At 31.8% G+C, this 72089-nt stretch overlaps 6 protein-coding genes and 1 pseudogene across 7 annotated transcripts; 2 read left to right on the top strand and 5 right to left on the bottom strand.

Moving 5' to 3' along the window:
* Positions 1 to 2216: 2216 nt before the first annotated feature.
* LOC114396677 lies at positions 2217 to 8865 on the bottom strand. The gene is made up of 9 exons (XM_028358775.1): positions 8520 to 8865; positions 5658 to 7964; positions 5367 to 5484; positions 5158 to 5243; positions 4503 to 4747; positions 3794 to 3880; positions 3559 to 3658; positions 2661 to 2868; positions 2217 to 2560 (listed from the first exon to the last, which is right to left on the bottom strand). The coding sequence occupies exons 1-9, from the start codon at positions 8628 to 8630 to the stop codon at positions 2523 to 2525; spliced, it is 3300 nt and encodes a 1099-aa protein (XP_028214576.1). The 5' UTR covers positions 8631 to 8865; the 3' UTR covers positions 2217 to 2522.
* Positions 8866 to 27020: 18155 nt separating this feature from the next.
* On the bottom strand, positions 27021 to 31089 carry LOC114376627 (annotated as a pseudogene).
* A 6780-nt stretch (positions 31090 to 37869) lies between these two features.
* LOC114396655 (internal alternative NAD(P)H-ubiquinone oxidoreductase A1, mitochondrial-like) lies at positions 37870 to 43066 on the top strand. 2 transcript variants are annotated; one of them, XM_028358753.1, is made up of 9 exons: positions 37870 to 38466; positions 39336 to 39549; positions 39649 to 39809; positions 40243 to 40308; positions 40639 to 40802; positions 41478 to 41592; positions 41831 to 42010; positions 42088 to 42251; positions 42844 to 43066. In XM_028358753.1, exons 1-8 carry the CDS (start codon positions 38062 to 38064, stop codon positions 42238 to 42240), a joined length of 1458 nt encoding a protein of 485 aa, XP_028214554.1. In that variant the 5' UTR covers positions 37870 to 38061; the 3' UTR covers positions 42241 to 42251; positions 42844 to 43066. The 2 variants fall into 2 exon arrangements, with proteins under 2 accessions (XP_028214554.1, XP_028214547.1); XM_028358746.1 differs by having other exon boundaries at positions 42682 to 43066.
* Positions 43067 to 43174: 108 nt separating this feature from the next.
* On the bottom strand, positions 43175 to 45931 carry LOC114396668 (selT-like protein). Its single transcript, XM_028358765.1, has 4 exons — positions 45596 to 45931; positions 45428 to 45504; positions 44508 to 44826; positions 43175 to 43556 (listed from the first exon to the last, which is right to left on the bottom strand). The coding sequence occupies exons 1-4, from the start codon at positions 45902 to 45904 to the stop codon at positions 43440 to 43442; spliced, it is 822 nt and encodes a 273-aa protein (XP_028214566.1). The 5' UTR covers positions 45905 to 45931; the 3' UTR covers positions 43175 to 43439.
* Positions 45932 to 47260: 1329 nt separating this feature from the next.
* Positions 47261 to 50840, bottom strand: LOC114396646 (jacalin-related lectin 3-like). The gene is made up of 7 exons (XM_028358738.1): positions 50714 to 50840; positions 50373 to 50585; positions 49563 to 50027; positions 49211 to 49438; positions 48747 to 49115; positions 48274 to 48495; positions 47261 to 47858 (listed from the first exon to the last, which is right to left on the bottom strand). Exons 1-7 carry the CDS (start codon positions 50714 to 50716, stop codon positions 47565 to 47567), a joined length of 1794 nt encoding a protein of 597 aa, XP_028214539.1. The 5' UTR covers positions 50717 to 50840; the 3' UTR covers positions 47261 to 47564.
* A 2370-nt stretch (positions 50841 to 53210) lies between these two features.
* On the bottom strand, positions 53211 to 56155 carry LOC114396638 (pentatricopeptide repeat-containing protein At1g19720-like). Its single transcript, XM_028358729.1, has one exon. It carries the CDS (start codon positions 56067 to 56069, stop codon positions 53379 to 53381), a length of 2691 nt encoding a protein of 896 aa, XP_028214530.1. The 5' UTR covers positions 56070 to 56155; the 3' UTR covers positions 53211 to 53378.
* An 8790-nt stretch (positions 56156 to 64945) lies between these two features.
* Positions 64946 to 69148, top strand: LOC114396629 (omega-3 fatty acid desaturase, endoplasmic reticulum). The gene is made up of 8 exons (XM_028358717.1): positions 64946 to 65367; positions 65559 to 65648; positions 65997 to 66063; positions 66206 to 66298; positions 66397 to 66582; positions 66698 to 66778; positions 68021 to 68158; positions 68782 to 69148. The coding sequence occupies exons 1-8, from the start codon at positions 65063 to 65065 to the stop codon at positions 68962 to 68964; spliced, it is 1143 nt and encodes a 380-aa protein (XP_028214518.1). The 5' UTR covers positions 64946 to 65062; the 3' UTR covers positions 68965 to 69148.
* The last annotated feature ends 2941 nt before the right edge of the window (positions 69149 to 72089 follow it).

Genomic DNA, 72089 nt, shown 5'->3' with positions numbered 1-72089 from the left:
CCGTACATTTGGCAATTGAATTCAGGGTCTATGATAGGGCAGCTAGAAGATTGGTAAAGAGGGTATGTTTCAGTTTCATCACGGACCCAAGCACCCTCGAACAATGAACAAGTGATGCTTTGGTTGGTTTTTGGACCATTGGTGTCTCATGGTTCACATGGTTATTATAATGTTTTATGCTTAACAGCACAGCAGAAGAAGCTACTTGGCATTGAAGAGAAACTATGTCAAGAGAAGACAACCTTCTTAACGCGGTTAAGTGAAATTTAATAACTAAGTGGAATATTGTGCTCATCAAAAGGTTGTTTTTACCCTGGGGTTCATATTAGTGAAGTCACATGAAAGGGACTAAAAATAGTATTTATTAAATTCCTAAATATGGTAGCTTTTGAAATGTTGAATATTTGTCAAATTTTTATGTATGTTCCAGAAATACCAACAAAACTTTTATATTTATACCAATACCAATTTTACAGTACTTACTTTATAGGGGAGAAATAAGAATGTGTTTTTATTTTATTTTATGATAAAAATAAATAATTAAATTCAAAACTCTATCAATATCTTTTTTTATAATCTCCTAATCATAAATTATTTTAATAAAATTATTATTGCTTTGTAATAATTGTCCAGTATAAGTCACATTTAGTGTAATTTCATCATAAATTGGGTGAATTAACTTGCTCTTATGTATCAATAATTTTTTATCGGTATATATTAATTTGTTAGAAAAATAATTTTATTAAATGTAACTTCTTTTCTTTTCTCTTTTTCCAAGAAAAAAAGATAAATGACAAGCAATTATTCAGTCGCTAAGATTGACAAATCAATTGCTACCTAACTCAGTGACGATTAAGAGACTATTTTTTTTTATCTTTATAACCTTGGTCGTAATTTTATAGCGACTAATTCAGCGACCGATACAGGATGAACTGCAAAATTTATCATTGAAACTGGTTTTAAAACATGAATGTCCTGCTTTGAATGAAAAGAAAGTAAACAATTCTCTCTTTAAATTTATTGTATGGATCATATATTGTCAGTTTCTTTTTCTGTTAATAAGCTTCTTCACTTTAGAGGAATCAACTTCTTACTTCTTATATTTTTTAATTTATAATTAAAGCTTTATTGACAGTAATCTGTTTGCTTTAATAAGAACTAATGCGGACTACCAGAATAAGTTAACAACCTTTAGTTTTTTTTTTTTTTTTAAAAAAAAAGACGCCGAGGTTAAGAGCCTTTTGTATGTGTTGTTGATTTTTTTTTTTGAGAGGGTATGTGTTGTTGATTGAGTAATAGAAGTTACAAAACTTTTGTTATTGAATTAGTAAATTTTATTACTCAAATTATAATTTTTATTATCTATTCTATAATTTTCAAAGGTAATCAATATTTTCATTTTAAAAATGTCATGAAATGAACCTAAGAGATGAAGACATTAATAAATTAAAATAAAAAGCCCAATTAATTAATGAAACTCTTCCTAATCCTAACCCTAAGTAATTAATACCGGAAAATTCCGCACACTTAAACATTAATAAAATTAAACTCCTAGTATTGAAATGCCTAATTAATTAATGAAAATCCTTACCCTAACCGTAACACTAAAACATGACCATGCACACTAAAATTCCTAACCTTAATTAATTAATTAATGAAATAAATCATGAAGCATAATAAAATTAAAAACCGTCTAGGATTGCTTCCCCTATTGGATTGATTCTACAATGTATCTCCATAATTCCAAAGATACGAATAAGATCGTAAAAATATTCGGAGAATATATTATCAGATATATTCCGATAATCAATTTAATCGCAAGTGTTTCCATTATAAAGTTGTAGGTTTGAGTGAAATTGGACTAAGTTGCTTAAGCAAATGTCATGGGTTAAAAAAAATTATGTGGGGAAAATCATAAAATACTTGCTTCATACACCCTTTAATTTCTAATTGAAGCTCCTATTGAGAATAATCTGTTTGCTTTAATATGAACTGATGCGGACTAGTAGGACCAGTTTTTTTTGTTTTTTGAGAGAAGACTAGTGGAACAAGTTAACAACCTTTTTTCCCATCAACAAATTAAAAAAGATGTTAACAACATTTTGGGTGTGTGTAAAAAAAGTAGAAAAAGACATCCATAACAAGAAAATAAATCTACTCATAAGAGCCTTTTCCATACCAATGTAGATTTGACAAAGACACTATCTTGATAAACAGTACTTATATTATGATATCATATTTTACACTATACTCTTACACTTCTAAATTATGATAACAAATGAAAAGCAAAATTCCAAATTTGAGTTTGTTTCTCAATTTTATTCAGTCTCCCTTTGCTTTCCCGGTTCAATGCTACTCCACAATATCAACTTGTCATTACACGGTCTATCTCTGTCTAAATATCAGATTAGGAAGTAGGCAAGGTTGGAACACACTCCACCACTTGTAGATCCTTCCTACTTTTGTCAAGCTCTTCAGCTTGGTCCACTTCAAATGCTGAACTGGACTTATCAAACTCAATTTTACATTTGACAAACATCATGTGGTTTTGGTTGCATCTCTGCAAAATGAAAGATTAAAGTTCTAGTTTAGTTAGTAAACTGTTATTATCTCCTTTATAGCTAAAACAAGATAAACTACAAAATGTGTCAAGTGCAAACCTCTTGTTAAACCCAATTTGGGGGATGGACTCCTTGTTAACAGCTTCTGGCACATGACGGTTTCCTGAAACTCTAGGAAAGCACAGTCCAAGAACTGTGACCTCTCAAAATTTGTCATCTTTGCAAAACCAAAAGAGTTGGTCCATGTTTCTAGCATATCAGGAACAGCAGGCAAGACTAGCCTCTCCACTCCAATTTGTGTGAGCCTCTGATAAAAAGAAAAAACTCAAGTGAGAAAATGATCCTAAACTTGAGACAATAACAAGAACACTAGGACTTTAAGTAAAATCTGACATTGTAATTATTTGAAGTTTTTTTAACTGCTCTTACTAAATTCAATACAAACAGATTCTATTACATCGGAAAGAAGTTAATTGAGAGAAAGTAAGTGTATGATTTACATAACACAGGATCATACTAATAGTTTTTAGCTATGTTTTATAAAATCTCATGCTAAATTGCTAATACATTAAGAATGAAGTCAATGAACTAAAAAACAGTTGAGTAGTGGACAGGAATATCCTAATGGAGAGCAAAAGGGATGGTAAGATCGAGGAGAATATTTTGCAGCCTCCACAGTGGTTGGAGAAAAAAGATAAATGCATTTAGGGTTGGAAAATTGAAGAGTGTTGCCTTTAGACACAAAGGTAAATTATTTCCCTTCTTATGTGCTATCATGCTTTATGTAGCAGGGTGTTTGAGCAGTTACTTGATTGCCCAAAATGGGCATTGCAATATGAGAAGATGATTATATGAAACCTTTATAGTTATAGGATAAGAAATTAGATCCAAATTGGTGATAGCTTAACTTGAATTCCTTCATAAAACAATGCAGTAGGAATTCCTTTTATAAAAGACATAGGCAAATGTGCATACATTTGCATGCTTTTTATGTTACCTTCTCAAGCTCATCCATTAGAATTCGACACATTCCAAGTCGACGATATTGTATTCTGGTACCTATAAGCGGTACCTCTGCTACTTTCTGTCCAAAGACCCTATAAAATGAAATGGCAAGTCAGAATACCATGAAATGACTAGGTACATAAACTGCAAATCAAACAAGAAATGCAATCACATTTCATGCAAAACCCACTGCTTGATACTTAGTAGTAGCACAATCATACACTCACCTAATTGTTGCTACACTAATTAGTTCTTCATTTTGCTCCAGAAGTACAGTGTAGAAACCTTCGAAATTCAATCTATTAAGGTCTGACCTACAAATTTCCAAAATACAGATGTCAGGCATTCCATCCTGCATGATAAATCTAGATCCAAAAAAATTTCAGAATCTATGTATGCATGAGAGAAAGCTTCTAAATTCTAATATATCTATGTAATGCATATAAAGAATTTTGTTATGAGATAGCTGGTTTATCAGACAATCTACAATCATCATTCAGGGTTGTGGAGGGGAGCACAAGAACATAGAACTGATTACTCTTGGCTGTGTTACCTGATCATAACTATGGTGTAATGGATAGAGTAAAAATTAAAAACAAAAATATATATCTTGTCAATTAACTATGAATTGTGAAATACAGATATGTAATGGCTATTAATTTTAGGTTAGGCCGAAAGTGTATTAAACCAGAACTCTATCCAGTCAGACCCCACTTGAATATCATTTAAAAAAATTACGGTGACCTAAATAAGTGACTGCTATTTACTATTGAAATAAGAGTCCAGCTAACATAGAAATATGATCAATGGGATCCGAGCCAATGATTTACAGATTTAACTCAGCATGCTATGAGAAAGAATTATGAGTATGAAAAACACAATATGCAAAGAATTCTTTAAATCTTACAAACTTGAAGTAAAGGATAAGAATCAGACCTAGTGTTAAATATAACATCATCTATGATGTCTTTACTAGTAAAAGGGTTCTTTAATGGCTCAAAACACTCGTGCATCACCGAAAGTGCAACACTGAGTTTGCTGTATGTCTCTGCCAATAAGTCATTCTTAGTACTACCAACATCGCAACTCTCAGAGTTGATAAACTTCACCAATGTCCAAGTTAGATTGTCCGTGCCCACTATAAGTGGCTTTCCTAATAGACTTTGGAGGCCTTCATATATCTGCAAAAAAACACACAGGTAAATGTTTCTAGCAGTATATAATGAAGACACGAAGCCTTAAATGTTTCATTAGCCTTAAATTTAAATGTGTTCTTCTTGTGATGTCTTAACACATATCCATAACCAAAATCTTCCATTGTTGACAGGCTCACTCTTGGACTAGAAAACATTAATTCTATAAAATCTCATGCCGAATAGTTAACTAGAATTATATATGGGGATGTAATTGACAACAATTAATTTTCTTTTGATATAAAAAATGGGTAAAGGAAGGCAAAATCACAATAAATAGAAGAGAAAAGGGAAAAAAAAGCTTGAAAGGAGATCAAGCAGATTTATTAATTCTACATGCAAACTATGATTAAAATTCTCCTAATTATAGAAAAAAAAGGGAGGTGGATTTGATGTACCTGTTCACACTCTTTTCCACACAACCAATTTTTCATATATATTCTTGACTCATATTTTTCTCTATCTTTCAAGCATCCAACATGATCTACAGGGTCGACAAAAAATATCATAAACATTACAATATTGATCAACATGTGCAGTCATTCGCAAAAACAAACTCACAAAAGGAATGGATGAAATATTGCAGCAAATATGCAAATCAGCTTACATTTATGTTCACATTGAATGCAAGCAAGTAAATCACCATCCTCAGTCCCTTCTATTTTGGTTTGTCCACAAATCCCGCAACAACAAGATGGACAAAACCAGTCACCATCAGGGATATCCTACATATGCAGAGGGAAACCAGCCCGATGAAAGAACCAAGATGCAAGACCAGTTGTTCATATATGAAAGTAGTGAATTGAAGTAATCACAAGGGGAAAAAGGAAAGGAAATAGAACAAGAAGATAGACAGCACTCAATTTGGCATAATTGAGAAGGAAAACAGTTAACATACCTCCAAATCAAGACACGTGCTATGAAATGCTGATGGACATTGGTCACATAAAACAAGTTCACCGCCATCTTGACAGACAGAACAAATGTTGTCATTTTCTCCTTCAAACAGATCACTGCTTGGTCTGTTCATATCTTCGCTTGTTCTATGATCATGCATCACTTTTATCATGCAATCTAAGAGTGACCTACCGTCCTTCAAAAAGATACTAGCAGAAGGCCTGCAGTCACTACTTCCACCAGCATGATTAACAAAGCCACCAAGACCATATATTTTTGAGCAACAGCTACACTTGATTCCATCATAAGTTATCCTCCCCTCAGACACTTTAGAGTTCCTGCCTCCTGCCCAGTAATAGACCTTACATCTTGACATCACCACACTGTTATCGATCAACCAAGACAAGACATTTTGATGTCTTTTGTGTGACGGAGAAGGGGCAGACACCTTTTGCACCCTTTTGCTTGACCATAGCACACGTGTTGGTGATCCTTTCCTGTGGCTCTTTGGCATGGAAGCTTTTGAATTACGGGTGCATCTATGGTTTCTATTCTCAGTTGATCTACATTCTGGGGAAGCAGTTAGCAAGGCAGGCTCTTTTTTAAGCAATTGGGACAAAATTTGTAATAGATCCTCACTATCAACATCACCTTCACCGTTCTTGCTCTCATTCACGGCTGGGACATTCAAAGGTATCATGCCAGAATTAGTCCATTCAGAAATCTTTTCTTTAATATGTATTCTGCATGCACCTCGAAGGAAGCCCAACCACTGATTTCCTGGAGACATATACAAAGTTGTCTTTCGCTTCTTGGTTGGGTACTCAAAGGTCCATCCTTCTGCTAACAAATGCTTCTTAGCTTTCAGTCTCCATTTGACTTTATCAACCCAATGATGTCTCTTTGATGCATTCAAGTAATATTTAACAACAGCTTCAGGACAAAATTCTGGCTCAACTACAACTTTAGCATTAGAAGGTTTCTGTTTTGGATGACAAACATCTACATCCTGGTCATTTGGGGGTAAATCTGAAAGCAGATGTGAAAGATTAGAGTCATTTGTAGAATGCATCCTATTATGATCAATTTGTGGCTGCACATTGTTCATGTTGGACTCCATTTGGAGTTGTGTTAAAACTTGAATAATTGAAGTGTAAACCTTCTGGTCCTGTGCATCATCAGGTGACTTGTACCTGTAACGTCCTCGCCCAGGAAAATATTTATCTTCAGCCCACTCAATTTTCCATCCAAGATATGCAAGATGTTTCCGTACTTTAGTCTTCAAAAGTTCCCTAACGGTCTTGCTCCCACATCCACGTATATATTCATTAATAACATCAGGACAGAATTCAGCGTTTCTCAGTTCCAGCCGTTTCCAACATATGGATGCTGTGCGTCTACGTTTTCTCTTCTTTGCACACCTGCTAGCACCTGGCATTACTTCACCAGCCTCAGGCATGATCTCTTGAACTGGAGATGCTGGTTCTACCTGCAAAATAATTTCCTTCTCGGATTCCAAGTCCACCAAAGGATCTTTATCATATTCCTCTTGAAGGGGAATGATGCCACCGCATTTTGTATTGCCATTCAACAAGTTTGGCTCAACCTGAATCCTGTCAACTGACTCTGGTGTTTCTTTCAAGAACTCCTCCGGAAGGTTTAAGGCTGGGAAAACTTGTTCTAGTGTAAGAAGATAGTAGTCACCAATCACCTCTTTTACGAGGTCTCTCCACAATTCCTTCACATTACAAGTCCAGTGCTTTAAGTTGTCATCAAACTCCTTTGTTGCCCTCACATCATACCATATTTGCTTTAGCGAAACAGCAATGACGGATTCCTTATCAAACTCCTCAACCATCTCAAGGAACACCCACTTCCCTCGGAGCTCCCAATTCTCGGTGGCTTCATCCCAATCCTGAGTTAGCCTCAATTGATGAATTCCAACCTTGATTTCATCACCCAAATCCGGGAAGAGAATGCTCCTCTCCTTCGTTCCATTGCAATGATCAAATATAACTCCTTCCCACCATGCTTCTTCATAATTCACATCAACACAGAGACCAAATGGAAGGTCCCTCTCCCCAAACGCAAGCGGAGGAGGCAGTGGTCTAATGAATCCGCGTTCATTGCTACAATCTGAAGAACCAAGACCATCCAAAACAGCTGAAACATACACCACATCCACAAGATACTTTGATCCATCATCATCTAAAATGTTGTCATATTTGACATGACGTTTCTGCCTCCCGCAACGGACTACCGTCCCCGGGTGCCATGAGCCCTGAAAACCCTCTTCCACACTCTTCAACTGAAAATAAAAATAAAATCAAATGAAAAATGAAAACTTAATTTCTTCAACTGGAAATTTCAGATGAAGGGATCACCACATTCACGTTTATCACAAAGTAGTAATTAAAACGCACAGACACACAAATGAGAATGAGAAATCACACACACACAAATCACAATGAGAAAAAATATCAGGACTTGCAAATAACATTGACTCCACGTGATGTTACCATGAACCGTGCCTTATTTCAATTTTCATCATTTGCATGAACGGTTCATGAGAATTCAAAGCAAACCATGAACGTGGTTTCAGCCAAGAAACCAACAACCGGAGAGGGAAAATCGTGAAAAACGTACCAAAACCAAAAATTGACAACAGAACATCAAAGGATCCTAAACATAAACACAGAAAAAAAAAAACACAACACTCATGAAAACAAAAAACCTGAATTACTGATACACCAAGAACAAAACAATTGAGCAATGCATCACCAAACGAAGACCCAGAATTTCAAAAACGAAAAAGATCATATCTTTACAAAAAAAAAAGGAGAGAGAATTTAGATAGCATTACCTCAACTCTTTGGTTGACGAGAAGCTTTCTTTTCCTCGACCCTTTTCTACGCTTATTGCTCACATGAGAATTCTCACCATCAACATCCATTGGAGAATGATTCAGAGACATGGTGATGGTGACAATGGAGAATGCCGCATACACACACCACCCTTTTTGTTTAAGAAGCCTTGAAAAAACGATACAAAAACCAAAGAGAGTAAAACGAAACGGCAACAATGCCACTACTTTAGACGAACATGCCCAATTCCCGGTCTGTCATCTCTCTTCATGCGTTTCATTGAAAACACAAAACACTCGCTCACTTCAGTTCTTTTTTTTGTGTGTGCTGTGTTGTGTTGTTGTGTTGAGTTTGATCACTTATTTCACTTACTCACACATGAAACTGGCAACGGCGAATTATAATCCTCTGTTCCCTGGTCTCTCTGTGTCCTTTGTTCTCATTGGTCCATGCTGGCAACGTGGCACGCGGTTTCGGTTTTGGGAACGTAGGTCTGTCCGCACGCTATAACTCTCTCTTAACAGCCCTTCTAATAAAGAACGAGGAGTTAGAAAGTTGGCGGTCTAGTGCGGGAGGGTGCACCGTATGGGCGCAGCCGACCTAGGAATGGAGGGCACGTGGCACGAGGAGTCGCCTCCAAGTAGGTGATGGACCCTACTAAGGGATTTTAAATGTACTTGAGGGCAAAGAAAAGAATTTTTTGTTCATTCATTTAATGCACAGTATCTTTTATAATAAAATTCATTCAATTAATATAAGTTATTCAATTAATGCATTATTTTATTTATTAAAATTGAATGAGTTAAACAACATTGAATAGAAAAGATGAAAAAAAAGTAAAGAAAAAGGATCCTGTGATGGAAAAGTGTGAAAGTCTTTCAACGTTTGAGTATTTATGTTATATTTTTTTAGGATTATTTTGTAGATACTTTTTTTTAGTGTATATTTGGTTATAAATGTTATTTAATAATGAATGTTTAAACATATTTTTTTTTACCACATTTAAATAAGATAAGATATGTTTTACGATCATAAAGCTATGTGAAAGTTTTCCAACGTTCGAGTATTTATGTTATATTTTTTTAGGATTTATTTTGTAGATACTTTTTTTTAGTGTATATCCGGTTATAAATGTTATTTAATAATGAATGTTTAAACATATTTTTTTAACATATTTAAATAAGATAAGATATGTTTTACGATCATAAAGCGGTGTGAAAGTCTTCCAAAGTTCGAGTATTTATGTTATATTTTTTTAGGATTTATTTTGTAGATACTTTTTTTTAGTGTATATCTGGTTATAAATGTTATTTAATAATGAATGTTTAAACATTTTTTTACCACATTTAAATAAGATAAGATATGTTTTACATCATAAAGCTGTGTGAAAGTCTTCCAACGTTCGAGCATTTATGTTATATTTTTTTAAGATTTATTTTGTAGATATTTTTTTTTAGTGTATATCCGGTTATAAATGTTATTTAATAATGAATGTTTAAACATATTTTTTTACCACATTTAAATAAGATAAGTTTTTTTTTCCTACGGCATAAGATAAAGGCAAGGATGTGTGTATCAGTTTTGAGACTTCAACTAATTTTTTATTTCAGTTACACTTTAATAAAACTCATTAATTTTTATTATATTCTTCTAATTTTTTAAATTATAGTTGTTAAGTGAAGTTTATTAATAAAATAATTTTAACGTTTCATTCTTTAATAACTTATCTAATCATTATCTTATAACATAATTTATCTCCAATTAAATCTTAAAAAATATAATCTTAAAAAAATATTGTAAACAATTGAAAATATTTAAAATAATAATAATTATATTTATGAACATTACATGCACTAGTTTTTTTAACATAGTTTAATATTTTTATTAAGATACTAATTTATTTTGTTAGTAATTTTTTTACTAACTTTAATTTAAATAAAAATATTTATACCATAATTGTGAAACTTGGTTCAGTCCAACCAGTCGAATCGGTCAATTGAAATTCGATGGTCTAACCAACCTGATTTCATTATTGGATCGATCATGTAATTGATACAGGATGACCTAACCAAACCCGACCGGTTAAGTACCAAATCCTGATTGAATCAGTCCGACCCGACCAATTTTACGACGTCATTTTGATGTCTTATTATCCATTGTTCTTTTGAATTTTGGAATATGGTTAAACTTTTCTTACTCAAATAATATTAGTTATATACTTATATATAATAGATGCATACATAATTTTAAATTTTTAATATATACTAAATTAAACCGAACCAATTATTAGCTCACCAGTTGAACCACTAACCCACTATCTCGATCAAATCAATGATCAGACTGAGTTCCACAACTATAATTTATATTACTAATATCAAATTAATATTCACTAAAACTTAAATTTACTTACACAAACACACATGCAGGCACTCACTCATACATATATAATTGAAATTTTGTTATTTTTTTATAATATATTAGCATGCATCATGCAAAAGATGAATGTTTATTTTATAGATTAAATTAGTTTTTTGTCATCTAATTTATTATTTAGTCTCAATTTAGTCCTATAATTTTTAAAATCAATTCAATTTAGTTCTGTGATCTTTTTTTATTCAATTGGACATCCTAAATTTTAAAACCAATTCATTTTTATGGCACATGTGCATTTTTGGCGATGCCTATTTTTTTACAAGTTAGACCGGAAGATCAAATTGAATTGACTTAAAAGAATTAGATGACTAAATTAAACAAAAAAATTAAAGTAACAAATTAAATCTAAAAAATAAATTAGTAGACTAAAAAACTAATTTAACCTATTTTATATAACAAAATATTTATGATATAAAGTATTATATTATAATTAAAATTCTTATAAATTTTTTTTGAACATATAAATTTATTTTAATATTATGATAAGTTATTTATATTGTTATATAAATTTACTTTTAATTATTAATTATTTCTTTAAAACATATTTGAATTCAACTTAAAAAAATATAAAAAATGAATTGTGCAACAAATATTATTAATTATATTTTTTTATTTATTTTTCTCTTTTTATTTATTTTTTTCATTGTTTATCAATAAAAAGATAGATTGAAAGAGAAAAAAATTAACAAAAAAATCCAAAAATATTTTTGTTAAAGATTTTTTAAAAATGTTCTTGTTAAATAATAATTCTTAAAAATATTATCATTTAATATAGTTATTCTATTTTATATTTAGAGTGGGAAGAAATTTTAATAAATTTTTTAATAAAAAATTAAATACAAATAATATAATAAAATTTATTATCTAATATTTTAAAAATATTTAAAAAAATCAATAGCTTAAAAGTGCCCTAAGGCAATTGCCCTTATTGGTCTTGTGCTAGCCAGGGCCTGGATAAAGGAGATAGAATTTAATTAGTATATATTAAGATTTCTAATTACAGTTTTGTTATGTATGATAAAAATATTACTTTTGTAATTATTATTTTAAAAGTGATATATCTAATATGTTTTTTTAAATGATTGATCGTATAAAAATTTTAAATAAAAAATTAACATTGAAATATATAAAATTAAATCATTTTAATTATATTGCTATTTATACCTAGATAGTAAGTAAATTCCATAAATGTATTTCCAATTAAATTCTGTAATATTTACTAAAAACGAAATAAAAAATTAACAAGATTTAAATATTGATTATTTGTGGTGATATTATTAATTAGTAAAATATACAATAAAAGAATTAAGTATTTATTTGTAAATAAGTTTTTTATTGCATTGTTAACCAACAAGTAAACATATTAAAGATACAACTAAAAAAATGTGATTACTAAAAACATCTTAAACAGCATTTAAATAACAGAAATAGTTTATGTATTGATAGTGTGAGAGAAAATAGTTTATGCACAAACTTTGTTAGAGAAAATAGTTTATTTTAAGTTATTATTCAATGACAAAATTTTACATAAATAAATTTATTAATTTTTATAATAATTATTTTAAAAATCATTTTAAAGATAATTTTTAATTTATTGATAATGTAAATTTTTTTATACAAATATCCTGACCATTAAACTCAAAAAATTATGAAAAAAATAAAAAATTATAAATAATTTGTAATTAAACAACAATGTATTTTTTACACTGTATTTTAATTACATTCTTTAATATTTTAAAAATAATTAAATATAGAGTTCAGTTTTTATGTACCAGTAGTATAGAGATTTTTTTCACTATCACCTTACATATTACTTTTAGATAACATTTAGTACGAAAAATAATTTTTAGTTTCTCAAGAATATGATATTAAAAATATTATTTTCCTATATTTATTATGCAATTTTAAAAAAAATTAATTTATTCCCTTCTAATGTTTTTTTATCCCATGACAATATTTCAACAGGGAGGTGGAAATCTTTCTGAACTAGGAAGAAAGTTTTAATGATATAAAAAGGTAATAATATCCTAGAATTAGGAATACTAATTTTTCATGTTTTTATATAAATTAAATAAAACAAGAAGCATTGTCTTTTGAAGAATGCTTTTAATGATCCTAAAAAAAAGAATGCTTTTAATGGTATAGAATAGCTACAATACCCTCATTAAATGTTATTCTTTTGGTACAAAAACATGACAAAAAAATATAAGAAAAAGGACAGTAACACAAAAATACTAAACGTGAGTCAAACAAGCACCCATGGAACTAGCCTGAAAAGATGAAAGACAGGACCAAAAACTCTTCAGTGGAGGTTTAAAAATTACTATCGTTTTTTTTACACTTTCAAATAAGCATTAATAAGTTTAAATAAAACTTATAGAGTAGTTATTGTAAAAGTGAATAATTTTTAATTATAATTTAATTAGTTGTATTGAGAATTTCAATTATACCTAATTATGGATGATACAAATATTGACTTTTGTAATGATTTATTTGAAAATCATATTTAAGATTATTTTTAATTATTTGATAATGTAAAATTCCTTTAACCGACAACAGATACTTACCATGAGTGAAATTGTAAGCCAATAAAATTAGAGACACTTGTGGTCTCTTACCTACAACAAAAAATAAAATATAAAAAAATTTTGCTTATATGACAATTCATAATTAAATAATGATTCAAATTCTATAAATGTATTCCAAATCTTTGATATTTACTAAAAAGGAAATAAATATACAAATTTAATAAGTTCTAAGTATTAATTATTTTATATCCAGTCAAAAAGCATATATTAATTATTTTTTATTATATTATTAAAAGGCAGAAAAATAAAATGATAAAATAATTATTTTTTTTAAATTTTTTTCAGTGCATCTCTAACAATGTTTTTGTTTTAAACATACACGGCTAAATCCTATTTTACAGTGTATGTTTTAAAAAAAAGACCTTTTTGCATTCTTAAATGACATTTAATTAATTACTATAGAAGTCAAGTAATTATATGATAATTTTAGATCACATGATAATGTATTTTTTGCATTGTCAAAATATTTTAATTAAATTATCTAATATTTATTAAAAAAAGGAAGAACGGAAGAGAATGTGAATTCAAATATTTTTTCATAAAAAAAATTAACAAATTAATAATTAAAATTGATATTTAAAAATAATTATTGTCAAACAATTAGAAATAATCTTAGACTTGACATTTAAGGAGTGTTTAGTATAGAAAAATTTCTAGTTTTCCAAGAATATGAAATTAAAAATATAAGTTTATTATGTTCTGTATGCAATTTTTAAAAAAAATCTAAAAAAGTATAATTTTCTAGGAGCTTTTTACTTATTTTTTTAAAAAAATATTGCCAACGGTAATGGATGTAGAAGCAAAGCTTCATGATGAATCAAGATTGATTCAAAGATGTTTTGATGATAACAAAGATGATGACAAAGGTGATGACAAAAAGCTCAAAGGTCAATCAAAGAATGAGTTCAAAATGTTCAAGATAGAATCAAGAACACTTCAAGACTCAAGAGGAAAGTTGAAGAACACTTCAAGATTCAAGAGGAAAGTTGAATTCAAGAATCAAGAATCAAGCTTCCAAGAATCAAGATCAAGATTCAAGACTCAAGATTCAAGAATCAAGAGAAGGCTTAATCAAGATAAGCATGAAAAGGTTTTTTCAAAAAACTGAGTAGCACATGAATTTTTCTCAAAACATGTTTACCAAGGAGTTTTTACTCTCTGGTAATCGATTACCAGATTATTGTAATCGATTACCAGTAGCAAAAAGGATTTGAAAAAGTTTTCAAATGAATTTACAACGTTCCAATTGATTTCAAAAAGCTGTAATCGATTACAATGTTTTGGTAATCGATTACCAGTGCCTTTGAACGTTGAAATTCAAATTCAAATGTGAAGAGTCACATCTTTTCACATAAAAGTTTTTTGTAATCGATTACACTGATTTGGTAATCGATTACTAGTGATTGTTTCTGAATAAATCAAAAGATGTAATTCTTCAAATGATTTTTGACTTTTTCAAATTGGTTTTAAGTTTTTCTAAAAGTCATAACTCTTCTAAATGGTTCTCTTGACCAGACATGAAGAGTCTATAAAAGCAAGACTTTGTTTTGCATTTTAAATGAATCTTTCTATCAATTCAATCAATTCATTACAATCCTTTACAAGCCTTGAATCTCTTTGAACTTCTTCTTCTTCTTTGTGCCAAAAGCTTTCCAAAGTTTTCTGGTTTTCTAAACCTTGAAAACTTGTGTTATTCATTCTTTTCATCTCTTCTCCCTTTGCCAAAAAGAATTCGTCAAGGACTAACCGCATGAGTTCTTTTTGTGTCTCTCTTCTCCCTTTTCCAAAAGAACAAAGAACTAACCGCCTGAATTCTTTTGTCTCCCTTCTCCCTTGTCAAAGAATTCAAAACGACACAATCTGAGAATTCTTTTGCTTCTTTCCTTTCCCATATACAAAAGTGTTCAAAGGACTAACCGCCTGAGAATTCTTTTGTATCCTCATTCATTAAATATCAAAGGTTTAACCGTCTAAGATCTTTGTCTTAACACATTGGAGGGTACATCCTTTGTGGTACAAGTAGATGGTACATCTACTTGGGTTGTTGACTGAGAACAAGAGAGGGTACATCTCTTGTGAATCAGTTCTAGTGGAGGGTACATCCACTAGGTTCAAAGAGAACAAGGGAGGGTACATCCCTTGTGGATCTTTGCTTGTAAAAGAATTTTTAGAAGGTTGGAAAAGAAATCTCAAGGACCGCAGGTCGCTTGGGGACTGGATGTAAGCGTGGGTTGTTGCCGAATCAGTATAAAAACTCTTGTGTGTTTGTCTCCTTCTTCCATACTCTTTTACTTTCTACTATGCATTTTAATTTCCGCTTTTACTTTTGGTTAAGTTTCTCTTCTACTCCTTATCCTCTTAACAACATAAATAAAAGCTTTAGAAGAGTAAAATTTTAATTAGTAAAGGTTTAGGAATAATTAATTCAACCCCTCTTCTTAATTATTCTGAGGCCACTTGATTCAACCGTGGAAATCTTCCCAAACTTGGAAGCTAGTGTTTTGATGGTGAAGCTAAGGTGATCATTTTTATAGATAATAATCTACTGTGGACAATTATTTTAAAAGACTATAGTATCCTTGGATTAGGAATGCTATTTTTTTTATGTTTGGTATATAATTTAAGAAAAAAAATCATTATGAGGAAGCATTACTTCCCAAAATGCTTTTGACTCATTTTTCAAGAATTTGTTCTCACGAAGAGAAGTGAAAATCTTATCGAAATAGGAAGGAAATTTAATAATATATAAAGACTATAATACCGTTATTAGCTCATTCTTTATAATTATAATAATATAAAGTTTTGAAACAATTTCTTATTAAATACGAGGGATAATTAAATTTAAGAGTGAGAAAAACTAAAGCATATTTACACTTATTCTCTTTTTTAAAAAATGATTAATAAAATATATTGCTTTGATATTTCAATATATTAAACTTTAACATGTTAGCAAGGGATTTATAATACTCACATTTTATTCAATCAATTAAACTAAATTTGCTTGGTACATTATATATTTAAATATTTTTTATTTTAAAAAAACTCAAGATATTTGCAACATTTTTTTAGTAAATGTTGCAACATTTAAGAAATGTTTTAGTTGAAATCATAAAAAGAATCTAAAATAAAGAGAAAAAAATTATGTAATGTCAAAACAAATCAACTTCTTAAAAATAAGATATTGTTTCATGTTTTAGTCTCTCATTATCTATACACCACTAGCAACACAAGAGAATATGATTATAATCAAAATGTATTCTAACAAGATGTTCAAATATGGCTTCTGGAAAATACGTCCTCCACAATTGATCAATTACTCCTTTATCAAACCTCCAAAAAATCATGTGGCCACCACAACAATTCCTTTGCAGGTAACATTTCTTCCATAGAAGCCAGTGTCTAACAACTAATATTTATTTATCCCACTAAGAGAATGGTTAACTCTAGTATGAGAAAGAAAACATCCCTATTGTTCAAAAGCAATAGAGATATCATTAAAACCTCCAATCAGAACCTAAGGGAGAGAGATAGGGTTTCTCAACATGGTCAAATGATCCCATAACTTGGAATACATTGAGAAAATAAGACAAGCATAAATGATAGAAATACACTAAAAACTTCCACCACTATATAACATCAGTGTAATAATTCAAGGTATGGAATCTATAATCTGAATTGAGAAATTGTATTCATGACATCTTGAGACCTAAATGCCTCAAGAGTTTCTATTAGTTTCTTGAACAACAACCATATTTTAACTATTAGTGTCCTATAAATTAAAGGCATGATAAAAAGCAATGTGAGTCTTTAGCATAAAGATCAAACCTAGTTAGAACTTATTAATAAGCCCAATCATGTGGAAATGGCTTATTCTAGTAGCAAACCTCTAACATTCCAAGAGATAATGCATCAATCTTTATATTAAATCATTGGATGGCATGAAAACAAGTTAGAGGATCAATCCCAGATAAATCAAAGTTGGGCACCTTGTTGGTTTTCCTCCATAACCTTAGCCCCCTAGGAATCTTGACTCGATTTGCTCGATGTTGTCATCTCTACCATCAAATTTGGTGAATTCATGAAAGGATCTAGAGGCTTTGATTCCTCCAAGAATACAAAACAATTTGACCCAATCACGTTTACATCTATTGTTGTTCGAATCTCAAAATCATGTTGGTGAAGCATGTTTGGTGTGAAATGACAGTTTTTTGTTGGGTGATCCATGCTTCCATTATTCAAATTGATAATACTGCACTCCAATTTTTTTGTCAAAGGCTCATGAATTGTGACTACATGAACTTATAAGGTATGACAACTTTTTGTTCATTGTGGATCATTTTTTTCTACTTTCAATCAATGCCACCCACGAGCCCCTACCTTATCATTTCCTTTTGAACCCCTCCCTTCCATGTCCTATCTCATACTCAAATCATTTAGGGGAATAAATTTATTATGCCCCAAATCTTCATTTCTTGATTTCTTATCATCATAAGTAAGCTTTTAATTTCCTCATAAATTCTTTCGGTGTGATTTACTAATCCTTTTTCCTCTACTAATCACTAGCCAATCACCAAACAGGCCAACATGACCATGATTAATGGGCATTAATTATTTAGGGTTAGGATTGGAACCTTGTTCTTGCACCACCCCCGACATATCCTTCGATATTGTCATCATCATTAGATTCTACTCCATACTTCGCTTCATTTCCCCTTCCTTTTCCAAGAAGGTCCTAACTATGTTGCCATAGAAACCACAATATTTGAATAGCAAGTGAAGACTTTACTAACCACAAGCTAGTTCAAATATATTTCCACATACATTATCAACATAGTATTTTATCCCTAGATAAGGAAACCAAATTAAGACCAGGGTACTTGTGATTTCCACCTTTAACGCCACAAAATCTGGTGACCATGGACATACCGTCAAATAATGTCATCTTTCAAAATTTGCATAATTCTTACCAGGAGAAAATTAGGCACGGTCTTATTTCTTGGATTGCTCCAAACTAGGGAGACATTGCGTTCAACTGTGACGATGCAGTTGTGCACGCAGGTAGTGTCGTGGCTTGTGGAAAGGTGACCAAAGGTCATCCATATGAGTTTATTTATGGTTTTGGAGCCAAATTAAAGGGTTGCTTAGTCCTTGAGACTAAACTCTGGGGGATACTTATTGGTATGAAAATGGTTTGGGCGAGGGGGTTTCGTAGAATCACGGTTCAAGCAAATTTCCTAAATGCTATCAATTTGATGTAATCTAATTGTTGCTCCAAGCATCCTTGTTATAGCCTTGTTCGTGAGATTCATGAAGTTTATCATGGGGAGGCTTCACCGAATGATGTCATATTCTTCGGGAAGTAAATCAAGTTGTTGACATATTAGCCATGGAAGCTCTATATGCTGAAAGAGATCTCCAAGAGTATAATGGTGTTCCTAATTATATTGTCAATTCGCTTTGAGCTAATATAACTCATGTTTCGTTTCCTATCGGCTTCTAGTCCTCTATTTGTTTGTAATTCACAAAAAAAAAATTCATATCCACTACCAACACTATTACAAAATATACATTCAACATCATTAATTTAATATCGGTTACAAGAAAAATTGATGTTAAATTATTTACGGTGTCATTTTCATAAATAAAGGAATATTCTTAATATTGGTTTTTTAAACCCATGTTACTAGTACAATGTCAACATCGGTTTTTGAAAAACCAATGTTAGCTCATAGCTAACATCGATTTTTGAAAATCGATGTTGTGGAATGAGTCATTAACATCAATTTTATTTAAAAACTGACATTGGGTCTTTTATAATAAATCTAAAATCTTACTTTGACACCTAACTCTCAAGCTCTCTTTGCCCTCACTCTCTCAAATCCTTACTCCCTTGCCCACCGTTTCGCTTCATGCCCACTGCTTCGCTCTGTGCCTACCGCGTTGCCACTCTCGTGTTGCCTATCGCATCACCGCGTTGCCCACTCTCGCTGAAACCAGGTTTGAACTTACTCCTACGAGGTATATTGGGGGTATGGTTGTGATGGTTAGTGAAGGAATTGAGCTTGAAATTTTTGTGAGAGATAAATTGCTTGGTTCGTTGATGATTATGACTATGGGGCAACTTTATTGAGATATGGGGGGGGGGGGAGGGGGTGAGGAATCTAGATGAATTGTATGTGGGTTTTCTTGCACTTTATGTTGGAGTAGGGACTAATGGATTATTGTCATTTTTATTTTAATTGCTTTTGAAATTTCGTTTTCCTTTGGTTTGCTTTTATGGGTTGGTTAAGTAAAACACTGAATTGCAAGTTGCTTTAGAATATACTATTTGCAAATGATTAAGGTTATTTTTAAAACAAAGTATGCATGATAATTAACATGACATATATCCTCATGTGCCTCTGATCATTGGGATGCTTGGATTGTTTGGGGGGGGGGGGGGGTTTCGGTTAAGGAGTTTAGAAAAACCAAAGTCTCCTAACTTTGGCTCATAGTTGCAATCTAGGAGTATGTTTTGTTGCTTTATATCATTCCTGAGTGTGGGGGGGAGATTTTAAAGGAGTAGTGGGTCAATTTTGAAAGCTCTATGCAGGCTCTATGGGATGTAACTATGCTTGGGGGTGTACAATGATAATGTTCCCTTGTGCATAAAACATTAAGATCTTAGGGAAATAACACACAGTGATTAATGTTTGAACATCGTTATTTTACAATTGTGAATTATGTAAGTAAATTTAAATTATAGTTCATTGCCTAATTGATTGTTTTAAATTGATGCATAATTTACTTTATTTTAACAATAACAAGCATATGAATGAGTTAAGTCTGCGATCAGAGAATGCCTCTGTGTATGGATTCCATGAGCCACAACCCATACAGAGGTCTAAGGAATTGCAATTTGAATATGAAGATTATATTAAGCAATAGATGCAGAATTCAAAGAGAGATGTCTATCTAGGAGCCTACTTGAATGGGTAAGTAAAAATGAACAAATCAATTTAAATAATGTATGTATTATAATAACTTAATGTTTTCCAATGTAGTGGACATTGGCAATTGGTGATTATATGTCCCAAGGACAATGTTGTCACCTGGTTTTATTCCTTGCACAATAAGTCCAACAACTACTTTAAAGGAATAGTTACCAGGTCAGTTCTAATTTGTAACACATTTACTTTATCATTAGTATTTGGCATCAATATTTTAATTGTACAATATAGATGCATGTTTCTTTTAACCAATGCTTTGAAGGGATACAACGATAATCACATAAGTAAATCCAAGGCAACTGCTAAATGAATTTCAGTTAAAGTAAGTCATTTAAACAATGTTTGATCTCTTGAAAATGACATTTTATTACTTTGTACAATTTTGGGATAACTTTGAACATCTTATTGGATTTAGTGTAATAAGCAAAGAGGAAGCATAGAGTGCGGCTATTACGTCATGCATTGGATGTCAACCATAGTCCTAGGAGGTTTCAAGGATAATTGAAAAATGATAATTGTTTACTTCAAAACTAATTTCATTTATTATAATTTTTATTACTTACACTGATTAAGTTATATTTTATTATATCTTGCAGTATTTTACTGATTCAAGACCATTGGAATCAGAGAGAATAAAGACAATTCACATTTAATAGGAAAAATGATTACTAAGAGTTAAAAATGAAGCACTAAGTAGTGTTTAAGAAATTTTGCAAATGTTAGACTTATGTAAATCTTATGTTATAGATGATATTTATGTATTGACATTATTGTATTTATTAGTATTTATTCAATAATAATTTGAATATAATACATACTGCCTGACTTGATTTGGTATTGGCATGGAGTGACTCTGTTTTTTGTAACACCTCATTTTTTGTAAAATAAATTAAAAAAAGGTTTTATTTAAAAATAATGAGGTTTTTATAATTAAATTAATAAGGAAAAATATTTTTTGAATTAAAATAATGGTTTTAAGGTAAATAAAATAAATATGCGCTTTTAGAAAATAAAAAAAATATTTTATTTATTCATTTGATAGGAAGTAAAATAGAGTTCATCTTTATAAAATAATAAAATAAATAAAAATAGAGTAAATAATAGACTCATAGTATCCTAGCTATAAATAGAAACATATTAGGTTAGTTTTTACATTTATGATATGTTTTTACGCTCTCTCTTTCTCTCAAATTCGTTCTTCATTATTTCTCTCCCAAAACTCTCTCTTTTTCACGCATACACTCAAACCTGTCTTAGTAAAACTACGATCTAGTCTTGTTAACCGTTGGATCATCCTTAAATTTGGTCACTGTTTTTGGAACTCATTTTCACACAATCCCACCGTTTGAATTTGTGAAATAATTCTTTTAGATAGAAAAATTACCCTCACACGGAGACAGTGAAATTGAGGCTCCAAATCATTTTCCTTCTCTCTAACGCTTAGAAATCTTAGCAAAGTAACCAGAAGAAAAACTTCAGGAATCTTAGGAAACCACTAGAGACACTGCTAGAGGAAAAACTTAAGGAATCTTAGGAAACTTGAGCCCTCTTAAAGCTAAGGGATGAGTTAATCACAATTGGGATTAGAGTGAACATGTATAGGGATATTTAGAAGATCAAATTGGGGTTAATTTTAAGGTGTTTTATGTGTTTTAATTTTTTATGTATAATGATAACTACAAATTTCTCATGTTTGAAGGGTCAATTGATGCTCTGATGCGAATTGGATGATTTAATTGAGTGTTTTACTTTGAATGTTAGAAACCTAGAAATTTGGAAATTCTTGATTCTTGCATGTTTTCTTGAAATTGATTGAGAGATTTTGTTCCCCATGATGTGATCACATGTTATGTGCTATTCTTTTTGAATTGGATTGTGTTTTGAGGTCTAAATTGTGCATCTTTTGCTTCACGAAACAAAGGTTTTTAGAGAAGCATGATCGTGCTTGATGACAGCACGTTTGTGCTCAGTGAAAATAAGTTGTTTTAAACCCATGTTATTTTCCTGACAACGTGAATTAACTTGTATCCTAAAACTGACTAATAAAATGATTGAATTTGGTTTTGTGCTGTTCATAAAAGTAGTATCCCTGGATGTTAGAAGTTAGCTAACAAACGCCATTGGTTCCATCCAATTTGAAGTTGTATAGCCCCTTAGAGAGTCAAATTACTGAGAAAAGGTCAAGCTGTCAGGATTAAGCAACGCTCCAATGTTTACCTTAGGTTTAGACATAGTTAATGGTCAAACCGGTTTTTGTGATCAACATAAGAGTTTTAGATAATCATCATAGCTTTCAAAAAAGATAAGTATGAACTAAATAAGATTAGTACATCCCTTGTACTTGTAATTTTACTCTACAAAGGTTATAGTAACTTAGAAGGAAATGTGAGGATATACTTATTTACGATATAGGTACGTGTGGCTGCTATTAATTGAATGAATAAGTGAATGATTATATACCTTAAATGTTGGAAGATTTCTATTGTATGATATATATATATATATATATATATATATATATATATATATATATATATATATATATATATGATGTATGAGAAGTGATAATGTGTTAGTGAGAAGGTATGATGAGACATGTGTTGTGAACAAGTGTGAGATTAATATGTTTCTCAATGTGATTATACATGTTATTGTGAAGTGTAAAGTGATGACATTGAGTTGTGAGTTATGAATTGTACAATCATACAACTGTAAGATCCTTTAAAGGTGATGATTTTTAGCATGACGAGTATTGTGATGAGATCCACTGTGAGAACACGACGAATTGAATCACTTTGAGACACAACGAGTTAAAATAATTTTGAAAACAATTGAGTAGTTGTGTATTGTGTAATTCAAATTTCAGTAGCACATATATGATTTTACATGTCTGTTTTAATGAGATGATTAATCATATGAACATAACATATTAAAATTATTATTGTGTGATATGTATATGATGCATGAGGTGTGATAACGTGATGCCTTAGGATTATGAAAGTGTGATGAGTTGTGTGTAAGTGACAAGTTGAATATGTGTTAAATTATGATATCATGTGTGTATTATTTTGAGAACAATTGAGAACTTGTGTGTTTTGTATAGTTTATAGATAGAGTTTACGTGTTAAACTATTTTCTGGGTTGGACCTAAATCAGAATGGAGAGGCTTTAACGGACTCTTCGGAATCTAAGTCTTGGGGTAAATACATCCAGTTTGAGTGTTCCTCTAAGTCTATGTCGATCTCACATAGTTGAAGCATTTTCATAAAACAACATGACCTTGTGTTAACTCATTGGCAAGTGCATCAACTCGTCTAAGTTGTATTTTAAAATAGTAAGACTAAGTATCGTTTCCACATGAATTTTGTTTGTACTCAATATAGTGTATATCCAATTTGTGTGTAATTAATGAGTGAATTTAAGAAATGCGATTCGGATCATTTTGTTTGTAAATTATATATTTATATGATTCTAGACTAAGGGTGAGCAAAGAAAACAAACACTGAGAATGACGAAGAATTGTGAATGCAAAAGTTGATTATATTGGGGGCTTCCTACCGAAACTTCTCTTGACATAAGATTATTATTTTTTCTCTATTTAATGGTACTCTAGTTATCACCTACATCTATTGAAGTACTCTAACTATGATTGCTCACATGAGAGAGCCTTATTCCCCTAATTCCTTTCTTAATCCCTCAAGAACTAAATTAGTTGAACTACATGACTAATAAAGATGTATAAACCACCTCACACTATCCCTAACAATGAAACATTTTGGATGTTCTTTCCAGTTCTAAGGATTAACCACATTTTCCAATGCCTAAACCCTAACATAGAATATAAATGAGTGATCAAACCAAATACATGGAAATAAGCACAGAAAGAGACAATGAAACTAGTAATAATATTAAATAGATAGTGAGAGTCATTACATCAAGATAGTTTGGTGGAAAGCTTCCCAACAATGATTTGTTTAGCCCCTGATTGTCATGAGAAGCTTAACTATACAAAAAGGGTGAGAAATATGTAGGGAAATGGAATGAAGATGAATAAGTGGATAAAGAGTGGCTCCCAATGGCTATCTTCTTATTCCTCAAGCTCTAGGGTTGTGTCTTGTCTCCACACCAACACCTTTTCCTCTTATGTTTTTCACTTAAACCATTATGAGCTAAGATTTTTCGCCATCCTATGCTAAGTGCGTCTGCGCGCTAAGCGCAAGTAAGTGACTGGGCGCTAAGCGCCCATTCGCATGACTTCAGACCCTCCAAGCAGCTTTTTCACGCTAGGCGGGGACCTTCCCGCTAAGCAACAACAGCTCGCTAAGCGAGCCTAGCGCGCTAAGCATGAATCCTCAGGTTTTAACTTCTCTTCTTATCCCTTGTTTGTGTTTCTACAAAACAAAAACCATCAAAACAATATAAATTTAGCAGTTTAAGGCATCTACTGCACAAAAACTCAGAGGATGCCGGAATTCCAATGATTCACACAAAAAGAAGCAATAAAATGGGAGAATATTGCTAATTCTTATATGTTTTAATTACAGAATCTACTTATGCACATCAGTTATCACCATGATTGGTCTCCCTATGATTTTATCTAGTGAGAGTGACCTAACTTACCAGTGTGTGATCTGTCTTGTCATGCACTCCTAGGCGGCTAACGAGATTTTTCACCGACATGATACCACATTGCATATAGGATTGAGTCTTAGTGTATCTGTTGCATAATGTTTGTATAATGATCATTGTGACTTGTTACGTGATGGTGGGTAGTGAATTGTGTGAGTGTGAGATGTTGTGTTGTACTTGAGATGTATTGTTCTGAACATGTGATTATTGTGAAGGTATGAAATGTGATTAAATCCTTGGGATAATTGATGTTACACAATGAGTGGTAAAATGATGCAAATTATGCTAAATTGAACTTGCTATACTTATATTATTTATATATATGTGCTTTTGTTTATTTCTACATGTTTAGGAATGTGATAACTCACTTCCTGTGTGTTATTTGTGTTTTGATCATGTGATGATGTCAAACCTTGTGTTCGTGTGAGCAGATGGTTAGGTGAATGACTTTAAAGAACCTTATGATAGAGGGCACTAGAACACAACACTCTAATAGGATGTGACGTTGGAGCATGAACTTCTATATTATTTGCATAATGTTCTGAACATGTTACTTTATGTTGTTCCGCTGCTTAACTTGTTTTCCTTTTGTTAAATAAAATAAAATTGGACGATCTTGTTTTGGGCTGAAGATGTTTTCATACCTTTATTTGATAAATTTTCAATTTGATGATTAACGTGGATGTGAACCTTTTACTCACGTGAACACTTTTATGCTTAGAAAACAAAATTTATTTTATCTAATTCAGTATTTTCATGTATTTTATTATATAAATATGTGTATCAGGATAGATGGTGTAATATTTTTAATTTGCAAGTTTAAGTTTATTTAATAAATAAATAAAATATTAAAAAGAATGCAAAAAAAACATCAGTTCTACAAAAACTGATGTTGTATAGCACAATACAAAATTGATTTTGCCTAAAATTGATGTTGTAAGTACTATACAACATTGATTTTGACAGAACCGATGTTGTTTATGTTTTTTTTACTATTTGTTATTATTGTACCACATCAATTTTGGAGAGAACTAATGTTATATAATAGATTTCAACATCAATTTTTATAATTGATATTAAAAATGACCTACTTTTAATGAGAGTCATTTTAATATCAATTTAAAACCGATGTTAAATATCCAAAGTAACCTATATTAAAATTACTTTTTATATGTAACTCAAATGATCATGATGAATCATGGTCAATATCAACAATATCATGCCCCCACTAATTTCCATTTCGATTTTAACTTTTAAATCTTCTTCCCTAACAATTTGACAATAAATGCATTTTTAACCTATCTCCATACTCCAGCTCTATCTTAACCAACTTTTTTCCCATCAAATTTGCACGTTCCTCCCGCAACAAATGATGTTGAGATTCTAACAATTTGTCTCTTAAGGAGTTTCTCCTCCATCAAGTGATTTTGGTGGCTATGGGCATTGTGGGGAGCCTTTCTGCTCACTCTCTAGAACGACTTCCATTAATTATATTTTAGATAGGTCTTTAAAAAATGTTATTGTTTTATCTAAAATTAAATTATTTAAATATCATTGGATTGAATTTTGTTTTTTACTATAGCATTGGATTGGAGTTGGAACTAGGAAACGGTCACAGTATTCAAGAAGTAAAATTGATTATTAATTTAATAACCACGCTCTAAATTCTACTTTCTACTACAATGAAAATCAGTTTCAAGAGTCAAAGACTCAAATACCTTTTTTTGGGGCTTGCAAATACTTTTTTTGTGCACTGCCAATCATACTATTTTCATTTTCATACATATGGTACGAATTATTTAACAAAAAAGAGAAGAGTAATTAAACTTATATTATGATAATGCCAATAAGACTAACAATCCTAAGTGCGTTCAAACCTTGCAAGCCCAATTTTGTGGGCAACGGTCTTCATGTCTTGTCGAAATTGTGCTCTAAACTCATTATAAGTGAAGGGTTAGGAGATCTGAATCTCAAGGAAAATAGCATATTGAGATCCTTTCTTTATGATTGTTTAGCTTCACTCTGTGTGTCACACTTTTGCATTTGTCATCGCTTATTGCCTAAACAAAAAACTTATCCCGTTACTAAAGAATTAATATTTGATTATAAAATATAACTAATGTAAGACTTATTTTTTATCTTATAATATGTCCTTTTTATTTTAATTGTTTTGTTTAAATAGTTTCTGGATATATAATGTTCAAAATTTTGACATTAACCCTTGTCGTTGCTTATTCATGATTAACCGCTGAAGCTTGAAATGGCTAAGTTAGAGACTAAAATAAAAACAAAGTATATTAGAAGAACTAAAATAAAAATAATACATATTTATAAAAAATTAAATTAAAGATTGTATAAGTTATTAAAAAAATTTAAAATTGTATAAAGTGGCATGTACGTACCTAATTATCACGTGACAAACTGAAGCAGTGTTAACAACAAGTAAACATACAGACTAGAATAATAATAATTATGTGTTGGAAACTGGCTTAAAACCATTGATTATCCTTGAGCACCTCAATTCCACTCACTTCATTTTCTTGGTTCAATATGGCCAAGACTGAGCTACCTGTATGCACCCCTCCATTCCCAAACCAACATTGGAACAAATTGGATAACGATAAACACACAATTCCCGTGTTGTCTGCCGCGTAGGAATTAGAATATTTAAAGTTCATGTCAAGGTTCTTCATCATAGCTTCGAATAAAGTTGTAGCAATTCTGGTCAGATTTTCTCCATATTCCACATGCAAAAGTCTTGCCAATCACAACATACATGCAAACCTTGTTAATTTCTTATAAAATTAACAAATAAGTAACCAACAATCAAACAAAAATAAATAAAATAAAGTTAAAACATCCTTCCAAGGCAATCAATTCCATAAATAAATCTTCATTATTTTAGAGATTAATCTTTGTCTCTCCATTAAGAATATCCTAAGGGAGAATTTGATAAAGAATTTTTAAAATATTTTTCAAGAATCTTAAGTTAAAAATGTCAAATTCTTATATTTGATATGAATTTAAAAATTATTTTTTATTTAATTTCTTTACTAAAACTTCATGAAAAGGCTGAGAACCCGAAATTCTCACCAAACATGTTTTATAACATTCAAATTGAGTTTTCTAAAATGCAAAAAGTACAAAAAAATTAATCTCATGATAAATTAGTCTTTGAATATAATTTATCGTCAAATTTATCTTTAAAATACAATTTGTTATCAAATTGATTCTTAAATATTACAATCTAATATTAAAATAATTTTATAAATTTAATGACATAATTAATATGTCGTACTTTAAAAATTAAATTAATTTTTTTTTATATTTTAAGGATAAATTTATTAGCACTTCATATTTTAAGGATAAAAATATATGTTTATCGGCACAGATAATTCTTTTTTTTTTTCAAGCTACATTAGTTTTTTGTTTTTTTTTTATACATAGCTACATTAGTTACCATATACTTAAAAGAAAAAAGATCCAAGAAAGACAGCCTGAAACGGAAAGTAAAAATTGTTTCGTGATTAGATTTGAAAGAACTGAACTGTACTTGCTCGGTATAAAATTAGATATGTTGGGTGCTTTTATAGTTTTATGCCATTTACGACACTAGACAAACCTGCATCGCGTAGAGTGTAGAGTACGAGGGTAAATTCTTGGTCATTTCTAACAAGGATTCTTATAAGTAGATGCTATTTTTAAGATTAATTTGAATTTATTAAGATTTATTATTAGAGTATTTTATTAGATCTTCACGTGGAGATTTAGTAGTTTTTCTACCAGAACTTGCAAGATTTATAACAATTTAAAAAAAATGATTTTTTAGTCTCTCTCCCCAATATCCAACAGGAAGCAACGGTTAGCAATAAGAGAGAACAAACTGGTGGAACACAGATCTCAATTAAAAATGAAAAAAAAAAAAAACAGATATGAAGAAGAAAAGTCACCATCTTCAAAGGAATGGAGGAGCGACACTCTGTTAGGCCTATTCGTAAGTGAGGAGAAGGAAAAGAAAAAAGGGAGAGGGTTGTAGCATAGAAGGAAAGGAAAAAAAAAACAAGGAGAGAGGGTGGGAGCACTAGTAAAGGAAGGAAAAAAAACCTAAGTGAGGGTACATGTATAAGGACTAATTTAAATTTTATCTGAGTGGGGCTGTAGTTTAAATTATAATGATAAATAAATGTTTTAATTATTATTAAATTTTGTATTTTTGAATTATTTTTTAAAATTAAAATAAAATTTATTATTGGAGTAAAAAAATTAATAGATTTTGAGAAACATATAATATTACGGATCCATAAAAAAATATTAAGATATCAAATTGAGATCTTCAATTAAAGATACTCCTATTGATCTTGTATCTTATAGTTAAAAACTAATAGCATTCTCGCATGACTCTTCTATACTTTTTTTTATTATTATTAAAATATGACAATGTGACTTTTTCAACAAAAACAAAATATGAATTTATTCAAATAATGTTGTTTCTTAGAAAACTAATTAATATTCTTAAAAAATATATTCTCTTACATATTATATGTTTTCATAGCCAAGGGATTTGGGTTGCATTTCACCAAAAGCAATGCAGGGTTTGACTGAGATAAAACGGTAAGGTTCTTTTTCTTTTTTCTTTTCCAGCTAAATTAAACTAGTAGTAAATTTTATTATTTGTAAATTAAAAATTTGATATTGTATATCTCTACAATCCAATTGATCTGACCAATTCCACTTCAGTTTTCATGCAGCGGCATATTGACTGGTTAGTTACTCAGTTAAAGTCTCACTCTTAAACCAAACAATGCAACACCCAACAAATCATATGAGTGTATATGACCATATCCCACCAACTAATTAAGCCGGCCAACAAAAAAAAAATCTAGCAATAGTACAATTTCGAGGAAGTAAATTGTACTACATTGATCATCTAGTTGTAAATTATTAGGCATACAAAAAAAAAAAGAGTTTAATTAATAGTGATATACATATATTGTCAGTATAAATATACGTACTGTCAACTCATTAAAATTAATTTTGACTTAATTTTAAGGGTGACTATTATCAAAATGAGTTTAATTAAAATGTAACCTTATTTTTACTAAAATCATTTTTTAAATTAAATTTCAATTGATTATACTTAATATATGTTCATGCAAGAATTGTGAATAAAACTAACATGCAATTTAAACACACATTGCATGAGGAGCTCCAATAATACATTATGTATACATTTCTTTTTACATTCTTTTTTTTTATCATTGATTAAAATTTATTAAAAGTTATAAAATTATGAGTGAGACTTATTAAATAAGAAGTAAGATTTATAATATTTTATAATTTTTAATAAATTTTAGTAAATAATAAAGAGATTGTTGAAAAGATTATTGTTAACATTTTTTAACCTTACAAACATGAAAGAAGAAAAGCCAAGTTGTTTCTTTCATTGCTTACCTGAAAGAGTGAAGCTGAGGAAGTTGAGATTGAAACTGGGAGAGCTGACCCAAAGGGATATTAAAACCTTCAACCCAATTGATATTTTGGGGGTCCTCTGTTAGGCCTGATCAGATGGAGTAGGGGCAGGGGTGCCCCAAAAGTAAGTGACAGGGTTGGCACTGCACGAGGCCTGTTTGGACTCAAAGGAAAGAGAGAAGAATTGTTTGGCTTGGTCATGAAGTTTGGTCAATAGGGTTGATGGAACCCCATGGTTAACCAAACGGAACAAACTCCAGTACTTGCAAGCCTCTTCAAGCAGCTTGTTCTCATTCATGTAATCATGGGTTAATAAGTTTTGAAGATCCATGATTTGTAGAGGATTACGATCCTCATGGTAGTCTAGTGAGTGGTGGTGCTACTAATTAATGGGAGGGTAGGACTCCAAGTTCTTCGTTTTTTTAGTTCATTAGAGGTTTAGTGTTTGTGTTTATTGAGTGAGAATCACTTTTGGAGCAATCATAACAAAGAGAGGATTCTTATCCGTTTTGCTATTTAAAAGGACATAGATACAAAATTCTCGTCAATGCTATTATTTCAACCCTCTTTTCTTACACTTATCGTATGTTTGAAAATAAAAAAAGTAGATAAATTAACTCATATCTCCCATGATCTTCCCTGTAAATATTGGTGCAAAATTTAGGAATATAAATTACATGGTCCCTGGCAAAAAGTGGGTTTGTTTTGTCCTGAGTTGGACATTAAGCATTGCATTGCATTTAACTTGTAAATTAAGAGTGTTATACATTTTATTTGGATAAGCAAACAAAGAGCGCAATTAAACATAAGGAAATGTGATTCTTATTCTGTAAGAGTGTGTTTGAATGGAAGAATTTAAAATTCTAAGAAATTTTAAATTTTAAGAATTTTAAATATTTCAATTGAAATTCTTTTATTTTCAAAATTTTGTATTTGAATAAAAAAAATTAAAGTTAAAAATTTTCATCATTTTAAGAATTTCGGGAACTTTTAGGTAGAAGAGATGATGAAAGTTAATAAGGGAATATGCAAAGGTTTTAAAAGGTTCTTTTATAAAAAAAGAATTTCAATTTCTAACCTTTTAGAAGGAAATTAAAATTTCACATTTTTAGTTGTTTAAAATTCTATTTTAAAATTCCGAAAATTTAAATTCTTTAAAAAAATATCCAAATAATAAATTTTAGATTACAGAAATTCAAATTCTCACATGAATTTTAGATTACTTTTCTCAATTAAAATTTTCTATCCAAACATACTCTAAAAATATTTTCGTCAAAACAACTTATTAAAAAAAATGCGAGAGTGGTGTGGAAGTGCGAACAACAGCCCCCAAATATTTTCAGGGGAGTATTTTTACCTCTCTAGGTCAATATTATTGTCTCTACAAGTTATGAATCCAATATGCTTAACTAAGTTCTTCAATTAGTGTTTTCACTTTTGTATGTTCACTCAACCCAAATATTTTTTTCTCATATCTTTTCAGGTTGTATCTTACAACAATCTTACTACAAACTCACGCAATTACTCAATACAGTTAGTTTTCTGTAATAACAGTTAGATGAAATAACTCAATAAAAAAATAAATACAAATTTTAGGATTCAATTACAAAAAATAGTTCAATGACCTAGTTAAAATTGCTAAATAGTTAAGGAACTACAAAAATAATTTAACCTTTTAAAAAAAAATTATGGGAGGACTGTTTTTTATTATTTTAGTTGAGTTCAATAATTTAAATAGTGAGATTTTTTTTTTCCCTTCATCACCACCACCTCTCCTACTCTTTCAGCCACGACCTTTTTTTTTTTTTTTTACCTTTCTCCCCTTTTTTTCGGCCATCATCTTCCTTTTTATAACTTTTCAATTTCTCTGTTTATTTATGGCGCCCTCCTCTGTCTCTACCTTTTTCATTGCATTTCTCCTTTGAAATAAACTTGTTAAAGTAATTTATTATAACTATATTCAAACTATTGGAGTTACTTTAGGCAACTATACGATCTCTTTTTCACAACACTGCTTTACCTATATTTGCTGTGAATTGTTTTGAGTCGCCTCGATTTAAGCTACTGTTGACAAGTGCCAATCCAAAAGAACATGGCTCTATTAAAGTTTATTTGTAATAGGAGGGTGTTTTATTGTTTTTATATTTTCAAGATTGCTACTATATTTAGCTGTTTAGCTTTGAATGTGCATGATGAATTTTCTGCATTGTTATAGACTTATAGTGCTCTTCTTTAAGCATCTCATGCTTTTTGTAATTTTAAAAAAATGAGATCCAATAAAAAAAAACCTTATTAGACAATCTATTTTTTTGTTACTTTTTTGTTGGTTACATTAAACAACAATATATTAAGCCGACCAAACAAAGAGTGGAGCAACCCCAAAGCTGAATACCAATGCGGTCAATAAAGGGCCTATGGTAGAAGAAGGACACACGTCTCCATTGGCCAACTCGAAGAGAATATCATCTAACACGTACTGCATCTGAGTTGCTTTATAGTATATTATTCAACACCTATGAAGCACGGACACTCCAGTCCCTTGTCGTGTTCAGTGTCCGACACGCGTCTGTGTCAGTGTCCGACACCCGTACTACGTTCTATATTTTGGACATTACAGGTGTCCACGTGTCCGTGTCCGTGTCGTATCCGGTATCCGTGTCGGTGTTGGTGCTTCATAGTTCAACACTCTCTTTTGCCAAATGTCTCAATCCTAAATTCCTAACACCTCATAGGACCTTCAGATTCCACCTTCAAATGTGTGGAGAAGATACAAAGGGGATGGAGCAGAGAAGATAGGGGGCGTGTGAGTAGGAAAGGAGAAAATAGGGTTGACACATTTGAGGGAAGAGAGTGGTAAGACTCATTAAAGGTAATTTAGTTAACACAATAAAAATGAGAAGTGCAGAAATCAGGTGGTGAAGTGCAAAAAGTAAATGCGAATTATCCTTAGCATATTCAAAGGAGGGCCTTGGTCAGATCCACAGTGCTTGGTAGCTCTTAGCCTTACCCCTGAATCCAGAAATGTTAGCAAAAAATGATCATTCTGAACCGAAGAGAGCAAATTCTCATATTCAACTCCAATTAAGGCTCTTTAGCCATTTTCAGAAATGCAAAATATTGAATAGAAAATTATTAGTGAAGGAATGGTTTGGTTGGATGAGTGAACCCGGTTAGCGGTGACATATATTGTTAGTGTTACGGTGCACAACCAACACACACAACACAAAGGATATTACTTGTTGATTATGGTAGGTTAATTTAGTCCTTTAGATGTTTCTTGCTGGTTAGTACACGTGAATTGATAATTGCAACTACATCTTTTCATAAGTTAGTCGTTTTCAGTTGTGTAATAAGATCTTGCGGCTAATCCAGTCACCGTGAGCACTATCAACCCCTATGATGGCAAATTTAGCTTAGAACTAATAATTTCATTTTAGTTCAATTTCTTAGAGGGTTCTATTTAATTTAGGATTCATAATTCGTACATGGTGTAGTTTTCATGTCATCTTCCTTTTGTAAATTGGTAAGGAGCTTCGTTAGCATTTTGGCTGGCGAAACTGCAGAAGCCTACTTATTTGGTTGAAAATGATACCAGTATTTTAATCTTGAAAAACATTGAAGACGTTGTTTAACTCCCAATTTTGACGGCCCCGCAAATTTTTTTTTTTTTTTTGAGGATTTTATAGAAATTTAGTTTCAATGACCATTTGGGCCAATACACAATTATATAATATTTGTAAGATTACGAATCCACCAAACTTTAGTAATTAGTACCTGTACATACTAATAATAATTCTTCAATATATTAAACTTGGGTACGGCTACAATTACATTTCGGGGGGAGATGTCCTTTTTCAAGAATGTTAATTTTTTAAAATGTATATTAAACTTGAGAAATAAAAAAAAAAAATTCCGACCAAATTTCCCCTAAAAGTGACATGAAATGACTGCAACACGATCACGGGTAAAAGTACAATTTTGTCTTTCAAAGAATGATCGCAATTATTGTATAGAAGGAAGCACAAGCTTTAGACTAATATAGCTCAACTAGAGCCATATCAAACTCACTAAATTGGAACCTGTTACCATGAAAGAAATAACAATCACTATATAACTCTTTCTAATTCAGTAGTACCTGCCATCCTTTGCAGTTCAAAGAAGAGATTACACAGTACTCCAATTACCTAATCACCAACTCCACATTCTAATTTTCTTCTGCCAAACTGAAATGTGTAACCATTTACCATTATATTATTGAAAATATAGATGACAAATATATTAATGAAAATATGAAAATAGGTCTCACATGATGAGATCTGTTTCACTGTCTATAGATAAGCTGTGTAGGTTAATAAATTAAAGCTGTGGTTCAACGTAAAAGCTGTGTGTTTTTTATTGGTTGAACAAGCACCAAACGTACGTTAGAAGTAACAATTTGTTGCTACACATGAAACCAAATGATAGGCATTTCCGAAAGGATAAAAGGTTACAAATACCAAACAACACAAAATTGCAACACACTTATGAATTATTTAAGAGTTTAACCTTGGTATCTACGTTAATGTTTTAATTTGACTTTTATTAGATGAATTATTGAAATAAAACTCCAATTTGAATTATAGACTAAAAGCACTTATGGTGCATGTATTTAGATAAGAGGAAAGAAAACAGAGAGAAGACAAAAAAATTACACATAATGATGTATTTTCTTTCGGATGGTTAAAGAGAGAATAAAAGAAAAATAGAAAGAAATTGAAATTTAGATATAAAAATTTTAAATTTTCGGTCTCTCCCTTTCTTTTCAAATTTCAAGATTTTCTCCTTACACTTTCCTTGCTATAAAATGGAGCTTACATACTACACACCTAAGTTCTCTCTTTTTTATCGTTAGCTACCAGTACTGTCTACCATTGCTATATCATTGGGTTGAATCATATTTAGAGATCATCATGAACAAAATGCATGGTTAATACCATCATAAGCAAGTGAAATTGGGAACAATCATATTATTAGATTAAAACATAAATTTAATTAAAGAACCCCTAGCATAATTTTGTTGAAAACTTAATTTCTGATGATAGAGTTACAATGCCAACTATTTGTTTTTCTCATAAATTTGATGCAATTGTTGCAGGTGATGAAAAAAATTGCATACATAAATAAAGCTTAAACATGATAAGTTACCAAAAGACTCAGAGACAAAGGGGACGACAACATCCTTCATAGTAGTTGTCCTTCACAATAGTGGGAACACATGTTATCATAATCATTGTGTTTATAATAGCATTTTACTCTCCCTGGAAAGAAACACCAAAATACTGGCATTCTTCTAGTGTCTTTTTGCATAAAAGAATATTCATGATTTATATGGTGGACGATGCTACCTCTCTCTTTTCTGCTTCTTCCGCTATTATGATAAAAAAAAAAATGACTTAAATACTTATCACTCAAGTTGAAGTTTGTTTTCACACTCATGTCCATGCTAATCATGATGGTTGCATTTTAACTATCATGGTTGGCACTGAACATATAAGTGCCAAAGACAAATCAACTTCAATGGAAGAAGCTTAAGAGAGAATGACATAACATCGGCCAGGTATTAGGTCAAACCTTCTTTTGTATAAAAAGAGGGGAATGCCAGTATTTTAGTTGTTTCTTTCAGAGAGAGTTAACTTGCAGCAAATATAATGGCTAGAATAATAGTCTCAACCACTGTGAAGGAAGTTGTCATCTCCTTTGTCCATTTCTCCGCATGTCTGATGATGATGAACTCACATTTCCAAGCTCGGCTTTCCTCCACATCTTGTTGCATCACTGCATATGAATTCTCCACCAGATTTTCATGTCAGGGTAAGATTTTTATAATCATCCTCTATTTGCAACATAACTCCTTATAATTTAATAATTGATGTCCTTTGTTATTTCAAGGCAATAGTGATTTTGAATTTGTGTTAACTTGTCTGAGCTTTAATCTTTTACCAGTTGAAGCTTAGACAACTTTGACTAGTCAGTTCCATGAAAAAATTTCTATGTAATGGCTGGTGCTTGTGGATATCTAATATAAATGGTTCTTTTGTACTTCATGCATGATCTTATAAGCCTTCAATTTTTGAGGCAGACACAACAGCAGTGCCAGCTGATGAGACAATGAAGAAAACAAAGATAATAGAGGATAATCGGATATCTGTTTAGGAAGAAGAAATCATCTTCACCTTAAACTGTGCCTGAATTTGCTTTGCTCAGAATGGAGGTGCATGAATATGAAAAGTGTAAGACACATGATTTTTGCCCTTCTTTTGTGATTTGAGCTTATTTAAGGTACTCTTCTATACTTTGGCTATATATTTTACATTGTAAAAAAGAATCCCTGGGATATATATTTTACTTTTTGTTTTCCTCCCTTGTAAAAAAATATAACAAATTGCTTTTGCTCTTTTTTATTTTTTTTACTTTCCTATTGGATTCAATTCATCCATATTCATTATAAGAAATAAAACTCTCTCTTCAAATATTTAACAAACGTAATATAGTTTAATTCTACTAATTACATTTAAAATATAAACAATTTTTCTAAAATGTCATTCATTAAAATTTAATATCAAGAATAAAAAAATTATTAAAATTAGAATGTCAAATATTTAGGAGTATTTTTAAGATAATATCATTAAATTGGATAACACTACATTCAATCCTTATTACAAGATCCAAATTAAAAATATGATTTGTAGGTCTAATCTAAAATAACACTTATGTTAATTATTTTTTCAGAAAAATATGCTTAATTAGAGTCAGTTTTAAAAAAATGATATAATAGTAAGAGAAAGATAAATCATTAATGTTTGTTAATTTTATTTGAGAGTAATTTTGAAAAATATATTAATTTAAGATAAATTTAATATTTTTAACTAAATTAGTTAATTATTTATAATTATAAGGAGATCTTATAATAATAATCGAAGGTAATGCAACCATATTTAACCTTTAATGCAAATGAATAATTTAACATCTCTTAACAGATTAATATGACTTCACCAAAAATGTTAACTAAACAAGAAGAGGAGTTTAGCAAGAAGCACAAAACATTAATGATTGCAGGGAGAAAGAGAAAGCTTTGTGAGGAAGGCACGTGTGAGTCGACGTGGCAGAACATGTTACTAGCAGCCATCACAGTGACATTGCTTAAGCATCGGTGCGTGCATCATTGTTAATTAATTAAACCAACAACAACACGTGAGAAAAACGTCAAACACTCCGATCCCGCGAAAGCAGCCTCTTACATAACATCATTAAAGTCAAACAGACCCAGCCAGCCCACATCTTTGGAATGGAATGAAACCTCTTCTTCCCTCTCTCCTAATTCTCTCTCACTACATCCATCCTCGTAAAACAAAACAACCTCTTACCTCCGTTCAAGTTTCACACGTTCTTCCACTATGTCCTGGTTGAGACACCTCTCCTCCAAGTTCTCCTCCACCACCATCACAAGCACGCGCCGCTTCACTTCCCTGTCCCGGTTCAGTACCTCGACCGCTCCGGCTCGTCATGCGGGCCTGGGGCCCACTCAGGCCCATGAGAAGCCCAGGGTGGTGGTGCTGGGCTCCGGCTGGGCCGGGTGCCGCCTCATGAAGGGGCTCGACACTGCAATCTACGACGTCGTTTGCGTGTCCCCTCGCAACCACATGGTCTTCACGCCTCTCTTGGCCTCCACGTGTGTGGGAACTCTCGAGTTCAGAACCGTGGCCGAACCCATCGCCAGGATCCAACCCGCTATCTCCACAGAACCCGGTTCTTATTTCTTCCTCGCCAATTGTACTGCCATTGATGCTGATAACCATGTGGTATATTAAGTTGTTAACCAACTACTTTTCTTCAAATTATTGTGCTTGATTGGGGGAATTGTTATTGAATTAAATGTCATATTAAATTGAGCATTATTTCGTTACTTGATAATGGACATGTGCATGTGCCCAGCATCATGCTTCCTATCACCTCTTTTTTATTTTTTTAATAGACTACAAGTATTGGTAATTTTGGTCGAGGCAAGTAGGTCGGTCACTATGCATTGTATGACCTTTGTTAATTGGCATAAGTTTTTGCAATTTTTAATATGTAGGAATTTCCTCTACTCAACTATGTTCATATCTGGTTGTGTGTGACCTTGATACTAAGTGGACTAGAACACAAACAATTAAATTCACAATCAACATGTAGTATGGTCGGCAAAAAATCATAACTCTTAAATATGTGCTCAAGGATTATATTTCTGAATCTGTATATAAAGATCAATCTCTTACATAGATCTCTCGATATTTCATGAGATTAGTTTGATCTGGTTTTACTCTTTCTACGCCTCCAAACAAGAGGAAACCATACTAGTTTAAGTTGAAACATTGGGTACTCAAAATGAGTCAGTTTATTTAAATTTATTTGTTAAAATAAGTTTTTATTTTAATAAAATAAATATTTTTTTTGTTGAAATAAGTATTTAAATTGCTTTTACTTAAAAATAATAATTTTTTACTTATTTTAATAAACAAATCTTATCTGTCTTTAAAAAGAATGCTAATATATATGAAAAATACTTATTTTAAAGTTGTTGTTTTTTAGTTTAAAAAGCCTTAATTTTGGAGAATTACTAGTTTTAATTGAAATATTGATACTTACAATGTATCTTAATTGAGGAGAATGTGGCTAATGGTTTTTTAAGGTGCATTGTGAGTCTGTAACTGAAGGGGCACAGGCACCAGATCCTTGGAGGTTTACAGTCTCATACGATAAGCTAGTGATTGCATTAGGAGCGCAACCTACCACTTTTGGAATTCACGGAGTCTATGAGCATGCAATTTTTCTTCGTGAAGTTTACCATGCACAGGAAATTCGTCGGAAGTTGCTCCTGAACTTGATGATGTCTGATGTTCCAGGTTTGCAACAATCTTCTATTTTAGCTTAATGTGAAGTCACTAGAAAATAATGGTGTTATTATACATCACCTATGCAATCTGTATTTGATTTGGATGCAGGGATTGAAGAAGAGGAAAAACAAAGGCTGTTACACTGTGTGGTTGTGGGAGGTGGTCCCACTGGAGTGGAATTCAGCGGTGAACTTAGTGATTTTATTGTAAGAGATGTCCGTCAGAGATATGCTCATGTGAAGGACTACATCCACGTTACTTTAATTGAGGTATGCTTAGTGGTTACTAGTTAGTAGCATTATATGTGATACAACCAATTAGACTATATATTTTGCTATGGCCTATGGCAACAAACAACTTGGCCTTTCCATTCCATATCTCCATGTCTTACAATTCTTGTCAACATTGAGCATGTTTGGTTTGCAGTTGCAAAATTATGTTTTGAGGCAAAAATAATTTTGCCAACGAATCAGAACCCTTTGTTTTGTGTTTATTTTGCTTTTGCTTTTATTCGTTAGATTTCCATTGGAATGCATACCGCAACATTTCCAACTACAAACTAAACATGCACATAATGGTTGGAAACACCTTAGAGTTCCTGGAAGCCATTTTTTCATAATAAGTTGTCATTTTTCTTCATGCCTTAATTGTCTTTTTTAAGGTAATTTGTGTTTGTTAACAAATTTATTCATGCCATTTTAGGCCAATGAGATATTGTCTTCCTTTGATGTCCGACTCAGGCAGTATGCCACCAATCAATTGACAAAGGTGAGCTATATGTCAAAAAGAGCTTCTATTCTGTTTGTTGAAACTTGAAAATAATCCTGCAGATCTCAAACTTCTGAATAGAAACAAAAGAGAAACTAAACCCAGTTTTCTGTTTAAAGAAATGTAATCTATTACTATGGTATTAAATAATTATCAAAAAGAGAAAAATATCACGATACAATGTTTCTAGCAGAGATAATTGGGATCATTCATATAATTGATGGGACTCTTCATTGTAGTGCAATAATTATGATGAAAACTTATTGATAGGCTAGCTCTTTAAGTTTTTCAGTATTAGTTTATATCTCCTCATATTGAAGTTTCTATCAGTCAGGAGTTCGACTTGTCCGTGGCATTGTGAAAGATGTTGAAGAGAAGAAGATTATCCTAAATGATGGTACTGAGGTTCCATATGGGTTGCTGGTATGGTCTACTGGAGTTGGTCCATCAGCTATTATTCGCTCTTTGGATCTTCCTAAAGCTCCTGGTGGAAGGTTGTTCTTGCTACTCAACATAGTTGCACTCATTTTCTTTCTACTGGCAGCTGTTTCAAATTTACAAATTGGCAGCTGATTTTTTAATAGATATAGTATTTTGATCTGTCTTATCAGGGAAAGCAGGTTTCAGTTTGTCCAAAGATGTTACACACTATATGCATGTATTTTATGAACAAGAAGACTGAGTTTGGCATGGATTAAAATAAATCTTAAGTCAATGAATAACTTTTCACAAAAAAATTAATTTCAAGGTTGGATTTGAAAGTTTATTTCGGGTATGTCAAGCTAAAAAAATCTCATAAATGCAAGAAAATATAAATAATTTCACTATCTACTCATTTTAAAATCAAAACTTTGCCTTGAAAATCATCATGTAGAAAACCTATAAATTCATGGTTGGATTCAGTAGGTAGTTATATTGTGGTGTAAGTATGTTAAGGCTAACATTGGTCGTTGGTACCAATCGGCCTTCATCCATACGTATATGTAGTTACATTTTACTTCCTAGTCATTTGTCCACCCGTGTCAACTGTATTAGGTTTCCTTGTATTTGACGTAGTTGATGTGCCCTGACTTCTGCTCTCATGTTTCCTTTATTGCGTGGTAATTTTAACTATAACTATAAATTACTGTTTTTCCATGAAGCAAATTCTTAAAGTTCCTTATGCACAGGATTGGCATTGATGAGTGGCTTCGTGTTCCTACAGTAGAGGATATATTCTCAATAGGTGACTGCAGTGGATTTGTTGAAAGTACTGGAAAAACACCACTACCGGCTTTAGCCCAAGTACGTGATATTGGATTCATTAGTTTCTCCCACAGACAAATTCATTTCTTAAATTCCTTTTCATTTGTAGTTCTGATTTTACACTAAGGTCATTGTCCCTGACACATTTCATTCTAAATGTGTAACTGCTATATTTACTGTTAGTGGTTCATGAGGGAAGTGATGTTGCATGTTTCATAGGTGCCTGAAAGCTTATTCTTGCCAATTTAATGCATTGGCATTTGAAATTAAACCACAGGTGGCAGAAAGGCAAGGTAAATATTTAGGAATCTTACTAAACAAAATAGGTAAAGCCAATGGAGGCCGTGCAAACAGTGCAAAAGATGTAGACTTTGGGGATCAGTTTGTTTACAAGCACATGGGAAGCATGGCATCTATAGGGAGTTACAAGGCTCTAGTGGACCTCAGACAGAACAAGGTGACTTTCATTTCTAAGCTTTTACTGGTGCTTTAAAAACTTATGTATGGTTTGATTCATTCATGTATCTCCTACAGGAGGGCAAAGGGTTATCCCTGGCAGGTTTTGTCAGTTGGTTTATTTGGCGCTCGGCATATCTAACTCGAGTCATCAGCTGGAGGAACAGATTCTATGTAGCTATCAACTGGGCTACTACTCTTGTGTTTGGCCGTGATATAAGCAGAATATGAAAACTTTTTAGGTAAATAAAACTCTGCGTGTAATTTTTATGGTAATCCATGAAAGTGTGAGAGAGTGACATCCTGAAAGATAAAAATTCAAATTTAGTCTTTGAGTGTACAAAAAGTGTGACGTAGGCAATTTAATAATAAATTAGTCCTTAAGTTTTATCACTTAATGTCAAATTGATCCTTGAAAAATACAATTTATTACAAGTTGATCCTTAAACATTATAATTTAATGATAAAATGATTTTATAAATTTAACAATAGAACCAATTTGTCATATTTTTTACATATTCAAAAGATTAAATTTAAAATTTTCAATTTTCACAAACTAATTTGTTACTGACACATACTTTCGGGTACCATATTTATCCTAATTTTTATTAAGACTTTCAAATGTTAATACGAACTTTCAGATGATACTTCTCTTTATTGGTTGTATTGCAGGCTATTAGTAAAACAATAAGATGATTAAGTGTATTTAATTGGATCATTTTGGAGAAGCATGTTTCAAAAGCCTGTAAATCTCAGATGAATTTCAATAAGCCGAACAGCAAGGAAATTTACTAGTTCATGATATTGACTATGCATTCAATTTGTTTGAAACAGTGGCAACTTAAAAAAGGTTACTCGGAAGTTAGCTTGAAGGGGAAGGCAATAAATTAAATTTGGCTGCCTTGGCTCTTTTATAATAGTGTATACACGTTATCATTCAATTTGTAGTATATTTGATTGTATGGCTCTAAAAAACCTATTTTCATGTTTAGACGGATCCCCAATTGTATGATCAAATTTGACAATATATTGTTAACAAGATTATTCTTTGGGTGCATAAGTTTTGTAACTGCCAAGTAGTACGAGACCCGACCCCTCCTTTTACAAATGCAGTGATATAGCCATATTTTCCTTTTCCTACCATTCAATTTTTCACGTAGTGGATGAAGTTATTTGAGCTGATAATGAAAAGATATCACAATGAAAAAAAAAAAATTAAAACATTCATACTCTACACAAACTATTAACTGAGTTTTTCCTTCAGCAATTACTTAGTTCTTTCAATAAAGAAATTTCATGCTCCAGTATACATCTGGAAACCTTCCATGATATGCCAACCGATATCTGTATATCAACCTTTACTTCATAGTGCAATGGCAGGCCCAGTTACATCATTTATGACAGCTCAAAATATGTCTCCACCAATGGCACTAAGAGGCCAATTCTGACACACTATTGACACCTATAGAATTTGTCATCTTTTTGGTAATCAGATCCTTCAATTCGATCTCTCCAGGAAACCTTCCCTCCTTCAATTTAGAGAAAACCTTCAAGGACAGAAGAGTTTGAAGGGATGAGTAAAAATTCAAAAGCATTGAAAATGCCATATATTACCGTACCTTCCATCTATAACCATCATCTAAATATCTCTAGAGTCTGAAGAGAGGCAAGGGGGTTATCAAAAGATCATTCAGATAAGAACTCTTTAAACAGAAAAGATGATATGTTTATTCCCAACTTACAGTTGGTCCATTTCTTAGGAGCTACACAAATAAACCCTATAGCAATGATCCCACAAATTGTATACTTTAAAACACTGACTGCAAGAAACCTAATTATCAAAATAATGTTACAAGGCCAAATGAGTTGAGAGTTGCAAATTGAATGCTGAATGCAAAGTATGTAAAAGCTCTCCCCGATCACCCAGAAAAGGCAAGTAGATATATAATATAATTGTACGCTGAAAGTAGATGTTCCAAACTACAAAAGTTCATATAAAAATGTCAATGGGACCACCATGGAGTTATTTGGCTTAAGGTTACAAAAATGTGCTTTATATAGCTGGAATGGATGATAGACCCCAATTCCCTAAGGTCTGCCCACTTTCTCACAATATCTTGCTGCAGAAATCTTAAACTAGTTTTAGTTTGTTAAATACAATATCACTCAATAAGTATTCATTCAAGAATGAAATAGAACCCTCTGCAGAAAGAGTGATAATTGATAAGAATACAACTAGTACAGCCAAAGATAATGATGGTGCTTAACATATTATATGATAGTATTAACTATTTTTTTCTTTGTAAGCCCCGAGTTAACAGTAGAAATCAAGTGAAGAGGTAAAAAAGTTTATCAAACAACTCGTGTGAGACATCTACCCAATCACGGAGTCACAAAGCATAACAAAACTTGCATTTACCAGAGAGAAAGATCAGAGGCTCAACTAGCAAAGAAATGTGTACATATAAGAAAATAAAAGATAGAAGGAAGGCACCAACCAGTTCACCATTGAAGTAAATTTCGAAAGCCCCGGAGCTCTGTAAGAATGACTGCAAGGCATTCCCAAGAAGCCAAGTACTTGCAATGGTTCCAAACCGATTAGCACGCAAGTTGTAATACCAAGGAGGAGGTGCAACAAAACCCAACATTGGAAAAATATGTTCCCCTGCAACAACCACCCCTACAACACCAATCTGAACAACTGGAACCAATTTGCTTAGCAGACGCTTTGGAAGCGATGGGGGATAATTTGCAAGAATAACCTCAGTTCCAGGTAAAGCAATCTCCAACATATTCTTCATTGTCACTGCTGTTCCCCTACACACAAGCAAGTCATCCATTTACATCAACTTCCCCATCCTAATCACAACCATGTGCATGCAATGTACCAACTTTACCATATCTTTGGATGGGAGGAAAGGAAGAAAATAGACCGAAGAGAAATAGCGAATAACAATGAATTTTTTTGGTTTGACGTTAGGAAAAATGACTTTTAGGAACAAAAAGTTCAAAATCTTTCCTTCCATTTTCTATTCAATTTAAATTTTTGTCTTTCTGTCATGTTCATTCTTCTGTACCAAAACAGAGTGCTAAGAAACACAAAGCAACAAAAAAAGGCAATGAACTAGAACAATACATTACATTCTCTATCTAACCACTGACAATGGAAATTAAGCACATGATATGATATACAACCCAGATAAGATTCCACATTCTGGATGCATTAACCAAAACCTTAATGCCATACATAAATATTTTGGGTCAATTCCCCCATTACCCACAAACTAAGTGAGATAGTTAAGCTCAAAAACCATTCCTTTTTCATCATTTTTTCCCTCTATCTAATCAAATGCCATCAACAATTTCAAAAACAGCAGGACGATAATACTAACAATAAGATGAAAGTGAGGAAAATTACTTGTATGAGCAGGAAGAGCAGAAATTGATGTAGACAGTGTTGCCGAGACCCGGAGTTGCAATATTGCTGATGGGTTTCTGAGAGAAAAAAGAAGCGACCCGTTGTTGGAACATTGAAAAAGTGATAAGAAGCGACCCGTTGTTGGAACGTTGAAAGAAATGAAATTACCTCGGGAGGGAACTCTATTATCACCGGCTGCTGATGGTGGTGGGGCGGGTGATGGTGGTGGTGGGGTGGGTGGTGAGGCGGGTGGTGGTGGTGGTGAGGTGGATGGTGGTGGTGAGGTGGATGGTGGTGGGGGTGATGGTGGTGGGGTGGCGGTGGTGGATGATGAGTGAAAAGGGAGAAGAGGTCTGAGCAGAAGAGGAAGAGAGGCACACCCACCAAAAGAAGCTGAGCGCGATCCATAGCCACACCCAAGTTGGAATGGAACACTCGGAAGAGAAGTTTGTGGTGGTCGAGTGTGGCTGGAGGCATAGGTGACTCAGAGTTATTGAGGGGTTCTCGGTAAATAATTTTAAGATAAATAACAAAATTAGTTGGTAAAAACTTTTGATGCCGTGATAAATTGATTTGAAACATCAAAAATATAAAATTTTGTCTTTAATTACAAAAATATGATAAAATAATTATATTATTAAATTTGTGAGATTATTTTATGATTAAATTATAATGATTAAAGATTAATTTAATAATAAGTTATATTTTTTTAGGATTAATTTTAACATTAATTTATAAAATTTAAAAATTAATTTATCATTAAATTATTTGTTAGATTGATTTGAATTTTTTATCTTTTATAAATTAATTTATCAATGTCCCATATTAGGACAAATTTGGTTATTTAACCATAATTTTATAAATAAAGATGCATAAATATTTTTATATTACTTATACCTTGAGAGAGAAAAAGGAAAAAAAGAAAAAAAAGAGAAAAATGTAGATATGATATATAATTTAATAAGATGAGAGATAAAAAAATAAACATGTCAACTAAGTATATATAATATATGGATGAAAAAAAGAGAACTCCAATTTTATCTACATACAACTCAAATTTAATTTTTTTTTAAAAAAAACTACAAAAGCATAGGGTTATATGTAGTCCTCTTTTTGTTTTTTTAGAGAAAATAATTATATCTCATGATCAATTAATTTTTTTTTTAGAGATTACGAAGTTTGGTAATGAATCTTTCTTGAAATTAATTTTTTAATATATTTTAACTAATAGTAATCAAATGTAAGGTTAAAAAAAGTTGTAATACTAGTATTTTATTTTATTTACTTTCAAACTAGGACATCCTTAATTAAAGTAATGAAATTTAAAGATATATATTATTATTATTTTACAGAAGATACTTGTTATTTAGTAACAAAAAACACTAATATAGAAATATGTTTGTCTATACAATCATATAAAAAGAATCATATCCTCTTATTCAATTTATGTTTTTGTGTTCAAGATTAAATTCAAAATCATGTCCTATTGTTCTTTTTACTCATTCTTAATCAGCTCATTGTATTAGACTCTTTATAGTGTTTAAATTTTATGTTTTTATATTAAAATTTATAAGTTAATGTATATGTATATCACTTTGAGAAAAAGAATAATAATTTAATATATAAGTTAATATTTTAAGGATATAAAATCTATATATCTATATGCGTATGTCTGCGCCTGTGATGTACCTCGTCTTTTTTATACAAGAACGTGAGAAATTAATGTTAAACATCAACTAGAGGTTAATTCAAATAGTCTAGTCCCATCAGATCATCATGAATGTTCTTGACTCGAATTTTGATCTGAAAAATCCAGAAAGAATAGAGGACAAATTAAGATATTGGTGCAACTTCAACAAATGAAAATGTATCTTAAATCAAGGCAAACCTTGAGGTGTAAGAAATCAAAACACATTCCATGATTCACTTTTGTATAGCTAATTGCTCTGTTGGTCAGAACAATCCCCCATCAAATAGCTATTCCGAGTATGCAATCATGTTATAATCTGCTTACACTTCGATTTTTCTTCAAATATTATTATTACATCAAATGTTCAAACACTTATTACATAAAAATTTCAAACTCTCCTCAACACTAGTAAAAACGGCAAATTGTTGCTTTGGTCAGAAACAGTGATCAAAACAGCTTGAAGAGGGAGGACCTTGAAGTTTTCTGATTTCCAAGCCAGTGTTGCATGTGGACCCCAATGGCATCCAAGTACAAGCTGCTCCTCCCATGGAAACCCACCACCTTGCCTTCTGTAGTGGTTGAAGTGAAGAATTTACCTACTTCTTCACCAAATGGACCATACTTGCCACGACTGGTGTTGAAAGTCAGTGACTTCATGATTATATGCTGCTCATCCTTAGCAATTGGCCCGTAATAGCCAGATATGCAAGTCAGCACCTCATTTGGATACTCCAGTTGTATCTGAAATCACAATAATTAAGCTTGATTAAGCTTAAGAATGCTCATGTCATGTACATTTTGTGTTCGTACTTTGTAGCAATCATTTGACATCAAATCTCATCTTAGAAAGGGACTTTAGCTTGATTTTAAAAATAAACTTAATGATTATTATTAGGAAAATGCTGATCAGTATGGTTAAGGAAGTAAAAGAAAAAAGTTTTTTATTGAAATGCATAAAAATGCACTCCCTTACGATTTTCAATAAAACAAAATCATTTAATTTCTTAACCAGTACCTGTAGGAGGACCCTTATTATTATGAACAGTATAACAAGTTGAACTCAATTTGATAAGGGGTTCAGTTTTAGAAAGATTAGTTTAAGGAAGTGAGGAAGAGGTGAAATGTTCTTAAAGAAAGTGGATATTGAGAATCATACCCTATGCATGGTGTCTCCTCCACTGCCACCATGTTTTACAGACCACACAGATTGCCTGTTTCGATCATACTCAATTTGAATGGAGCAGATGCCTTCTGATACTTTGGTCAAATAAATCTGCTTAATCCCAGAAAAGACACCATCATCCCAGGATCTACCTCCATCCCCACCCCATGGTCCTGGTCCACAGGGAGCTGGTTCTTTCACCACACCACAAGAAACCTAGGAAAAGGTGAACAAAGTGAATAGCATAACCCATAAAAGAGGTAGACAAATTCTTAAGTGTGTCTTTTTTTTTTTTATCGATAAATGTTAATTTTGTTAGAATGTTAGTTTTTGTTAGCAAAGAGGATCGAACCTGTGATCTTTTCCCTCTTCCCTTCTCCCTTAACCATCCAATCCACCTTATATCTCCATTCTTAAGTATGTCTTGAATATATTCTAAAAGATGATTAAAAAAAATGGAATAATACCTCTTCAGCTGCTGATGGTTTAGCAAGTACTAGTTTTGTTGGCCATTGAGCACTTCCTATTTCACCAATACTTGATTCTCTAGAAGTGATTTCCTTGGGAGGTGTTGCCACAGGCACTATCACTTTCCCTTCCACTACATGTACTCCAAAAGCATCTAGGAACAAACCTTTCCTCCCATGAATGCCAACAATTTTACCTTCTTTCACTTTTGTGGTGAAATAAGTTCCTTGTTCTTCCCCATATGGTCCATACTTCCTTTTGGTGGTGTGGAAAGTCAGTGACCTTATAACAGATGGCCCCATGTACATCAAAGGTCCATAGTAGCCAGATATATGTGTCAAGGCTTCATATGGAAAATCAAAGACTATCTGCAAATTGATGTCAAAGATTGCTAAAAATAATAATCTGATTTTCCTAGTTTATTAAGTAGAATAAACTAAGTTTGACTGTGTTTTTTGTTCACCTTATCATTTTTATATCCTCCTGTTCCACCTTGTTTGGATCCCCATATAGTCTCCCCATGATAATCATAGAAAACTCTAATCCATACAATTCCAACATTGCGAGACAAATTGATTTGCCTGATTCCTGTATAGGTTCCATCATCAAATACATATCCACCAATGCCACCCCAAGGTCCATGTGTGACTACATCTCCAACCTTTGGGCTTGACTTTTCCACATGAGCCATCTGAAATGAAGATAGACACTCAAATATTCATTTGGTAGAAAAGCCAAATTGAGAGTTATAGTGGAAATTAAGGAACACTTCAAATGACAATGAGATCATCAATGTTCAATGCATGCTTTCTTACCTTTTCTTTGTGTTCAATATTGTTGGATTCTTTGACAAAAGATATCTTCCCGGATACATTCTTTGCTGAAGGCTTATTGAAATCATCTTTTTGTTTCAGAGCAAGAACAATATCGTAGTTTTCGTTCAAAGTTCCTTGTATCACAGAATAACCAAAATTCTCAGAAATGTTAGTAATGGAGCTCTGGGAATGAGCCAAAGTTTTGGATGGATTGGGTTGTTTCGAGGACTTCAGATAGACTCCAATGGCATCTACATACCACCCACACCTGCCATGGAACCCAACAATTTTTGCACCAGTCAATGGGACTGAAAAATATGTCCCTAGTTCAACACCAAATGGTCCATAAGTTTTCTTGTTACTCTCAAAACTCAGTGACCGAACAAAGTTTGGCCCTCTTTGATTAGAGCTGCCATAGTATCCATGAATTTTAGTTAGGAACTCATTTGGACAATCAAGCTTCACCTGCAACACAGTCATTAGTAGTTACTAGTTAGTTATTATATGCACAAATTTTAATTAATACCAACTTCTAACTTAGGAACTCAACACATGAGTACTCTTTTTATCCTCGGAAATGAGAACTACTAGACCATTAGATCATATTTGAATGGTCAAGATTAAAAGCAAAAATGCACGTGACTTTTTTTAAGTGGTTATGTAACGCTAACTAACCTTCATGTATAGAAGTATGACTCAAATTTATAATTGACAATAATCATCAATGTCCTCTTTGTACCTTAACGTATTCTTTAGTGCCAATATTGCAAATTTATGTCACTAGATCAGCTAAGGACATGGAACCTTTACCTTGTCGGTTTTACGGCCTCCGCTTCCACCGTGCTTCTCTGACCAAATAGAGCTTCCTTTCTTATCATATTCAATTTGGATGGAGTCAATGCCTGTTCCATGAACTATCACCAATTGCCTTACTCCTGAGTATATCCCATCATCCCAACGGGACCCTCCATTGCCTCCCCATGGTCCAACTGACTGATGTTTCTTCGAGGAATCTTCAAAACTCTGCACACAAAAGATCACGCAAAGGTGTTAAAAAGAGGGTTAAAACATGTAAATTTGTTGAACATAAACTTTGAGGTAATCTATGCATTGAGTCCTATGTAACATAAGCAGTTGTTTGTGTGTGCTACCATCTTTTTCTACTTGGGGGATAAGAATGATAGACTTTGGACTAAGAAAACTGCTAGAGTGGTGATGTGAGTGTAGTTAGGGGAAGGCATAGGAGGAATTTATGGGGGAAGAGGGTGAGTTTGTGGCAGGGGACTTTGTCTAGAAAAATAATATAGATTAGGAACCAGGTTGCACCATGGAGGGAATGGATTGAAAGGCAGGGAATCAAATTCCCCACAGATATCAGTCCCTTTGTTTTTATATAGTGAAAGTTTCATGCACTTTTTATGGTCAAGGAGTAATCATTTTCTTTACACAATCTTGTATTCTTATTTCCCATTTTTTGAACTAAGTTGTTGGAAAAAAGAAAGGAATATATCATCTTCTGCTAAATTCCAGCTTTTGGAATTTAATCAGAAGCACTCAGACTCTATTGCTTCCGTAGGCACTAGAGGTCTGGTGCCATGAGTGGTACTGATTTCTTTGTAAATGAGATTTCTAACAATCATTGTATATTCTACACCCATTTATACTTTGTTGTTTACCCTTTTTAGTTATGGTCTTTGTATTAGAATTTTACACCATGCAAACTCATAAGGTTCTTCTTATAAACTATTCAGGGAAGAATCTAATACTCTTTGGTGCATGCTTGCTCATGCCACAGTTTTTATTCTACCTATCTTTTTTCAGGTTGAGTTCTGTCGCTCCAATTATTAATTTATGAAGCATCTTTGAATGATAATTTGTTTCTAATATATGAACATGAAATGACTACAATGATTGAATTTATAGTTTATTTATATCTTCTCGTTGGAAATTACAAACAGGACACACTTTAAAATGTTTCTTCTGGACAGTATCACAAATTCCTGCATAGTGACCAAATGGGGTTCTATATATTATAGCTATGTTTGTTTTATCGTTTCATTCCATGGGCATCCATTTCAATGCACGTTTTGTGAGAAGTAACAAATCCTTGAACGTCCGTCTGTGTTCAACGTAAAAACAAACCCACTGTGAATAGTTTCTACTTTCACCAAAGTGTAGTTTTTGTTATTCTCTTTTTCCTCCTTAACCTCTGTAATAAATCTGAACAATTATATTGCTTTTGATTTGATGCCTTCATAAACATTTTAGAACTGAAGCTCCTAAATATGGAAGATTGGATAATGATTACTCGTAGAAGATGATACATTATTTCATTTTCACTAGGTGTTTTTTTTAATACTTTTTATTGGGTGTTTTACTACTACTTTAATTTAAAATATTGCATTAGTAATTTAGTATACGTCCTTTGTTTTTCGTTTTTATATCATTTTTTCGGTTTTGAAGTGAATGGCTCATAAACCTTTTTTTTCTTTTTTAATTCTACTGTTAATTTTTATTAATTACTTGTGTCTCATAAAATATGAGCTAACCGACAAGATTCCTTTGATTCTATGACGTAATGTCTCATTTTTTTTTCATTAAAATCTTGAGCGTTAAGAGGTAATGTTCTTCCATCCCCATTCCTAATTAATTTGCTTCATCTCAAATGTAATTTAAATTGATATTTAATCTAAAATAGTTATCATTGATGCAATACACTAATCCTAAACTAAATATCCTTCTTGAAATTTTTTAATAGCATTGATTGAATAGATGAGTGTATTAACTCAACTCTTTACAGAATTTCAGCACGAATTATACATAATTTTGAATTCTTTTAGATCATCCACATATAATTCCCTTTTGCTACGCATTTGCAAAAAAGTATGTCAGAAATTATGAGAAATCCAGGAGTAAAGCAGCAATCATAAGCTGACAAACTTTGAAGTGACAACAGCATTAGTTTCCATTTCTCCTCAAATTCCCCGTCTTTTTTCTTTATCTTACATGTTTTCTTTTCTTGAAGAAACTGACGTATCATTCATCTTCACTAGTATCCATTTCTTCACAATCCATAACCCTTTACAACCGCACAAGTATCAGCTACATAAACCATGGAAGCTATTAAAAATTGCGTTGCAATTTGCATTTGAATTGAAAGAGTACAAGTACAAATAACGGGAAACACTATAACATAACACCAAGTGTCAACCTAGCCATTAAAAGTAGAGTGTTTTGGAAGGTGCAGAATAACAGGCTTTCACGCTCCATCACTTTCTTTATGCTAACAAGATTTAAGAAATAAGAAGGGGAAGGAACAAATCAAATTCCTTGATGTTTGGAACACAAAAAACTCCCTAACACTGATTTAAAATAGAAAGACTGAAAATGAAAATACTTCACAAACTTGCAAAATGGAGAAGAGCGAACAAGGAATTTCATGGTGTGTCAATAGAATCCTTACCTTTCAAGCTGAGCCTCCCACTGCCACATAGAGAGGAGATTCCAATGAACACAAGCACAAAGAGGTGATGATTCTTCTACCTCACCATCATGGCTTGAGATCTCATTCACGAATGGGGAAGAAGTCACGTGACTTGTTTAATGATAAAATCTCAGCCTTTAGACTAAAGTAGAAGAATAGAGAGATAAGCTTTGGTGTAAGAATACAAATTGACACTTGGTGTCAATTGATCTTATCCCTTTATTTTATTCATGTAGATATCATCAAAAGATTTTTTTACATCAAGAACAATTATACAAAAGAGAGATTTACATATTTCTGAATTCATTGATTCTCTTTCACATATATTTGCCCTACCAATAATCCCTACAAGAACAATGACCATCTTTAAAATGGTGTAAGCAATTTGAATCACTTAAATATATTTCACATCCATATGCCAATGATATGTACTTAGCTGAGTCGTGGCAATCTCTACACATTCTCAAATTCTTTACTATACGTAAAATTTGAGGTGTGTGATGAGAATCTATTAAACCAAATGCAAATGCAAGTTTTTCACTATGTACACTACTAATATTTTCCTTCTCCTCTTCCTCAATGCAAAGTCCATTGTCAGAAATATGTGCCTTGACATTTGCACCTACCCGTTTTAGCCAAGAATGTAGCTTGTCCAAATATGGTGTTGACTGATCATCACCAACAACAAAAGTATGGACCATGTTATTCATTTCAATCCAGCTTTGCCCAACAGGTATGTTAACAAACTTTTCTTTCTCCAGCTTTGTCATTTTTGGAGCTTCCAAAGACTTCCCACATACAGAATATGCCTGTGAAAGTAAATGCTGAGTTATTATATTTTCAGGATCCAACTCATGCATACGTTCTCCTGCAAAGATTGCCATTCCAAAATTCTTATGAATTCTGCAGGCAGTCATCAAGGCGGCCCATACAGAGGAATTAGGTTCAACAGGCATGTTTTGAATAAACTCCAATGCTTTGGCAAGCTTACCTGAACGACCAAGCAAATAGACCATAGCAGAATAATGTTCCAGATCTAATCTAATCTGATATTCTTCACTGATGTTGGAGAAAGCATGCTTACCCTCATCCACCATTCCAGCATGACTATAAGCTGAGATAATACTTGTAAGAGTAACTCTATTTGGATGAACTCCATCCTTCCTCATTTGATCAAAAAGATCAAGGGCAGACTCTGAACAGCCATGCAAAACATAACCAGAAAGCAGAGAGTTCCAACTGATGATATCTTTTGGGGACAATCCATCAAATACTTTTCTGGAGTACATTATATTTCCTGACTTAGCATAACTGTCAATGAATGTATTTGATACAGAAAGTTCAGACACTAAATTTCTACGTATTGCACAACAATGAATTTCTTTCACTTTCTTTGCAGCCACTAAGTTTGTACAGGCAGGAAGGATAGTGAGAACTGTAACTAAGTTGGGAGCCATGTTGGAAAACTGCATCCGTCGAAATATCTGCAAGGCCTTGTCCTTTTGTCTATTCTGCAGGAAACCAGAAATTAACGAATTCCATGATGCTACATTTGGCTTAATTTTCCCATCATTCTCAATTCTTTGAAAAAGATTCAACGCCTCATCCTCATCACCATTCTGCATAAATCCTGTGATCATCACATTCCATGTAACAACATTAGGTGGTGAATCAGACTCCTGCATTTTCATAAATAACTCATGGGCTTTGCCACAGAAACCAGCTTGGCAATATCCTCCAATAATTGAGTTCCAAGAATATACATCTCTCTGTAACATCACATCAAAAATGCTTTGAGCAGCTTCCAGATTGCCACCCTTAGCATACATGTCAATCAGTGAATTAGCAATTAGAATATCACCAACCAAACTAGTCTTAACAGCAATAGAATGGATTTCTGATCCCATACTTAGTGATTTTACCGACGCACATGCCGAGGCTGCACTAGCAATTGTGATACTGTTGGGCTCAACCCCTACTATAAGCATATCCCGCAACAAATCAAAAGCTTCATTTATCCTTCCCTTTTGACTAAACCCAGAAATCATAGAAGTCCAAGTATATACATCTGGAGTAATCCCAAAACTCTCCATCTTCCTGATTAAATCCATAGCAATATCACAATGCCCTAACTGACTATAACTGGCAATCAAAATGTTCCAAGTTACCAATCCTGGTTTCATTCCCTCCTCCCGCATTGCATCAAAATATTTCTGAGCTTGTTCAATCTCACCCCTCTGGCAATACCCGGTTATAATCACATTCCAGGAAATACAATTCCTCTCATCCATTCTCCTAAAGAACTTCTCTGCACAACTCATCTCCCCACACTTAGCATACACAGCCAGAATTGAATTGTTCACATGCAAAGAAGAGCACATTCCCCCCCGAATCGCCACCGAATGGATCAACCTCCCAGTCTCAATATCCCTGCACTTCCCGCAGGCTTTCAAAACCTTTGGGAGCAAAAACTCATCAGGCAAAACCCCATGTTGCATCATATCATAAAAAAGCTTCACAACTTCCTCCCACTTAAGGTCTCTGGAGCAGGCACCAATCATGGCAGACCAAGTGAACAAATTCCTCTCACGCATTTCATCAAACACCTTCCACGCCTCATCCAAGTGCCCACACTTGGCATACATGCTGACCAACTTGGTCTCCACAAAAGGGTTCACTTTTCCCACCAACCCAATCCTAGCATGCAACTCCCTACCCACCAAAATGCAGTCTTTATCAATGCAAGCCTGAAGCAGGTTCATGAAGGTAATGGGTCTCACCTTGGACCCTTGCTGAGCCAGAGAGTCAAGAATTGCCACAGCCTCACTCAGGGGACCATTGGCACATAGCTGATTCAACTGGGTATCTATCAATTTTGGGTTTGACCTTTGGGTTATGGAGACACTGTTGGAGTTTGCAAGGACCCTTGTTGAGCCATGCCACTCCAATTGGATGGAACAGTGAGAAGGTATAAACAGAGGAGGCCATGGTTTACTTGGTAGAATCATGAGGTTCTTCTCCATTGTGTTTTCTTTTTCTTTTTTTTTTCTTTTTCCACTGTCTGGAAGTCGCCTTATCTTCTTTTTTGGGTTTGCCAGAAGTATGTGGACTTAATTTCACTTTTTTGGGTAACTGCGTAAGGCATCATATATATTCTATTCATTGCACTTATTACCTTTAATTTTTTAACTTCTAACAAATTTTACTTCTCACTGTAAAGCATTTTACTTTTAACTTTTAAATTTTTTTTTAATTTTATTCTCTATCATTTTATTATTAACATAATTAAATTTTTTTACTTCTAATTTATTAATTTTTGGGCAAATTTTAACTTCATTTTTTTAATTTTTTGACAAAATTTATACCTAACTTTTTGACAAATTTTATCCTTAATTTTTGTGATTATTAATGGATAAATGATATAGGATAAATTTTACAAGTTTTTTAAAATTTTTGAAGTAAAATGTGTAAAATTAAAAAGTTAATAGAAAAATTCATTAAAATTAAAAAGTTAAAAATAAAAAGTGTAATTAACTCTAAATATTTTTTACTTTTTTTTTTGTTTTGGTATGTGGTAGAAGGAAATGCCACCAGAAATTTCATTCAGAAGATTAATGTACACTCAATACTCAAGGTCAAGGATACTCAATTAGTACTTGAGAATCAGGATTTTTTTTATTTTTAATCCAAGGAATCAAAAAATAAGTATTAGGAAATGAAAGTTTACAGTTCAACCTATTGAATTAAAGGAATAAGTAGAATCCGGTTTCACGAGGTCTTTTTTAGCATAATTATTCATTGAGCAAAATTTAGTAGTGAGAAAGAAAAAATCAAACCATAATTAATGAAAAAGAGTAAAATTAACTCTGATTTTTAACCACTTATTTCAACTTACATTATCACAAGTCCAAATGGTATATAAGGTTACTAATATTTTAGCATTTGAAATGAAGAAGATAAATGCTTGTTTTTAATAAAATTAAAATTTATAATTGTAAATACTCAATTTTATCTGGGTTATTTTTTTTTTTAAATAAAAAGTATTTAAAATATTTTAAAAAAAATTAAAAGATGTGGCAGTTACAACAAAACTTGGTCATCAGATATCTTAGTTATACTAAACTAACGGTCTTTCAATCAAGTTGTTCTTGATCTATAAAAGAAGGCTAACACTCAAAAAGGGAACAATAAAAAAGAGGAGAAGAGCGGAGATAGAAAAACGAGAAAAATAAAAATAGCAGAAAAATCAGAGAAGAAAGAAACGATAAAGGGAAAGTACTAGTTTTTTTCGTCACTCACCCACTTGTTGCAGCAGCGTTTAACTAGTTTCATATTTCTTGCATTTTTTTATAGATGTAAGTTCTTTTTCTAAATGAACCTTGCTTGTGGGAATTCATTGTATTCCTTTTTTTATTAATGGATGTTTGTATTTTCATGTGGAGTCTGAATATATATATCTCTTAATATAAGATTAGAATATGAAATCATAATAAAATGGATATTGGCATTGACTTTTAATTGGTATAAGAATTGAGATGTACCCATGTGTGTCACATATTATTATTTTCTTTTACATGTAGGGACGGTGAGCATGTTTCCCTTTCTTATTTTATTTTCTTTTTTTAATCTTTTTTTTCTCTCTAAAAAAGGATTTTTTTATTATTGTAGTTTTTTAATTAACTCATGCAATGGTTTATGACATTAATTAAGTAACAATTCTACTTTTTAATGTTGTTTAAATCATAAAAAATATAGAATAGTCATTCGTTAACTAATATTTGTGCATAGAATTATCTTGTTTTAATAATATTTTTAAGAAAATTATTTTTATGGCATTTAAAAAAAATTAACTCGTGAAATAATTTGTGATGTTAACTCAGTAGTAATTCTACCTTTTATGTTACACGAACCATAAAAGTTCATAGAATAGTCATGGGTTATCTAAAGTTTTTTGCGCATAGAATTGTCTTCTTTAAATAAATAAATAAAATAAAAGTGTTCTTTCCATAAAAATTAAAAAAAAAAACATTTTTTTAGGATAAAGCAAACATTTATAAAGTTATATGATTTTGTACAAATAATTAAATGTACCATTTTTTTTAATGGGCGTTGTAGGGTGTTAACACCTTCTCTATACGTAATCGACCTCGAAATCTATCTTTGATTTCAAATATCATTTTGAAAAGGGGTTTTCAATGTTTTTCTCTTAAAATAAAATTTGGTGACAACTCCATTTTTTTATTTTTTTACGTCGTCCTGTCTTGACCCCGGTTGCGATAGATGGCTACTCCACTAGGAAATCTAAAAAAGACAAGTTTTATATGATTGAATGTGACACCCTCTACCCCATACATATATGTACTAATCATAAAATGAATAATAAATTATAATTAATTAAAAGTTCTTAAAACAAGTTTAAATAAAAGTCTTTCAAAAGAATAAAAGGCTCACATTCACTTTTCTAACATCATAATAAAACTTGTCCAAATAAATAATAAATCATCTCGGCTCAAAACAAGGTCGTCTAAGACTTCATCAGCTCCTCCAAACATAAAGTTCAAGATCATCACAGGATACACAAGGAGTGAGTTATCACATTCCTAACTAATAGATAATTAAGACAACTAGATACACATATCACATAAATGAGATACAACTTACTTCAACATAAATCACGTAATTTCACCACTTTGTCATTTAAAATTCACTTTTCAATCATCAATCACATTACACATGAATCACACAATCCGATCATGACATAATAACACATCAATTTCATAATAAACAATTGGCAAGCGTTATGCAACAGTTATGCTAAGACTCAAGCATATATGCAATGTGGTACCATGTCAGTGAAAAACCACCCTGGGACGCTTAGGAGTACATAACAAGACACACCACAAAATGGGTATGGCAGGTTACTCTCACCAAGTAAAATCATAGGGAGACCATTCAGGGTCACGCTATTTTTCAAGAATGCTCCAACCTTGTAGGATCGGCACAGGCTTAAAGGAGCACTCAAATCGGGTGTATTTACCCCCAAGGCCTACACTCCGAAGAAGAAGGGATTGAAGCCTCTATTTTGTACTGTCTTCGTGCGATTCAGTTTTCTCTCTTCATGAATATTAGTTTGCAAATTCCAACGGTGAAAATGTGATAACTTGAATCTCTAACCATATACCAAAGTTTAACAACAATCCAACGGTTAACTAGTTTGATATCGTAGTTTTACTGAGACAGCTTTGGATTTCTGCGGGAAAAGAAAAAGCTACGATGCAAAGGATATTTCTCATAGCTCCAACATGTTTTCGTAATTCCGAACGGTGAGAATGTTTGGAAATGAGTTCTAAACTTGTTGCTCAAATTTCACGACAATCCAACAGTGAATGAGTCTGAGATCGTCGTTTTTCTGAGATAGGTTTGGTGATATGTGGGAAAAAGAGAGAGTTTTGGGAGAATAAGAGGAAAAAACGAAATTGAGAGAAAGAGGAGCCATTCTGAGTGTAAAAAAATGACCTAACACGTCTCTATTTATAGCTAAGGTACTTACAACTTATTATTTACTCTATTTATTTATCTTTATTATTTTATAAAAAAGAACACTATTTTATTCTCTATCAAATAAATAAATAAAATACTTTTTTTTCAAACCATTATTTTAATTAATAAAGTTATTTCTCCTTATGTATTTAATTATAAAAGCTTCATAACTTTTTTTAAAAAAATCTATTTATTTATAAATAGAATCCTTTTTAAATTAGTTTACGAAAAATGGGATGTTACAGATTGCACAAAATTATATTTTTTTTAAAAAAAATATATTATTTCACCCCTGTTTTCTTTTTCTTGTGTATTGTGTTCTATTTTTAGATATTCTGTTTTTTTTATTAGTTTTGTCTCAACTTTAGGATAGAAAACTATTACTATGTATATATTTATTTGTTTCTTTTTTGTGCAGATTTGAGTAGTTGTTAGGATCAAAAGTTTGTATGTTCCCTCACACACTTCATAGTCACTTACTTCACACACTTTCACTTTTGGGGCTCTATACCCAAGCTTATGAGAGCCTAGGAAGTAGAAGGTGGCTCAATGACTATTATTGAGGGGCTTGATGTCTACTTGACAATTGTTGGCTTACCGCTCAAATTCTTAGTAGTATCATGAGACAATCATATTGAAAGAATATCATTCCTTCTTGTGGTTGAATCATGGGTTAGGTCTTTGTCTATTTGATAAAGGCAATTTGGGGACCATCTAAATCTTTAACAGTATAGATCCACCTTGGAAATTGTTCATTGATAGTTGAACTTAGTGACCACCAAAATTTAGGGCCATGACCTTAATGAATACCCTACCCTAGGTTTTTACCTTGATAGGTCACAAGGGAACATACTTTTCTTTATCCTTTCATTCCCATGCACCTTATGCATTCATAATTAGCTAGGCATCTAGTTTCTTTATTTCATACATACGTAAAAAAAAATATTATCCTATGCAACATGTTGCACCTCATAATTTTTGTGCATGCATATTTATAAATAAATAGAAGTCATGATTTCATTCAAGTGAAAATCATGCATGCATATTAGGACCATGTACATGTAGGTTATATCCAAGTTTGTATATCTTTCATCTCACGTTTTGGTTTCATAATACATAGGCTTAGTAGTGTTTAACATGGATGAGATTCAAAATCCTGCTAATAATACACCGAGGCCTAGAAAGAACATAAGAATCGATGTGTTAAAAATGACTTTCAAAGAATAAATCAAATTCATAGAAAGATGACCAAGGAAACATGCATGAGTTTTGAGATGAAATATGGTCAGATTATGGATTTATTGTCGATCCTCATTGAAGCTTCGATACTATGTTCTTTAGCTCAATTTTGGGATTTGGACCTAAGATGTTTTGAGCTACCTATCTTGGACCTTGTACCAATAATAGAGGAGTACGAAATCATGTTGAAGTTGCCAACTAAGGAAAAAGCTGGGGTGCATCTCTATAAAGGGAGTGATGTAGCCAGGAGGAAAGTAGTTGAGTTGATTTTCCTACCAATAGGTTAAACTGATTTCGAAAGTAAAGGAGCAATCCAAGGGTGGAATAAAACTTTCCTAGAAGATTATTTGGAGACTTTAGCTGAGAAGAAGAGTTTGGAATTTTTAATATGACTCTAGCATTACTTCTTTATGGATTGATTTTATTCATATTCACCATAGGCATGATCGATCACGCAACCATGGATGTATTCTTTGCTTATGAAACCCGAGGAGCAAATCCGATTCTGGCTATCTTGGCAGATACTTTCCTTTCCATGGAGATATACCACCAGAAAAAAAGAGGGATGCTACATTGTTGTAATCACTTGTTGTATGTTTGGTTGGTAACTCATTTGTATGCATCCAGTCATATGTCTTACTTGCCAAATCCTTTACGAAGTTTTCATCACATCCCTCTGAAGAAACAATAAGCTATGGAATGGAAGAAAGATTTCTCAAAATTGGAGGCAGAACATTTTCAATGGGTATGCCTTTGGTATCATTCCCAGGATATGATATTTAGCTGCGGCAATTTTCCAAATGTGCCATTAATGAGGCGAAGAGGATGCATAACCTACACCCCGACAGTAGCTCTTAGGTAACTCAAATGGACTCAAGTTGTGCCAAATGTTGAAGAATTGGGAGGTTTGATTTTCCAATATGCTTTAGGTGATAGTCATGGGCAACAGGCAGAAGTCATAATGGCTTGAGGAAATGTTAGAAAGAAAGGGAAAAAGAGATTGGAAAACCTTGTGTGACTGCCTCGCAAGAGTATAAGGAATGGAGGAAAGCCAAAGTAGTCCCTATTTGCAAAGAAATTTCACATGAAGAGAGCCAACCTCGAGAATTTGGTCAAACTTTAGCTTATTTGAATTCTTAATTAGAAATCTTGAGGGCTCCAATGGGGTTGATGGAGGAAAAAGAAGAAAGTGCAAAGACATAAATATAAATTATCAAGCGGCAATGCCATAAGAAAGACAGAGAGATAGGACACTTAAAAGATGAGTGTGTTGACACCCATGAAAGCTTGACCTGTGCCAAGAAAGCAAGGAAGATTACTCCTTCTACGATAATGGAATTGCAAGATAAAGTTGAAGCAATGGAAAGAGAGATGGCCAAAATTCAAAAAGAAAAAAAAACCCAGAGATAAAAAAAATTATATTCAAGAGCAAAGATTGGAGCACCTGAGCAAAGAGTTAGTCAAGAGAGGCCTTGATGCGGAGAAAGGGTGGGAATTAGTTGAAGAATATCTTAACTCCCTCACACAATTAAATCTAAAAAGGAAATGTCTTTCAAAAATAATTGCTGAGTTGGCATGGGAGCGAGAGCTCTAACATCCAAGGGTTACATTTGGTTGTCGAACATCACTACAAAAAGAAGGAGTGGATGAAAACTTGTGAAGATATGACTCGTTGTGTTTAGCATCATGTCACATTGTCAAAAACTTAGCAACACAAGTCCAAGTGGTCAATGTGGAGATCAACTCAAATCTAGGAATAAAGCTTCCTTTAAGGGTTTTTCAGTTATTAAAGTATTGTCAAAATCTAAGTAGAAGCTTCATATAGAATGAGATGCAATTTCATGTACTTCATTTCAAAAAGAGATTGTATTTCTATATTTGGATTAATAAAATGAGCTTGAATTTTGTGCTTTTGTTATAGACATTATTCACCGAGAAGAGAATTTCCCCTTGGGTAATTAAAGATATCATTTTCTTTAATGAGCGTCGTAGGGTAATAACACTTTCGCTACACGTAATGGATTCCTCAACTTATCTTTGATTTCAGAGATCATTTTGAAAAGAATTTTCTAATACTTTTCTCTCAAAATAAAATATTGATGACGACTCCATTTTTTTAATAATTTTTTTACACTGTTCCATTATGATCTTGGTTGCGATAATAATAAATAAATATTTTGATTTACATAAACTATATTATAGTTAAGGAATTTTTTAAGCATTTTCATATAGAAGAAGTATGCTAACAAGTTATATTTAAGTACTCTTTCTAAAAGAATTAATAGGCCAAAGTTAACGATTTCCACAAGTATTTAATAATGTATGTTCACTTATTTTTTAGGATAAGTACATTAATAAGTTATACATAATTTTAACTGGTTAACATATTCTTTCTAAAAAAAATAAGTAGATGTACCTTATAATTATCAATCTATTATAATTATCAATATAGGTTGTTTTACATAGAAAAAAACTTATAAATAGATGGAAGAGAATATAAATTTTACAAAATTAACATTAATTATCATTTATTCATTTTTAGTTTTTGTTACTCATATCACTAATATATATAAATACAAAAGTATAATTAATATTACATTGAAAAGATAAAATAATAATTATTTTGGGGGAAAAATTTTCTTACACCATATGAAAAGGGTGGAGGATTTAAATTTAATAGATCATTAAAAAATATTTATTATTGTAATTAATGCCATTCTATTAAAAAACTTAATGAGTGTGAGTTAAGTTTAATGGACATTGAAAAGTCTTTATTGCTGTAATTAATGTCATTTTATTGTCAATAATCATTTAATGTGTTCATAGCAGCTCAATTATTGATACAAGAATTCAAAGGTGATTTACTGCCTGCGTCCTACGATTATTGTGGTATAAGAATAAAATAAGTTTCAAAATAATTTTTATTTTAGTTTTTTTTAATGTAATATTAATTTTTTATTTATATTACTTATAATATTAATGAAAACAAAAATTATAAATGAATTAATGATAATAAAATTAATTTTATGAAATTGATATTTTTTCATCTATTTATTAATTTTTCTTGGTATATATAAAAAATAACTTAAGACAATAATTATTATGAAATAAAAAAATATTAAAATAGAATGACATTAATCACAATAATAAAAAAATTTCAATGACCCATTAAATTATTATACAATATTTTTTATGGAAAACCACTAGTTTTACTTAAAAACAAGAGAAAATAAATTACAAAGTGAGTTTTACACTGTATCTATTCATAAAACACCATGATAAGTTTGAGATCATGACTGTCTACAGTGGAAAAGCAACCGCAGGGTCCTACAGTCACAATCCAAAGGTTGATTTTTTTTTCACTTATATTTTGTTTAATTATTTAATTTTTATATTTTACTTTTTAAAGGTGGAGATTTCATGCTATCACTTTTGTGACGATAAAGAATTCATTTTATAAGTTTATTAATTTTTATAATAATTATCTAAAAAATTACATCAATAATAATTTTTGTTTTTTTAGAGAAAAATAATTTTCTATTAGCTGATAGCTTAAAATAATTTTATACATAATATAATATATGACTATTAAATTTTAAAAAATAAACACATTTCAATATCTTCTAAAGTACTAGAGAAATAATTCGAATTGAATTTAACGAAAAAGTTTTATAATTTTTTTTAGTGCATACTCTCACAATTGTTTCATTATTTTTGTTGGAAGCAATTAATTACTTGCACAATTTTTATTTGGGGGTCATAGTTAATTACCACTACAACCAACCGTAATTGGGTTGTTCCATTCCGTGACTACAGTACTAAATAATAAATAAATAAATAAATAAAACAAGATAATTCAACTTCAATTATTAATTTAGTTCTTAGTAAAACTTAAGAGCTCAAGATCAAATTAAAATAATTTTGATATTTTTGTTTAATTATATGATAGGGATTTAATTTTTCTGTCTAAGATATATTCCTGATTCTTTTTTTGTGACGTTAAATAGGAAATAGGGGGAGGAAGCAGTAGAAGTAAAACAAACTCTAATGTGGTAGTGTTGTTATTATTTACTGCCAGTGTTTCACCCTGCGGTTATATAAATGCACTATCCCATAAGAGTATTTTTCGAAGATTTCCTTCTTCCTATTCTAGGTTTTTACGCACCACGTATCCCTGAGAAAAGAGAGGAACCACACTCTCTAAGCCAAAGCAAAAGCAGCAGCAGCAGCAGCAGCAATGGTTAAAGACACAAAGCCTTTAGCCTATGCTGCCAATAATGGATACCAACAAAAGGGTTCTTCTTTTGATTTTGATCCTAGCGCTCCTCCACCGTTTAAGATTGCAGAAATCAGAGCTTCAATACCAAAACATTGCTGGGTCAAGAATCCATGGAGATCCCTCAGTTATGTTCTCAGGGATGTGCTTGTAATTGCTGCATTGGTGGCTGCAGCAATTCACTTCGACAACTGGCTTCTCTGGCTAATCTATTGCCCCATTCAAGGCACAATGTTCTGGGCTCTCTTTGTTCTTGGACATGATTGGTAATAATTTTTGTGTTTCTTACTCTTTTTTTTTTTTTTTGTTTATGATATGAATCTCACACATTGTTCTGTTATGTCATTTCTTCTTCATTTGGCTTTAGACAACTTAAATTTGAGATCTTTATTATGTTTTTGCTTATATGGTAAAGTGATTCTTCATTATTTCATTCTTCATTGATTGAATTGAACAGTGGCCATGGAAGCTTTTCAGATAGCCCTTTGCTGAATAGCCTGGTGGGACACATCTTGCATTCCTCAATTCTTGTGCCATACCATGGATGGTTAGTTCATACTGGCTTTTTTGTTTGTTCATTTGTCATTGAAAAAAAATCTTTTGTTGATTCAATTATTTTTATAGTGTGTTTGGAAGCCCGTTTGAGAAAATAAGAAATCGCATCTGGAATGTGAAAGTTATAACTATTTAGCTTCATTTGTCGTTGCAAGTTCTTTTATTGGTTAAATTTTTATAGCGTGCTAGGAAACCCATTCGAGAAAATAAGAAATCACATCTGGAATGTGAAAGTTATAACTGTTAGCTTCTGAGTAAACGTGGAAAAACCACATTTTGGATTTGGAACCAAATTTTATTTGATAAATGACAACCAAATTGATTTTGATGGATTTTGCAGGAGAATTAGCCACAGAACTCACCATCAAAACCATGGACACATTGAGAAGGATGAGTCATGGGTTCCAGTATGTGATTAATTGCTTCTCCTATAGTTGTTCTTGATTCAATTACATTTTATTTATTTGGTAGGTCCAAGAAAAAAGGGAATCTTTATGCTTCCTGAGGCTGTTCTTGAACATGGCTCTTTTTTATGTGTCATTATCTTAGTTAACAGAGAAGATTTACAAGAATCTAGACAGCATGACAAGACTCATTAGATTCACTGTGCCATTTCCATTGTTTGTGTATCCAATTTATTTGGTGAGTGATTTTTTGACTTGGAAGACAACAACACATTATTATTATAATATGGTTCAAAACAATGACTTTTTCTTTATGATGTGAACTCCATTTTTTAGTTTTCAAGAAGCCCCGGAAAGGAAGGCTCTCACTTCAATCCCTACAGCAATCTGTTCCCACCCAGTGAGAGAAAAGGAATAGCAATATCAACACTGTGTTGGGCTACCATGTTTTCTCTGCTTATCTATCTCTCATTCATAACTAGTCCACTTCTAGTGCTCAAGCTCTATGGAATTCCATATTGGGTAACTAAATTACTCCTACATTGTTACTTTTTCCTCCTTTTTTTTATTATTTCAATTCTCCAATTGGAAATTTGAAATAGTTACCATAATTATGTAATTGTTTGATCATGTGCAGATATTTGTTATGTGGCTGGACTTTGTCACATACTTGCATCACCATGGTCACCACCAGAAACTGCCTTGGTACCGCGGCAAGGTAACAAAAATAAATAGAAAATAGTGGGTGAACACTTAAATGCGAGATAGTAATACCTAAAAAAAGAAAAAAATAATAGGTATAATAAATAATATAACTTTCAAAATAAAAAGAAATCATAGAGTCTAGCGTAGTGTTTGGAGTGAAATGATGTTCACCTACCATTACTCAAAGATTTTGTTGTGTCCCTTAGTTCATTCTTATTATTTTACATTCTTTACACATCTTACTTGAAAAGACTTTTTAATTATTCATTGAGATCTTAAAGTGACTGTTAAATTAAAATAAAAAACAAGTTTGTTAAAACTTCAAATAAATAAGAGTGAAGGGAGTGTCATTTGTCTTCTTTCTTTTATTGCGTTATTAATCACGTTTCTCTTCTCTTTTTTTTTTTTTCTTCTCTGCTTTCCACCCATTATCAAGTTCATGTGAAGCAGTGGCGGATCTATGTAAATGAGTGGGGGGCAATTGCACCCACAAGATTTTATTTTTTATTTGTACAGGAATAATAAAATAAAACTTTGCCCCCATAAAAAATAAATATTTTTTCTTAAAATAATGCAAAATAAATATAAGAAATAAAAAGAGAATAAATTATTATTAATTTTATTATTTTGTACTTTTTATTTAGTTTTTTTAGCGGTTAGATTTTTTTTTCATGACATTATGTAATCTTTTAAAAGCATGTAATATTTTTATTTTGTGAAAATAAATATAAATGATCATATTAGTCTCAGAATGTATAAACTAATAATAATTTTATCACTAAAAGAAATTCTAATTTAGTCCATAAATAAGTAAAACAAGTGACAATTATATTTTATATTTACTTAATGTGAAATAATACTTGAACATTATAATAAAACTTAATGACAGGAGATATTACATAGTGCCATAAAGATATTTTAAAAAATAAAATCATTAATACACTGTACTACTATATAATATTCGATATATATTTTTAACATGATTCTCAATAGAAAAATTGTATTGATTATATTTTATTAGACATGAATTTACAAGCCCCGTTTTTCATTTATAGCTCTTACCTGTGATCTATTGTTTTGCTTCGCTGTTTTTGTTGGTCAAGGGACTTAGATGTCACAATATTAATACTAGAAGTAAATATTTATGAAAACATGTACCTTACCTCAACAAAGAAAGTGTGGTAAGTGGCAACACACGTGTTGCATTTTTGGCCCAGCAATAACACGTGTTTTTGTGGTGTACTAAAATGGACAGGAATGGAGTTATTTAAGAGGTGGCCTCACCACTGTGGATCGTGACTATGGTTGGATCAATAACATTCACCATGACATTGGCACCCATGTTATCCACCATCTTTTCCCCCAAATTCCTCATTATCACCTCGTTGAAGCGGTACATTTTATTGCTTATTCACCTAAAAACAATACAATTAGTACATTTGTTTTATCTCTTGGAAGTTAGTCATTTTCAGTTGCATGATTCTAATGCTCTCTCTATTCTTAAATCATGTTTTCACACCCACTTCATTTAAAATAAGAACGTGGGTGTTATTTTAATTTCTATTCACTAACATGAGAAATTAACTTATTTCAAGTAATAATTTTAAAATATTTTTATGCTATTATTTTATTACAAATAATTATGTATATTAAGTTTATTGATTTTATAATAATTATATTAAAATTATATCGATATTAATTTTTGATTCACTGATAGTGTTTTATATTGTTAGTACTGTGCATTTATTTTAAAATTGGCATAAATAATATATGTAACCAGCTCACTATACTATACTGGGAGCTTGGTGGTGAAAGGGGTTCCCAACCCTCCTTTCTAGGTGTGCATGCTTTGATACTTCTGGTACCTTCTTATATCAATATAAATTATATTTTGCTGATAAAAAAACATGGTTAACCATTAAATTCTTTTTAAAAAAAAACTGTATCTAAACTTTGTATTATTAAAAAGAAGTCTGAGATTAACAATAAACTAGCACTCATTTGAATTTACTGCAGACACAAGCAGCAAAACCAGTTCTTGGAGATTACTACCGTGAGCCAGAAAGATCTGCGCCATTACCATTTCATCTAATAAAGTATTTAATTCAGAGTATGAGACAAGACCACTTCGTAAGTGACACTGGAGATGTTGTTTATTATCAGACTGATTCTCTGCTCCTCCACTCGCAACGAGACTGAGTTTCAAACTTTTTGGGTTATTATTTATTGGATTCTAGCTACTCAAATTACTTTTTTTTTAATGTTATGTTTTTTGGAGTTTAACGTTTTCTGAACAACTTGCAAATTACTTGCATAGAGAGACATGGAATATTTATTTGAAATTAGTAAGGTAGTAATAATAAATTTTGAATTGTCAGTTTCATTTGTGATGTTTTCTACCACTTGCACAGAGCATTCACATGGGCAACATACATTTCTAAAATTAAATTATTGCATAAGGCAGTGTTTCTATTATTTAATTAATCGAAAATTTAACAGCAATTATGCAAGAAATTTACGTGATTTTGGGAAAGTTTCAACCCAAAGTTTGAACAATAATTTGTCTCTTATGATTTATATCCAATTTATGATTTAGAACTAACTCTATAGGTGTAAGTAAGTGTGAAACTATCACAACAGATTTCAACACCGCTGAAGATCTGTTGTATCTGTAAGTAAAGTCACTATAGAAGGAGTGGGTCTAAATTGTAAAATAAAGGCAAAAATAGAAATAAGTCTTGATACAAAAATATAAGAAATTTATTGTCAATTTTATTTAATATTTTAAAAAATCGTACAATTAAATAGCAAAATTAGTTAAAATATAAAAATGTACGGTTGTAAGATCTGTTTAATAATTATTAAATAATGTACGGATATAATATCTAGTACTTAATAATTATTAAAGTAATGAATTATTAAGTGAGATTGTGGTTGGAGATGCGCTTTAAGGTGGAGGTACGACTGTTTGTTGTGATGTAGCAGAAAATTAAGAGCATGGTCACTATTCATGCAAGGAATTGATGTAGGGCCGTTAAATGAATAACTAGGGTTCTGAAGAAAGACTCTGAAATGAACACAAGCCAAATTCATTGAGTGAAAGAACTATTCCAAAAAAACACATTTGTTGGTATGCTCACTCTGAGGTCAATAATGGATAGAATAAGTTTTATTTTCTCAGATAATTTGTTTTAGGTGATCTTGTTGTATAATTAAACATTAAATATAGATTGTTTTCTAACAAATATTTCAATCTTAATTCGTCACATAAAAAGATCCTGAGGGAAGGGATTTGGGCCCTTGCTCTGCTTCAATATGTCCTTGTTCCTATCATTATTGCCTTTGCTTCCATAGTTCCACCTCTATTGTCTGGTTGTTCCAATCACCACCACCATAAATCACTCCCTTATAATCTTACAATCTTACTATACTTGCAACTATTTGTTGTTATCATGCACCAATTCTACTTAGATCATGCCACCATTGCTATTAGTTTGACTATTGCCCCAATTGACCAATTGATCAAACACTATTATAATTGGAGGTGGCAAAGGTTATTTAGCATGATGTAGGTTGCAAGTTAAAGCCGATCAAGCTAAAAGCCGATCAAACACTATTTTAATTTAGAGTTTTATAATAATAAACGAAAATCCAATTTTTGTAAGAATGTTTACATTCATCATTATCAAATTCTTGAATTAATTTACTAACTCTTACGAGTTTACGAGTCCACTTATCCTCTATGAGTTGACTTGTGTATAAAGTTTCTTTTTAGTAGATGTTGGGTAAACTCTATAAACTCTAAGTAAACTCCGTAGACTCTCAAGTTCACCACCAAGTTAAAAAAAATTAGACCAAAATATAAGTCATTTTAAGTTGATTTTTGTCTTTAGTATTCAACATACCTTCATTTAGTGTGTTCCTCCCAATCTCACCTTTAATAACATCAAACCCTTGATGAAAATGATCTATCACTACTATAACATATGCAAGTTATTATCTAATAATGATGCATTACTGGACTTGGTTATTTAAATATTGTGAAATTTATGATTTATTATTTTGCTTTATTATATTGTTGAAATGTTTGATTGGTATGTTATTTATAGATATTTTGTTATTATTTTTATATGAAGTAGACTCTTACGAGTTTACGAGTTGAGTCCATGAGTCGAGTTTATGAAACTCTCACAAGTTTACTTAAACTCTCAAGTTTGATAACTTTGATTCTAAGCTTAAATCGAGCCATAAACATTGTTATTATTTGGGACAGATTCAAGAAAATTTATTTAGGGGAGAAAAGACAATATGAAATATAATATTTTTTTAAAAGAAAAATAATATAAACTTTTACAAATTACATAATGTCATAACAAAAAAATTCATAAGTTACTACAAATTACAATTAAGTGGATATGTGTGTTAGTGTGCATGACTTACTACATATGTTTAGTATTAGAGGAGTGAAAAGATAACAATAAAAAATGATAAAATGGTAAGATTAATACTAATTTATTTTGTCTTCTTACATCCATTTAAAAAAAAAAATTATCTTTTGAGTGCAACATCTATATGGGGGCAATAATTTTTATTTTCAAATATTATTGTATACCCACTAGTAGTTTCATGAGTTGAATTATCCGTCTTGTAAACCCACTGATACCTACATAGATAATTACCGGTGGATTTTTTAAAACACGCAAAAATTCATGGATATTTTTGTAAATAAAATAATATTTTAAATTATTCTATCATTTTTTTCTTTCTAAAAGTTCTTATAAACCAATAAATGTGTATCTGATAGGAAGCAGGACTTACAGAAGGAAGAAACAGGCTTGCTGAGGCTCAAAAGGAAAATAGGTCCACCAAAGCACCTCGGGAACTATGTATAGCTGATAACGGAAAGTGTTGAGCTGGCTGAAAGTAGTGGGCATTTTGAAATGTTACCTGTCATGATTTCCTTGTAATTGCAATTTTGTTATTTGTTAACATTTTGTTATAATTTTGTTGTCGCTAAGAATTGAAGAGCAAAGTGCCTCAATCGTGCCTATATATATAGCTACTAAGTATTGCAAAAAGGCAAACAAGTTATGAAATAGCATTCTCTCCTTTCTATTTGATTCTGGAGGTAGCACTAGGCCTTAAATGCTAGTGTCTTTGTGCCTGTTTCTAGTTTTCCTCCTAACAACTTGGTGCTCTCATTGAGAACATATGAGGACCACATCTTCCATTTGGAGATAGCCTTTCAACTTTTGTTAATAGAACAATTCTTTTTTAAGCTTTCCAAATGTTTGTTTGCCCAAACTAAAGTAGCGTATCTTGAT

This window comes from Glycine soja, chromosome 2, assembly GCF_004193775.1.
Source record: "Glycine soja cultivar W05 chromosome 2, ASM419377v2, whole genome shotgun sequence".
Classification (NCBI taxonomy): Eukaryota; Viridiplantae; Streptophyta; class Magnoliopsida; order Fabales; family Fabaceae; genus Glycine; species Glycine soja.
This window is presented reverse-complemented; position numbering and strand designations above follow the sequence as displayed.

What these genes read in the sequence shown, in the direction of transcription:
- LOC114396646 (XM_028358738.1), bottom strand. An exon ending in GAGGATATAAAAATGATAAG is followed by an intron (nt 49,116 to 49,210) that starts GTGAACAAAAAA and finishes ATCAATTTGCAG; the next exon opens with ATAGTCTTTGATTTTCCATA. An exon ending in AACCATCAGCAGCTGAAGAG is followed by an intron (nt 48,496 to 48,746) that starts GTATTATTCCAT and finishes ACCTTTTCCTAG; the next exon opens with GTTTCTTGTGGTGTGGTGAA.
- LOC114396638 (XM_028358729.1), bottom strand. Translation starts at nt 56,069, where the DNA reads ATGGAGAAGAACCTCATGATTCTACCAAGTAAACCATGGCCTCCTCTG.
- LOC114396655 (XM_028358753.1), top strand. Translation starts at nt 38,062, where the DNA reads ATGTCCTGGTTGAGACACCTCTCCTCCAAGTTCTCCTCCACCACCATC. An exon ending in TTGATGCTGATAACCATGTG is followed by an intron (nt 38,467 to 39,335) that starts GTATATTAAGTT and finishes TGGTTTTTTAAG; the next exon opens with GTGCATTGTGAGTCTGTAAC. An exon ending in CACTACCGGCTTTAGCCCAA is followed by an intron (nt 41,593 to 41,830) that starts GTACGTGATATT and finishes ATTAAACCACAG; the next exon opens with GTGGCAGAAAGGCAAGGTAA.
- LOC114396677 (XM_028358775.1), bottom strand. Translation starts at nt 8,630, where the DNA reads ATGTCTCTGAATCATTCTCCAATGGATGTTGATGGTGAGAATTCTCAT. An exon ending in ATTAGTGTAGCAACAATTAG is followed by an intron (nt 3,659 to 3,793) that starts GTGAGTGTATGA and finishes TTCATTTTATAG; the next exon opens with GGTCTTTGGACAGAAAGTAG. An exon ending in CAAATTGGGTTTAACAAGAG is followed by an intron (nt 2,561 to 2,660) that starts GTTTGCACTTGA and finishes TTCATTTTGCAG; the next exon opens with AGATGCAACCAAAACCACAT.
- LOC114396668 (XM_028358765.1), bottom strand. Translation starts at nt 45,904, where the DNA reads ATGCCTCCAGCCACACTCGACCACCACAAACTTCTCTTCCGAGTGTTC. An exon ending in TAATAGAGTTCCCTCCCGAG is followed by an intron (nt 45,505 to 45,595) that starts GTAATTTCATTT and finishes TTTTTCTCTCAG; the next exon opens with AAACCCATCAGCAATATTGC. An exon ending in TGCTCTTCCTGCTCATACAA is followed by an intron (nt 44,827 to 45,427) that starts GTAATTTTCCTC and finishes GCTTGTGTGTAG; the next exon opens with GGGAACAGCAGTGACAATGA.
- LOC114396629 (XM_028358717.1), top strand. Translation starts at nt 65,063, where the DNA reads ATGGTTAAAGACACAAAGCCTTTAGCCTATGCTGCCAATAATGGATAC. An exon ending in AGGATGAGTCATGGGTTCCA is followed by an intron (nt 66,064 to 66,205) that starts GTATGTGATTAA and finishes TCATTATCTTAG; the next exon opens with TTAACAGAGAAGATTTACAA. An exon ending in TTGTGTATCCAATTTATTTG is followed by an intron (nt 66,299 to 66,396) that starts GTGAGTGATTTT and finishes TCCATTTTTTAG; the next exon opens with TTTTCAAGAAGCCCCGGAAA.